This window comes from Mytilus californianus, unplaced genomic scaffold (assembly GCF_021869535.1).
Source record: "Mytilus californianus isolate M0D057914Y unplaced genomic scaffold, xbMytCali1.0.p SCAF_11, whole genome shotgun sequence".
Classification (NCBI taxonomy): domain Eukaryota; kingdom Metazoa; phylum Mollusca; class Bivalvia; order Mytilida; family Mytilidae; genus Mytilus; species Mytilus californianus.
This window is the reverse complement of record NW_026262593.1, coordinates 18,689,647-18,761,735: the sequence shown is the minus strand read 5'-3', so window position 1 is coordinate 18,761,735 and position 72,089 is coordinate 18,689,647. Positions and strand designations below refer to the sequence as shown.

The 72,089-nt window shown below is 32.0% G+C and overlaps 2 long non-coding RNA genes across 2 annotated transcripts; both read left to right on the top strand.

Annotated features, from left to right (window-relative positions):
* The first annotated feature begins 20,072 nt into the window (after positions 1 to 20,072).
* On the top strand, positions 20,073 to 42,752 carry LOC127720736 (uncharacterized). Its single transcript, XR_007990973.1, has 2 exons — positions 20,073 to 20,396; positions 42,327 to 42,752. It is a non-coding gene; the product is annotated as an uncharacterized LOC127720736 (long non-coding RNA).
* A 16,949-nt stretch (positions 42,753 to 59,701) lies between these two features.
* Positions 59,702 to 61,389, top strand: LOC127720739 (uncharacterized). The gene is made up of 2 exons (XR_007990976.1): positions 59,702 to 59,965; positions 60,815 to 61,389. It is a non-coding gene; the product is annotated as an uncharacterized LOC127720739 (long non-coding RNA).
* Positions 61,390 to 72,089: the final 10,700 nt, after the last annotated feature.

Genomic DNA, 72,089 nt, shown 5'->3' with positions numbered 1-72,089 from the left:
ACAATATGTAAAGGCAATATTTTACATATGTAAATATCTTTATGCATACAGAAAGTTATATAAAAGTACGGGAATGTTACACATATAGCAATTATACAGTTATGTAGATAATGACTATTACGGAGGGTCACATAGCTTTCTAGTCTTTTGACATGCATGTTAATTGAATTTAGAAAATAAAGAGATATGGTAAGATTGTCAATGAGACAACTGTTCACCAGAGACAAAGGGACATAGAAGAAGAAGAGAGGAGAGGGATACCAAAGTGACATTCAAACTCATGAGTTTTGTTTACTGTTGTTTGTCTGTTTGTCTTTTTCGTTTTTTGCCATGGCATTGTCAGCTTATTTTCAACTCAACATAGAAAACCAAAGACAGGGCCACGAACCCCACAAAAAACTGGGGGTGATCTCGGGTGCTCCGAAAGGGTAAGCCGATCCTGCTCCAATGCGACACCCATATTGTTGCTCATGATGGTACAAACCCGGTGATAAGAGCTAGATTTCACAACTATAGGGCACTGAATTGCCTACAACAATGAGCAAAAGCAATACCGTATAGTGCCCCGGCATGACAAGTGTGAAATCATTCAAATGAGAAAACTACCGAACAGATTTATGCTAAAAAAGGAAAAAACGAAATTCAAATTAAGCAGTTTGTAACCAACGACAACCACTAAATAATAGGATCCTGACTTGGAACAGGCACATACAGAATCTTGCGGGGTTATAAAAGTTTGTATGAAGTAAATGCACAAGAAAAGAATTCGAATGAACAACATAGAACAACCTATAAAAATCAGTTGGAAAAGGCTTGACTCATTAGATCGGCACTAAGCACACAAAAATCCTTACAAAAAGAGGTTTCTTCTGGTCACCTATCAGCGGAATTCTTATCCTTGTGCGGATTTAACCGAAAAAGTTACTATTGATATGTACAAGACAGAATACATTAAATTAAAGATTTTGAATTCAATAGTATAATATAGGTTTTAGATAGATTATTCTACTCATTGATTTTCAGTCTGCAGTTATAATAACTTTGCCCAATATTAAAAAGGCCAAAACCTTTTCAATTCAGTTATTTTCTTCTTTTATGCACAATATAATTAGTAGATCCTATCAATGCATCTGTTAAGCAATTTATTAAAAATTCATACACAGATATTCAAGATACAAAATGAACCATACCTGACCAAGAAAACTGTTTTTTTTTAAATATTAAATACCACAAAAGTAACAAATTAGCGCAACTCTAATTCATAATAATGATTAAATTTGTTCCATTGCATAATACCAAGTGCATTCCTCGATGCAAAATGAAACCAATCTTTACACTTCAATGCCCACTAACGTTTGATAGAACAATGTTTGATATTTACTTTTTTTAGTTTACTTTTTGCTGTTTTTACTGTCCAGATGATTTCGGAACATTTAATAAATATGACCATAATATCAGTCTTAAACGTTGAATATTGAAGTGATATGGGACCTAATACATGTTTCGAGTGCTATGCTTTGTGGGTATTGTAATTCCGGTCATTATCGAATACTCAAAATTACTGACCTGATTAAAACAATGAGATGTGGGATGATGGCATTCAAACGAGAAAATCTACAACCTGTTTTTGACCAAACAATTAATGTAAAACAATTATTACAGACAGCAACCAACGACCACCAATGAATTACACAGGATACTGACGTAGGACAGTCATACACAGAATGTGGTGGGGTTAACCTAGTGTGTGACCGCTCAACCCTGTCCTAACCTGGGACAGTAGTGTAACAGCACAAAATAAGAACAAACTGTAATAATCAGTCGGACATTGATTGGTAAGAAAAAAATAAACTAAAGACTGATCTAAGAGTAATCGGAGTTGCTGAAAACTAGTCTTAAGCCAAATAAATCATGTTCTTCTAGACGACAAGGCTACATGACGATTGATGATTGGGGCAGATAATTAGTTTAACTTTTATATGCACCTTTTATAACTTGTTATAGAAAAGCTGTTATTTGCAATGTAGTGTTAAAAACGTTTACTTTGAGCAATAACTAACATTTTTTTTTGTATTTTCTTCTGAAGTCGAACTAAGTGTAAAACATTATTCTTGACGTATATTTAGAAATCACATGTAAACGTATAGCAAGTAAGTTCATTGAAATGAAAACAGCCTCATGATTAAATATCTAAAATTTCAACAAACAAGTCTACCAAACAAAACAATAAAGGAACATCTTATAATGTAAAAAAACATAGATAAAATAACATATCCGCGCAATTAGTTATAATATTGAAAAAAGAGAAAATACAATAAAAAAAAAAAAAGAAAACAAAAACAGCCAGATCCTTAAATAAGTAAAAGTAGTATCTATCAATATCGTCATTACGATATTAATATTATTTCTTTCATCCCTGCATCAAGGGAAGTCACTCCTGTTTTCGTGACGCAAGTTTCTCGTTTTTTAAGAAAATAAATTAACATCGTACCAAATTCACCGTATAAAATAATCTGAATTGTTATGTACAAGCAATATTCTATTTCATCTGCAATCCCTGGAGGCAGTCCCGCAAATAGTTGTTTCGGAATAGGTTAATATGTGACAATTGAAAGCATGACGCAGACAAAGGTTTTTATTTATTTGACGTAATAACTGAGTTATCAAAGCTGTCGTATGCTTCATATACGTGTAATACTGTCTGCTGAACTGAACAACTAGCGATTAATTAGTCAGACGACAGACTATGAGGAAAATGTCACTGTTCTCACACAAATACATTAAATGCTAAATGCGCTCGTTAAGCAATACAATTATTTGGAAATATATCTACTATAGTCATTCTGCATTTGAGATTAAACGCTATTCAGTTATATCCATCTAAGTTGTTGTTATTTTAAATAAAAGTTTGTAAGGACATTGCAATGCAGCTTATTTTGTACTCATGATACAGAGTTTGCATAAGACTTAAAATAAATAAAACATTTTGTTTCTATTTTATATAATATTTATAATGAAATTTCAACTTCTCAGTCATATCTATAGGCGAAACTGAAATTGATATGAATAATGATGCTGACTGAGACATAAAGGTCTGTTTCTTCTCGTTATTATTTCGTACAATTTAACCAGATGTTTAGATTTATTATACTTCATGTCAAAATGCCAGGTTTTGATTGGTTAATATGAGGGAGACAATTTACTCTATCCCATGGCAAACACTCTATTACCCATACCCTTGGCTTCGCCTCAGTTGACAATGTTTCCTCGGGATAACAATCTGCTCTATCACCCTCTCAGCTATGTGTTATTTATATAATAAGCGGAAACACCTAAAAATGTCGTAGAATAACTATTAATATATTTTGCATTTTAAAAATGTTGTTAGCTTTTTAAAACCTGCGACCTGCATTTTATCTTTATTTTCGGATTATCTTGAACAATTACCCAAACTTAGCTAATATAGCCATAATGTTACAGCAGGGATAAGTAAAACTATGATATCTCATCAGATAACTGTATTGTACATGTGTTTTAAATTTGGCTAACAAAAAACGCAGTTTTTAATGTCGCAAATTGTGTTAACATTTAAAACCACTCGTAGCTCGAAGGCTTAAAGAACAGGTATTCCCGAATAGCTATATCTCATCAGACTTTGCAGCAAAATAAAAACGACTCCAAGTTCCGAAGTATGCAATGATCATACATCTATTAACAAATTTGAAGAAAAGTCTTCAAGTTTACTTATAAATGATATTTAAAAAGCATAAAGATGAATAAAAGTCGCCATACTTCTGAGAAACAGTAACTCAACGATACACATATTCAACAGTCAACAGGAGGTTATCATAAATCCTTAACAATATATAGGTGTTCAGAGTTCATAGTAATGTATGCCCCATTTATATCAATGTATTTGAATTTTGACATTTTCCATTTTGTAAGATCAATTGACATCATTCTAGTATAATGGCACTAAATGGTACTAAATGATACTCGGCAATCTAATTAAAATACAGATGGTTAAACAATATCGTTAACTTTATGTTCTCAATTTGATCTTCAACATTTAATATCAAAACTCGAGAACAAATCAATTACGTCATGAAGTGAAACTCAAAGTTGGTTGTTGAAGTACCATGACTGTCAAAGTTATGTTCTATTTCAAAAATACTATGCATGTATACGGAATTACATTATGTCAATCCATAATGTAATCAATGAAAATACAGTGCACACGAACTTGACATGCCGACTAGTTTACTGATCGTTGTTAATGAATGTAGAGTCATAATTATTTACAGTAAAAGTATCCGTTATTGTACAGTAACTAACAAACTTGCGGGAACCAATGTGGTCTAGTATGTTGAATTTTTCAGCATAAGTCAGGATAAGGTATAGTTTTGACATGAAAGAACTGTCACTTCATTTGAAGACACAATAGCTAGCAAAATAGCATCTAGTAAGTGTTCTACTACCAATCTATCAGTGCTTCTAACTACCTCTCTTACTACTATCAAAGAACTTGTTATTAACTTTTGTAATAAAGCTTATGAAAATAATGTTATTAATTATTTTTGGAGTGTTAAAAATTGTTTAGAGGTTTTAGATAAAATACATGCTTTTGATGGTCCTTTTAATTCTGTTGACAGTTATGATTTTTCTACTCTCTATACTACACTTCCACACAATCTTATCAAGAAAAAGTTTTCATATTTGATTAAATGGTCTTTTGAAAAATCTCATTACAAATTTATTTGCTGTAACTCGTTTAAAGCCTTTTTCTGCAACGAAAAAGGAAAGTATGCTAGATACACTTACTGGAAATGTGAAGATATGATTGAAGCTTTAAATTTTCTGCTGGACAACATATATGTACGTTTCGGCGGTAAAGTGTATCAACAAGTAGTAGGTATTCCTATGGGCACTAACTGCGCCCCTTTAATAGCAGATTTATTCCTGTATTGCTATGAATATCAGTTTACGACCAAACTCAGTAAAGATACGTCATTGTTACATTTGGTTGATACATTCAACAATACCTTCCGTTATCTAGATGATATGTTTTCGTTAAATAATCCAGAGTTCTCTAAATATACTACCGACATTTACCCAATAGAACTTACTTTAACTAAATCGAACATAAACAGCAGTAGTTGTCCTTTTCTGGATTTGGACATTTCAATCTCTAAAGGAAAACTCCATACGAAAATTTGCGACAAAAGAGACGATTTTTTATTCCCTACTGTTAATTTTCCTTTTTTAGACGGCGATGTTCCTTTGGCTCCATCATACGGTGTTTATATATCCCAACTCGTTCGTTATGCCCGTGTGTGTAGTGATGTCATAGATTTTAACGAACGTAATCAATGCATCACTGGTAAATTATTAAGTCAGGGATTTCGTTACCATAAATTACGTAAAACTTTTGCTAAGTTCTTTAATAGATACAAATATTTGATAAGTAAATTTGGCTGTACCTGTAGAAAACTTATTAAAAACGGTATTTCACATCCTAAATTTTACGGTAATATTGTACTTAAAGCGCGGAAATCACTGTGTGATCCGTGTAAACTCATCGAAACTTTAAATAAACTTATTAGTAAAGGTTATCTTACCAATGTTGTAATTAGATCTTTGAATATAGTTTACATTGACACTAATATCGATTTTGTCATCAGCAAATTAAAACATGACTAAATTTGTATTCTTTTCAAACGGGGTGTATAAAGACACACCCACGTTAATTTTGATCTATAAAGAGGTTAAACTCCTAACTATCCTACTGTCTGTCGACACATTTATTTTTGGCATTGCACAAGCCATGTCTTCTTTGACTGTCCATGACGTTAAAATACTAAATCCCTTGGATGTGTTTTAGTTGATTTTAGTCTCTGATGCATGATTTTTTATTATTAATTGTTTTGGCTTTTAAATAGCTGTCAGTAACTGCGAGTACTCTCAAATCGTACTTTCTTGTTTATTTGACCTGTTGATACTAATCGTAATGCTTTTTTGTTATTTAATGTTATTCAGGGTTATATCTGGTCTATATACCAGCTTTGATAAGTGTTTGGTACTACTATAAATTTTTACTTCGAACTATGAACATCAAAATTATTTATTTTTGTAAAAATATTTCCTTTCTCTATTGGAACTGTATACGTATACCTAACAACAATATTATTTCCATTTACCTGTGTTTAAAATTATTGCAATGGCTGATATTTTTGTTCGAGCATATTGTTTTTCTTAAATTGTTTAACATTTCATTCCGATATAACATGTTACTTTTATTATTCTTCCCTTAGTTTATTTATTTTGTATTTGCATTGTATCATGATAGGTCAAATTTATTTGTTCAGTGTATGTTCACTCGTGTTAATATGTCCTTTGATTCAGTTAAGCTATTTCAGTTGATATTTTATAGTGTGTCTTTCTATGTTGTGATGTTACACTATTGTTTTAGAAAAAAGGGTGAAGGTTTGGTACCATTAAAACGTTTAAACCCGCTGCATTTGTTTGCACCTGTCCTTAGTCAGGAATCTGATGTTCAGTAGTTGTCGTTTGTTGATGTGGTTCATAAGTGTTTCTCGTTTCTCTTTTTTTATATAGATCAGACCGTTGGTTTTCCCGTTTGAATGGTTTTACACTAGTAATTTTTGGGGCCCTTTATAGCTTACTGTTCGGTGTGAGCCAAGGCTCCATGTTGAAGACCGTACTTTGACCTATAATGGTTTAATTTTATAAATTTTGACTTGGATGGAGAGTTGTCTCATTGGCACTCATACCACATCTTCTTATATCTAATAAATGCTTAAAATTGCAGAATTTAACATCGAAAGCAATGGGGCTATGAACTAATGGTGTTATTCTTTCATATGTCTTTAATTCAATATAATTGTATTGCAATAATTAAGCAAGAGGACTGACAATAAAGGAATAAGTCAAACATAGATGCAAATACATCTTGGTTACATCTTCTGACATCAGACTCAGACTTCTCTTGAACTGAATTTTAATGTGCGTATTGTTATGCGTTTACTTTTCTACATTGGCTAGAGGTATAGGGGGAGGGTTGAGATCTCATAAACATGTTTAACCCCGCCGCATTTTTGCGCCTGTCCCAAGTCAGGAGCCTCTAGCCTTTGTTAGTCTTGTATTATTTTTAATTTTAGTTTCTTGTGTACAATTTGGAGATTAGTATGGCGTTCATTATCACTGAACTAGTATATATATTTGTTTAGGGGCCAGCTGAAGGACACCTCCGGGTGCGGGAATTTCTCGCTGCATTGAAGACCTGTTGGTGACCTTCTGCTGTTGTCTGTTCTATGGTCGGGTTGTTGTCTCTTTGACACATTCCCCATTTCCATTCTCAATTTTAGATAAAGCATAACAACCCATCATAAAGAGAACTGCTGTCATGTTGGGTACCAACCGGTCACCAGCAGCAAATACTTTATATATATATATATTCTATTTTAAATGTGCAGTGGCGTAGCTAAGCCATTTTTAAGTGTACGCCCGAACCTCGGCGAGGAGTTTGAGGGTCCCCAGCAGGTACAGGGCAAGGGAACTTCCAGCAGGGGTCCGACGGAATCTAACGATTTATTGAGAGAGATATACCATTTCTGTCATTAAAACACATCAATAGCAACATACTTTAGAGTCTAATTTCTTGATTTGTTCATGTATAATTTATTCATAGTGTTGATTTGGAATCTAATGGCCAATATTTGTTACTATGAAATATGTTTAAAAGGAGATGTGGGGTAAAACAATCAATCGACCAAAGATCCAAACCTTTCGAAATATAAAAAAAGCAAGTCTACATTTTCAATGGTGTCGTTCTTTTGATTATTATGACTTAATCCAGTTTTCTCCCCCTTTTATGCGCAAATTTCGTTAATGGACAAGTACATGCAATAAAACATTTCCATAGATGGTCAGGTGTGATATGAACATACTCAAAGGGTTCCATGGAATCCTGTGTCTCCCCTGGGATTGCTGCTGTCGGTTAAACTTTAAAAAGTGAATCCATTTATCAGTCAAATACAGGATTTAAAAGAAATCAAACTGTTCTTTAAATGTTTTTTCTTGATCATGGAAGATAAGCTTCTGTCCAAGTTTCATAACAATCTATGAAAGTTTACAAATGTAGCAGGTGAAAAATATTTAATCCAAGACCGTCTGTTAATTGCCCCAAAAAATTGGTAAAATACTGAAAAATGAAAAAAAAATAAAAATTTTAGACTGAAATTTGCAGACTGTTATAAAAGTCTTGAACTCATGTAAAAATAAAGGAATATATCTCCCCATACAAAGCTCTGATTCTTTCTCCGGAATTGGCTATACTTTAGGTAAGTTTTATTTTGATCAGTTCTTCCAATGTTTTTATTAGGTTTTGGATTTTCAAATATTTCGGCCTCGAGCATCACTGATGAGACATTAATTGTCGAAATGCTCATCTGGTGCAAAAAAAATTGGTACAGTTGGTGTTACCATTTTTACATAATATTCGATGAAGTTTTGACAAAATAATTGATGCGTAACAAACGGTATCTACTTGTTAATTAGTAAAAACAATGTTCTTTTCAGTAAAATGCGGAAAAATTAAAAGTAAATTTTCATAATTATGCTCTGGATACTCTTTTGATCATAAAAAAGTTTCTGCCTATATTCCGTAAAATTTCATGAAGGTTTGACAAATTCATTGATGTTTTAAAAAAAATTTAACCACAGGCTGGACATAAATATTGACGACGCCAACGCCGATTACGGAATCTAGGATCGCTATGTCTCGCAGGCTCGACAAAACCGCATATCGTATCTCAGCAGATAATGAACTGCTTTAAACTATAGGAAAGGGAGGATAATTCACAGTAGATTCAGATTTTGACAGAAAACGAACAAATAAATAATATGATACCATTTGATTAAAAAGTAAATTTCGTCCGACTGTTATCTTCAATTACAAGTCAGTGGAGAAAGAACCACAAGGCTCATGTGCTTTTAGCCTGATCTTTTAATTTATTTAGATTAAAATATTTTTTCTACAAAATTCATGTGTACGCCCGGGCGTTTTGACGTAAACGTAGCTACGCGCCTGATGTGTCGCTGTATAATTATATAAATACTGATGGGACAACTCCCTCCTATAAAGTTTACCAATTTCAGTTGTTAGTTCTAGGACTTTTTGTGGTTGTTCTGTTTAAGACGTCTGTCTTGGTTGTTTTAGTCTTGATTTTCATGGCTGTTATGTTTAGGACTGTCTTTGATCTTTCAAGAAATTTCTTGGCTACTCTGTTTAGGACTTTAATGAATATTCTATTTAGGACTTTCTTGTATGTTCCGTTTAGGACTATCTTAGATGTTCTAAGGACTTTCTTTGATGTTCTTTAGGACTATCTTGGTTGTTCTATTTATGACTTTTCCGCTGTCCTATTTAGGACTTTCGTATATGTTCTATTTACGACTATCTTGGCTGTGGTTAGGACTGTCCTTACTTTTCTGTTTCTGACTTAAGTAACTGTTCTGTTAAGGACTTTGTTTGCTGCTCTGTTTAGGAATTTCTGTTCAGGACTTTTTGGGGTTTTGATGCTTTTACATTTTAAGCTTTTAGCTTCTCAAGCGTTTGAAAGACTGTCACAACATTACTCCAGATAAAAAAAATCTATCATGTACACTGACATTTGTGTTTAGACAATATGGTGATGATGGCAAATATTATAAAGTCTGTTTAGCTTCACGAGAACATTTTACATACAGGGCAATTTAGAGCTTAACATATTGTATAGTCATCTGTTTATTGATGAAGTCTCTGTCTAGCTTCACGAGAACATTTTACATACAGGGCAATTTAGAGCTTAACATATTGTATAGTCATCTGTTTATTGTTGAAGTCTCTGTCTATAGCTTCACGAGAACATTATACATACAGGGCAATTTAGAGCTCAACATACTGTATAGTCATCTGTTTATTGTTGAAGTCTCTGTATAGCTTCACGAGAACATTTTACATACAGGGCAATTTAGAGCTTAACATATTGTATAGTCATCTGTTTATTGTTGAACATTGAATGTTAAATTCTTGAAGCCTTTGGTTATTTTTATGATTGGGTTGATGTCTCATTGACGTATAACAAACATTTCCTCTTGTTCATATTTTCAATAGTGTTAATTTTCATTGCATTTATTTTTTCATCGGGTTCTTACGACATTTGATTTTGTATTATTTAGAAAGAATGCCTGTCTAATGAATTTTGACAGATTTCCTGTAGCCTTTTATAATATACGAGTCCCAAACTCTAAGTTATTTGAATTATCATTCCCTCTTTTAAATTTCGATCATTGTACTTATAAAGGTACTTAAAACACTGTTTCACACACTTTTTGTTTATTTTCAGAAACATTGAGGAGTAACAATCATCAAATGAAAGCCAACTTTTATTTTGTGTCAAGAAAATTTGTTCTATTGCTAGCTATAAAACCAGGTTTAATCCACCATTTTCTACGGAAAATGCCTGTACCAAGTCAGGCATATGGCAGTTGTTTTTCATTTGTTCCGTTGACTAATAGCGTTTGATTTTGTCAGTTTTTATGGACTTCCCCTTTTCGAATTTACCATGGAGTTTGGTATTTTTGTTATACTTTTTAAAATTAGGCGACAGACACATTGTGTATCAATACACGACAATAACGACGATGGCGGCAACATTTCAAAGCGATATCACGACAGCTAACATTTTGTGATATGATACATAGATACAATATCGATTTACAACTATACATTCTATAGGAAAATATCTATCACAAAAGGAAGGAAAAAGTACTAAATATTCAGTAGATATTAAAAATTTAACAATTATACACCAAATGGGTAATAAAACCTTTAATATAAGACAAGGAAGAAAAGAAAACATTCTAGTGGAGAGTTGTCTCATTGGCAACCGTACCACATCTTATTTCTTTAATATACATCGCACAAAAATATAATTAATCGAACAATCTTTAATGAAATGATTCCCTTGATTCCATATAATAAAAATAATAATCTGCTGTAAATTGAAGAAAGACAATTTCAGATATTCTAAAAAGAGCATATTCCTTTTCAAAATTTTAGAACTATGAAGACAAACAGATATGGTTTGCTGTAGATTTCTGATAGAATTCTTCACTCTATTCTTGTATGCGACAAGAGAAGTGAATGGTAGCTTGGATAATTTATAATTTTTGTTAAAACAAATTCCTGCAAATATCATCAGATTTTCACTGGTAACAAAATAAAATTCAATCAATGAAAACAACACATTTCTTCAGTCCAAGTTTTTAATCAGCGTTATTAACTTAAAATCAAGATCAGACGTAAGAGATTGGATTTTGACCTCCTTACTGTATACTACAATCAAATTATCAGCATTCTTGCAATGTTTTATATATAGAATTAGAATACATTAATTGTGTTGAACTATGAATTATTTTAAAATTGTCAAGAAATAAGCGTTAAAAACACGTGATATTCCACCGTTTGTCTGTTGAAAACGATAAACACAGTCCAATTCTAAATTAAAGTAAGAATATAGAATGGAATACATAATTATGTCAATTGTAGAATGGAACACGCGAAACAGCTGCAATACAATTACTGTTGTTAACAAAATCTTAAACCTTTGTACATATGTAGGTCTAAGTAATTTTTAGTTTTTTTTTCAAACAGAGGACCCCTACGTATAATTGCATACGCAAATCCCAATCAGAAATGACTGTGCTGCGTGTGCACTATTCAACGTCTTACTGAAGATATTTGAAAATAAAGGCAGATTTTAAATATGTTTTCCGAAAAAGTAGCTAAGCAGACAAGTTATAACCACCTTCGTTTAACTAAGGTATAGGCGCACTGACTTTTAAATTTTCTGGAATATACATGAAAAATTTGCCTCCAAGAAAAATGTCTCTCTATATGTATATGTACTGTTAAAATACTGACCAAATTAGAGTTATTTATTTCAGATACAATTGATGAATATATCCATTGAAAAAAAAGTTTCCAAAACAGGTGCGGTGCTTCTTATGCTTCTCATACTATTATATATTGATGAATTTGTTCAAAACAAATAATTCCATAATGGAGTACTTTATAGCTTTAGAAACGATAAATACGTAAACAAAGTCTCTTGGCAACGGGAACTGGCCATCCGAAGCTATATACATTTATCTAGATGTCTCCAACAAATAACGAACTTATACTTGAACATTTATTTATAAGAATTGACAATTTCCCCATACCTATTGGGATAGAAAACGTTTGATATTTATTTTAGTGAATGAAATTAGTATTTTGATTTTTTCATATTAGAATATTTTATAAATGGTAAAGCAATTCTGTTCGAAGGTTCAACAATCATATACATTTTCAACAACTATTGTGTTCAAAGTGTCACATTTGATATAGTTTACATTTCCAATTATTATTAATGAGAAGTATTTTTTTCTAGAGCCAATGAAATTATAAAAGACAATATTGTAAACATTGATTCGTTTGATTTCTCGTTCTAATTAACTTTATATTAACTTTCCTTTTTTATATTTCGATTCACTACAATTTGTCAGAAAATCAAAGACGTTATTAATGGAAGTTAATTCATAATTAAAATTAATTATGCTGCCATTTAGATTTCAATCGGAATTTATATCTAAAAAGATGAAAACAAATCTTGTGAATGCCTAAGGTAAACAAAAATAAACATTTATTTCGGTATGAAATATTCTTTTTTTCTCTTTTACTATTGATTGGTGCTAATGTATATACATTTAGGACTTACAGATGAAATAAATGATGTACGGTCAATTGTTGATCCTAAAAACAGTAAGCGAAAAATTTCAAAATATCAGGTGGATTACTGAATTAAAATAACACTTATAATGTAGTCAGAAGCGCATTTCTGAATTTACCTTCATCAGGAACGCTCAAAGTCATTCATTTCTGAATTTACCTTCATCAGGAACGCTCAAAGTCATTCATTTCTGAATTAACCTTCACCAGGAACGCTCAAAGTCATTCATTTCTGAATTTACCTTCATCAGGAACGCTCAAAGTCATTCATTTCTAAATTTACCTTCACCAGGAACGCTAAAAGTCATTCATTTCTGAATTCAACTTCACCAGGAACGCTAAAAGTCATTAATTTCTGAAATTACCTTCACCAGGAACGCTCAATGCCATTCATTTGGACGCAAAGGAAGTACTTGAAAACATGAGTAGCTTTGTAACCTTAAATGTAAAAAAGAGCGACGAAAAAAAAAAAACTGCGGGTTAAACTTAAAAATTACTAAAAATGAAAATTAAGTTAAAAAAATCGTGCACTATTTCAAAATTGATTATCGAGCTTCTATATCTATTTGATTGATTGATTGATTGATTGATTGGTTGATTGATTGCTTGTTGTTGTTTGACTAACGTCCAGTGGCAAATATTTCATGCATATTAAGGATAAGAACACATTATCAGATAACAATTTAAGTAGATTCTACAACGTTGGTCGTTGGGGATGTTAAGGAATACAAATGGACTGTCACTGCAAAACTATTGAGAAAATGTTGGACAAGGATAGACATTTTTATTTTCTTTCATTAGGTCCCCGATGAACCCTTAACAGAGTTGTTGCAAGCTTTCTTAAAATTACAGAGAACGTGACACTCTCCCTACTCGATGCATTGGATTCAATGCCCCTATTCTGACCGGACGTGGCTGCGTATTTATACATCCCTTAAAGCTAAACAGACTTGAGCATGGGTTTTACTTTTAATTCCGGATTGGACATGTCCAGGTGACCAAATAGCTCGGTTATATTGTTATGAAAAAAAGCCATTTCAAATTCGCCAATTCATGAATTGAATTGTTTTTATTCAAGTTAATGATGCAAATACGAAACTGAATCGAGACATAGAAACTAATCATACATCATTGGTATTCATTTATTTGATTGAACAAGTTTTACACATCACTTATAGTGTCAGTTTTGTCTATTCTATCATATACAATAATATTATTTTTTGTTTCCACTAATGCAAAAGATTAGTCTAGTGTCAGTATGTTTCTAATTATGTATCCTAAATTTCTTCAACACCACTTTGTTTCACTTCCTTTTTTTTGTAAAGAAAAATATGCATGCCCCCACCAGACAAAACAAATACGTGGTCGGTGCCTTCGATCATTGAACATGTATTTAAGTTTAATTACGTAATGAGTTATCAAGTGAATGTAACTTTCTGGTTAACTCTATATAATGTTTTTTTACGATATATTTAGTAACATGTCATCCGCGAAAACAAAGGTTGAGCATAACACTTACACTTAGAGAAAACCCACAATCAGCACCATACTTTAAACGTCATTATTGAATTAGAAAAAAATAATTTAATAACCGCTATGTTGAGACAATAGAAATCCTTGAAAAAGTACGCAATTTGGTCGTTGAAAATGTAAAAATTAAGAAAATTGCAAGAAGAAGATGCCTTTAATAAAGTAATAAAGTCCCTTAGTTCCGATCAATGTTTTAGTTTATTAATTCAAAAAAAAAAAATACATTTATTGTACAAGCTTATCTAAATAGAGATCTTATTTCCCATCAATTCTTTCGTCTTTTTAGTAAAATGTAATTATGTGAGAAGAAAGTAAAAAAAAGTATATTAAACAATTTTGGTTTGTCATTCATTTTCTCTTCACATTGAAACCATTCAGTAAACGCCATTCGATTGATTTCTACGTGTGTAGTTTCATTCATACTAATCGAACATATCCGAAAGTCAATAAGGAGGATCACCTTAGTTACAACATGTCATTTGTAGATTTGACTGTCAATATTAGCCAATCAAAAATATTGTTACATGAAATTGCATTAAAATCCGCGATTACAGTTCTTTTCTGTTTTTCTTATTTTGGTATCAATGCCAACACGCTTGTTATTAAGATGAAAGTACAAAAATAATTATAACTTTACCTAGCACATACTGCTGCCCTGAACAAATATTCGAATCAAAATAACCACCAAACTTATTTGTAACATTTTTTCATAGACGGATGTGAATTGGTCTTAATTTCCATGATTACGTGCATGCGAGATGAAAGTGTTATATTGCACAAGTTAGTTTTAATTTAATAATGAAATGTCAACCCAACTGCCTTACCGAAATTTTTTGACTTATCAAAATCTGTATGAAGGCCAAGAATTGATGTGACACACATGATGTACACATTGTTAACAGTACATCTAGTAAGAATCTAGAACTGTTTTGAAATTCATAAGTTTCAACGATCTAGCGAATTGTTCTTCGGTTCTCGATATATATTTACCGGAATTAACATCTAAACTATACAAATTTTGCGCACATGAAAACTTAAACATGCACATCTGACCATAGCAGAAAGTTTTATCTTTTCTCTTCCTTAACTATAATTTTTTAATTGTTATCTCAAAAATCGTTCAGAATATGTTTAATGACATTTGTATTGCATTAGCTTGACTTCTCAGTGTTGTGTTGTTAATATGTACACGATTGGTATTTAAATGTTGGCAAGTGTTTTTGTTGTTGTTTCGGCCATGTAATCGCTCGTTATTTTCACTATCCTGATACTGCACTGACGTGGTATATTCATGGTTGTTTGAAAAACCTAACAACGGTAGAAGACCACCTTTATGCTGATTTTTTCTTTCGAAAAGTACTTTCACATTCCGCATTTTAAAGAATTATATATTAATTTTGTTATTTATAGTTGGTGCCTTTAGTTTGTTTATGTATTGTTTTAAAGATTGTTGTTTGTCTCATTGTGTTTTTTTTTCTTTTGTCACTGTTGTTGTCACTGTTGTTATCACTGTTGTTATCACTGTTGTTGGCACTGTTGTTGTCATTGTTTTTGTCACTGTTGTTATCCCTCTTTTATCGACTTATGATTTGTGATTGCACCATTTGATATTTTCTTACGTTCTTACAGTATAAAATAGAAATCCGACACAATATTCATTCACATTTCTGTTTAATGAAATACAGCAAGGTGTTTTGATATTGTAGCACTTTGAAAATTTCGTAATCCATAGGCCTACAGAATGGGTCGTAAACCTTAACAAAGAAAAGGAACTGTGGTGATGAAACAGAAAGAAATCAAATTTGTGTTCATTCATCATTGAGGAAAAAAATGTCCTGAATAATTTAAATATACATACATGTACAAATACCAGACTGTCCTATTTCTGTTGAAATGAATAGCAATATAGATCTAATGGGGAATTAACAAATACATTTCATTCCAAACAATGCTCAGGTTAAAGTAATGCTTTTTTTCTACAGGGGATGTAATAAAGTTATCGTACAACAAACAAATATTTAGGTACAATGTATGTGCTCGATTTAATGTTGATTTAGATTTTGAATATAAAATAAAGTTTTTACACCCAAAGTAGCCAATTATCTCCCTTAATTAGAGTAAAGGTATATAGAAATCATATTTTTCAAAGCAGTGTTATGAAAGCTATATGTAAGGGTCACCAATAGTGGCATTTTGTACACCGGAAATAGCTAATTATCTCCGTTATTTCATACGGAAATACAAAGAAACCATATATTTTTGGAAAAAGTGAAAAATAAGCTTTCAGATGACATCAGAAGTGACTATTTGAAACCGAAAGTCGCTGACCATCTCCTTTATCAAAAAAAAAGAACTACAAACTATTTTAATATATTCTTGGAATCTGTGCAAGATTAAGATCATGCTTGAACTTGACCTCTATTTCTTCACCAGTAACAACAAATTATAGTTTGAAACCCATTGGTAGAATGGTTCATAAATCATTGAACGGAAACGACATAAAGAGCCATTTTCCAATATATCAAGGAACACAACTCCTCAACGGTAAAAGTGAAAATCGTCAATTTCGAACTTGACCTCTATTTTGTCATTAGTATTAACATAAAAAATTGAAAAGAATTGGTTATACGGTTCTTAAGTTATTGCACGGAAACTATTGGCAGTCGCCCACCCGCCATACTTCACCAATTCAATAACTGTTGTTTTCCTTCGGAAAATCCAGTTAATAGTCTGTAGTTTGTTAAATCGCTTGAAAATATCTGAAAATCATTTGGTTAATACAATTCTCAGAAGTGATTTATTGTTCTTCAACATAATTACGAGTATGGAAAATGAGTTATATCTTAATTTTTAGCTATAATTAATACTGTAAATATTTTAACATTGTACCCAGTTTAAACAAAATATTCTGTTTCATGTTTATACATATATATGGACCTTTTGAGTCTGAAATAAAGATTATCCTATCTAATTTTAATAAAACGTGTTTTATAGAGCAATCTTCATGTATGGCTAGTACAAATAATTCAAAAACCTTTCAAGACGTCACAATTATTTGCACGTGTTCCGTTGATTCATAGCGTTTGATTTTGTCAGTATTTATCTACTGGAATGATGTCACATATATACATATAGTTCTGTTCAACAGTTTTACGGTTAATCATGTGTAGTTGGTTGGTTGAAGTACAAAGTTTGCTTTATAATTTGTATATCTACTTCAGTTCTGCAATCGAGACTGTCTTAATATGTACAAAACTGACGTCAAATGTTAATATTGTTCTGCTTGGCTTTAGAAGGACAACAAATTAGATCACAGTAAATTACAATGGTCAATCCAGAAACAAATTAAATCTCATTAAATTGCAATGGTCAATGAAATAAATGACATATGTTAAACGGGATATACCAAAAAGATTTGTTGGTCTATATTGTCGTTCATATTCAGATAATTTTAATTACAGTAAGGGAGCTACCATTTGATTTTTGGGGGGGGGGCTAGGATGAAAAAATTTGTATTAGTTTATCCTGACTTTTTTTTTACAAAAATTGTCATCCTGTTTTTTTTTTGCAAAGTGTCTCATCCTGCCTTTTTTTTACTCAAAACTCCTATCCTGCCTTTTTTCAAATTTCATCCTAGCCCCCCTCCATAAAAATCAAATGGTAGCTCCCTAATATATAAAAATTTTATGTCAACTAGATACAATGTTTGATTTAAAGTACTTTATCAAACAAGTACTATCTTTAAAAAAGATATCTGACGCATATGTGTAGTTTAAAACAAACCACGAATCTTTATCAGGTTTTTTTTTAATCATAGTTTAAAAAAAATATGCACACAATTTGAAGGCAAAAGGCTGACGATTCTGAAAGTTGAGTATCATGCATTATGTATTATTTAAACATGCAATACTGTATGGTCTTCCTGTTTGTAACAAGAAAGACCTTAGCTATATTTACAAGTCATGTAGAATTCCAAAAAAAAAAAAAAAACTTGCCGCTGCAAACACGTGCACTCAGAGGGTAATAATTTGTACCCATTGGAATATAAAGTTTGACGGTTTACTTCATTCCCAAAAACTAACATAAACATAACCAAGTATAAATACATATGGCTTCAATCCTTATTGTATGTTTACATTTTTAATAAAATTGAGAATGGAAATGGGGAATGTGTCAAAGAGACAACAACCCGACCATAGAACAGACAACAGCAGAAGGTCACCAACAGGTCTTCAATGCAGCGAGAAATTCCCGCACCCGGAGGCGTCCTTCAGCTGGCCCCTAAACAAATATATATACTAGTTCAGTGATAATGAACGCCATACTAAACTCCAAATTGTACACAAGAAACTAAAATTAAAAATAATACAAGACTGACAAAGGCTAGAGGCTCCTGACTTGGGACAGGCGCAAAAATGCGGCGGGGTTAAACATGTTTATGAGATCTCAATTTTTTATTTTAATAACCAACAACAAAACAATGGGTTTGAAATGATTCCATTGGTGACAGAAAGATACTTGCTAGGTTCTAATATTGGTAAGGATATATTTATATCTATCATCAACCTGTGTACAACACATCAACTTAAATTTTAGATAAAAGAAAACAAATGTTATGACCTACACTTCACTTAATAACTGCATGCAATACATGTAGTTGATAATTTACAGTAAATTAAAAAGTTACTAAAATACATGTAGCAGGTAAATAATTCGAAAGGAACAGTGATCAACAGTGTAAACAGAGAAGATGTGACAGTCCAGATAATAAAACGATTTGAATTGTATTGTTTAAGGTGGTACCTAACACTACAGGGAGATAACTCTGTAAAAATCAGCTAAACGTTTTAATTACGTTGTATTGTTAAGGAAATATTAAGCTTCTCAATGATCAAAATTAGTGTTTGTCAAACTGCTATATAACCAAAGAAATTTTTCTGATAAAGTGGTTGGTTCAAATTTTTTGAAATTTTTATATTTTTGTCAAAGGGTCAAAGTAAACATTTTGTCAAAATTTTAGGAAAATTAAACGAGCCAAATTAATGTTAGTCAAGGTGTTGGGTACCACCTTAATGAAAGAAATGTTCCACTCATAGGTTTATGAATACAAATCATTTCATCCCTTTAAGTACTTTGTGACCCATAAATCATTTGTTCAATGTCTCATTGTATTGTTATCTGCTGGCAATTTTCATGTTTTTGCTTTTTTGGCCCTTTTGATGTTTAAAAAAAAAAATTCCCCAGTAGTTTCATTCAATCTGATAAAATTAAGTTGAAAGACACTTTGATGTCTACAACAAACAAAACTACGAATAGATGATTGGCACTTGATGTTGTAGCAGTTACATCATTTACAGGAAAGAAAAAGAGAACGAAACCGCAGCTTTTATAAAATCATGTTTGGGCTAATTTCTTTTACAATATAAAAATAAGTAGATGTGATATGATATGAGACAACTATCCACCGGTTCAAGTAGTAAACATTTGTAGGTTTCAAATAGATAGCCAAATTTGTATTGCGTTTGTTTTGCCGGTTTTGGTATTATTCATTTCACTTTAATTACTATCCGTTTTCCATCTTGTTAGGAATGGCTTTTATGAATTGAGTGTTAGAGAAAAAAATGAACCATTCAACACGAAACTCCTACATTCTGGTCATGCGCTAAATTTCAAAAGAAAAACGAACTATATACATAGTATTTAAATTTCATCAATTTGACACTTTACTTTACCACAACAACGAAGGCGGGGGAAAGAACTAGCGCCAATAAAATATAAACGTGATCCAACGATATCCAATAACAAAGTAAATTAGAACAGAAGCTAATAGTCGTACAGGCAACCAGCAGCAAACTAATTAAGCTTAATTAAGGACACAAAAGACACTTTGGCTATAAAAGTAATTGTTAAAGGAAAGATGCTTATGGATTAGCCTTGAACACTAAATATGGATATGAAGTTATATTTCATTACTTGTGTATACTTTATTGTTTTTATTGACAGCTTTGCAGCAAATACCTTTAATAATCAACAGGTAAATACATTTATTTCTAATTTCTACAAACATTTGTGCAATTTGCTGTCAATTTACTTTCCCATTTCTATAAAGTATTTCAAGAGAATGGATAATTTTGTATGCGATATGAAATAAATTATCAAAATCGAGCATTTTATTTTCAAATTTGACAAATTTTCCTAAAGAAATTTGTAACCAAAAATTTAAATGCAATAATCATATAGCAATATTGTATTGTATTGTATAGTATTGTATTGTATAGCTAATGAAGTTGTCATTCAGTTTGAAAGCCACAGTTATATGCTCTTAATTTATTATGTAGCATTTCGTTTGAACTTGTAGGTATAAAGAAAGCTTATTCAGTGTATAAAACCTTTAAAATATTAGAAACAAATGAAAAACCATCCTTTTTTAGATGTTTTGCAAAAATGATACTTCCGCAAAGACGGTTGACAGATTCGGAAGCTTATGTCAAACGAAAAAAACGTTGTCATATAAGTGACATAGACAGCCGTATTCATTTATTGAAAAAGATATGACCAATTTTCTATGAATTTTTCTCAAAACTAATGCTATCTATAAAGCTAAGGAGATGTTCCTTAAATTTTCATCTTGGCTTTATACACATTTTTATAAGGATTATGGTAATATTGTCTAAGTACAATAAGTCAGCAATCAGCTTTTTATGGTAATGTTATTCCTATTTTGATCTAGTTGAGGATCTGTCCTTCATTTTTGTAAAATTTTTCCTAATGGATTTATTGAAAAGGTTATTATCTCGCAACATTATAATTAACATATCCCAAGTCAGGAATCTCGCCAATAGTTGTCTTTTTGCGATATCTTAAATTAAGGAAACTCGCCAATAGTTGTCTTTTAACGATATCTTAAATTAAGGAACCTCGCCAATATTTGTCTTTTTACGATATCTTCAATGCAGGAACCTCGCCAATAGTTGTCTTTTTACGATATCTTCAATGCAGGAACCTCGCCAATAGTTGTCTTTTTGTCATATCTTAATAATTTTGTATTTATTTGAATATGGTGTTGGTGGTAAATTAAAACAATGGTACTATTTATTCCTAGGAAGAGTACATGTAACACTGTAATAAATAACAGAGAGAGAGAGAGAGAGAGATCCTGTTTTCATATGTTTGGGTTTTAGGGTTCCTGGTGAAAGGAAATCGAGTTATTTCATTTCGAAATATAGATGCGGTCCAAATAACCTTTTATTAAAACTTTTCTAGACACGGGGCATTGACAGATCTTGACACACTGAAACGATACCTGTTTATTCTTGTTTGTTGACCTCTAGACGTCATTTGAGTTATTTGTATTGTTGGGTAACTGTCTTATTTACGTAAACCTCATATCTCCTTTATTCATTAATATAAAAAAAAAGGAAGATCGTACGACAAAATGACAATAAACGGCCACTTATTTCAGGTTAATAAAGTCTTTCGAAAATCGAACAGTTGAGAAGCTGACAACATCTCTCGATTTCGCAACTATCACTTGTTTTCACTCTTAGAAACACTCGCACAACAATCGATATTTGCATTTGTAAACAACTTGCAGCTCATGAAATGTCTTAACATGTTTTTTGCAATAAAACCTTTGTACGCAATATGTTTTAAATAATCTCCCAAATAAGTTCCCTCCCACATTACTATCCTGGTATTATTTACAACAACAATCGACTAAAATATGTTTGTGAGAAGTTTTGCTCATTCTCTTCAGTTTTATTGCTGTTACTTTGACATTGGAAGTCACTCACCCCATTCAATTATTATAGAAAACTTGACTTCTCAACCTTTTAGTCGCTAAGCTTTAATGTTTAATTCCAATGTCCCAATGTGCTGAAAACTTACTTAAGGAAATTTATAGTTCTTTGTGTATAATGAACGCACCTGCTCAGCACTGATGACACTGTACTGACCTCTATATCGATGTATTTGTTTGGCGTTTGTTGAACGATTGCACTCCCATTAACGGTTTCCAACATTTTTATTCATTTCTCAATATTGTTATACAATAACAGATCTGTTCCAGTGTTTACCAGTTTGAAATACATACATAAAGACAACACTTACTCTTTATTGATAGATCAGAAAACTTGATAATAAGTTAAGTGATTAATGGAACATAGTGCAATCAGATATATTTGGTGTTGATATGCTCATAAATTGGTCTACTATAGATTTGTTCGCTAATTTGTGATTGTAAAAATTTGAAACATATTTGTGCAAACCTGCAAACCTCGATTCTTCCAAAAATCTTAAGACTTTTGGTCCCAGTAACATTGTCTTTGAAATTTCAGTAGTACTCTATGACTGAAACCAGTGACATAAAATTGTGGTCAGCAGAAAGAAAAGCGTTATTAGAACACTTAATTTGATAACCGGTTTAGTAGGTTTTACTCTTTGCTTTAGGAGTACATATCATCCAGTTGATAAGATATTCAAGATTTTTCGCTTTCTATCATGATTTCCTTGCATTGATAGAGGGTCTTTACAAGTGGGAGGTTAAGCTAGTTATAAAACCATGTTAAACCCACCATTGTCCTCGGAAAATGCCTGTAACAAGTTAGGAAAATGACAGTTGTTCATCATTCGTTCTGTTGGTTGATAATTTTACGTTTGATTTTGTCAGTTTTCATGGACATCCCCCTTTACCTTGGAGTTCGGTAATTTTGTTAATACTATTTTGCTTACAAGAAAGCTATCTAACCAAGGGTTCCAATTGGTAAAGTTGAAGTAATCCGTTCGAAAGTTTTACGGACGCAATAACGTGTTAGTTGACCGTTAGTACAAATCTGTGTCACACATAACCACGGATATGTTCCAATTGTCGTAACTACAGTTCCGTCCTTTTTTCTTCAATTGTGATACCACCGAATGCAAGTTATCACTGTATTTGTACTAACATGAGCAAGTTGACGGGTGAACTTTCGGGGCACCTGTGTTCTTCCCTGGTTTTTGTCGGAGTTTTGGTTGCTCAATCTTTAGTTGTCTATGTAGACAGTTAATTGTGGACTTGTTCATGTTTTCGTCGTCTTTCTATTTTTAGAATGGCGTTGTCAGTTTTCTTCGACCTATGAACTTTGAATGTTCCCTTTGTATTATTGCCTCTTTTTTAATAACCGATTATAATAATTTGTGAAGTGTTATCAAATACTAGTAATATAAAATTTGATAACGTAATCAAAACACTTGTGTGTAGCCCTTGAAGTTTTTTTACCAGTAAGTCTTCATCAGAATAACATAAATTAATTCAGTATAAATAAGACCACCGAGTTAATAGATATAAGAAGATGTGGTATGAGTGCCAATGAGACAACTCTCCATCCAAGTCAAAATTTATAAAAGTAAACCATTATAGGTCAAAGTACGGTCTTCAACACGGAGCCTTGGCTCACACCGAACAGTAAGCTATAAAGGGCCCCAAAAATTACTAGTGTAAAACCATTCAAACGGGAAAACCAACGGTCTAATCTATATAAAAAACGTGAAACGAGAAACACATATGAACCACATCAACAAACGACAACTACTGAACATCAGATTCCTGACTTAGGACAGGTGCAAACAAATGCAGCGGGTTTAAACGTTTTAATGGTACCAAACCTTCACCCTTATCTGAAACAATAGTGTAACATCACAACATAGAAAGCATGTTATTTATCAGTTTTCCGTATATCTTGAGTCGCGTTTATTTCTTTAGGTACTTAGCTTATCAGGAACTTAGATTTTCCTAATTTTTTGCTTTCTGCTTTAACCAATTAACCGTTGGGAGCGAAAAGTTATGCTAAAACAAAGATATTACCGCTTAATGGCGTCTTATGCTTTGTACATATGTAAATAATTCTTTTTATCAAATGTAAGAAATGAAAATGAATATTGTAATTGTAAATTAATAAAAATGCTAAATAAGTTCTTTTATAAAAAATGAAAACAACACTTTATAAATTATATCCGAAAGGTTTCTCTAGATTTACGTGCATCAGGAACGCTCAAAGCCTAATATTTTATCATATTTTAACCTAGTTTGTTCTATTGTCGCAGATCATCGGTAACGTGTAAGAACTCATGTTTAGTCAACCCGACTTTTATGATTAGGTCAAGTTTATATTTTAAAGTCAAATCACACGAGAATTGATCTAAGAACTCTGTTATAGGAAATGATTTAAGTTGTAATTTCTTTCATAAATAATGGCCGCAACAACTTCACGCAAGGGAATTTTAAGAATTGTGACTAGTGTTGCGTTCGCGTCAAAACCTATCACAACATATGTTGGTTTATGACTTTGTTTACTGTAGAATTGACAGATAACGTGTTTATTTTTCCTTTTTGCCATTAAAATAACTGTCAATGTAATGCTCAATGACCGAATGATGTGTTTCTTGTATTATTTTTCATTGCCATAGACATCAATTTTAAAGATCGTCCAAGAAAAATGTGAATAGTCATGTACCGTTTAGGAAATATTTCTCAAGAATGCTGTCTATGAACCTCCTATCTATAATGTGTTTTGCCGTTAAATGGAATAAATATATGTGACGGCAGTCGGGTGTGATTGATATATATTCAGTCGTGCAATATACAAAAAATGCAAACAATCATTATGTCTACCAAAAGATGAGATTTGCAACCACGTTTTCATTTCAATCTTTTAATCATTATGTCATCTATAAAGCAAACAAATACACATTAAAATGGCATTAGCTGTCAAATTCATGTTAATCGATTTGACTCAAATTCTCATATTCGTTTTATAACATACTAAAACGTATATCCGCTTTACAAAAAATAAACAATTTATGATGCATGGACTCGTTATAATCTGTCAGCGTGTCGTGCGTATGAGACTAGACGCCATCTAAAGACTTCCGAACTCTGCTGATGGACGTATTACCCGATATATACATAAAAAGGAATAGGAATAGACCGACAAGCACAATCAATCGTATAATGACGATTGTTCTAGGTCTGTTTGATTATATGTCATACACACAACAAGTAAATTCCAACAGTAGTTTACCTGTATAAGAAAGATGTTTTGTGGGTCGATTAAGTCAACAAAATGTTTTTTCCCGGCGGATTCCTTGTTTCATTTTTAATGTCGACATTGTTTTCTTTCTAATAGCTTAACATGCTTAATTAGCACATGTGTAACTAATCTTTAGCTAGCGTCAAATAAAAGGTGTAATGAATACATTGTATGGATTCAAATGAGATTGAATTATTGACTGAGAAGGCAATAATACATCAGCGTTGATTTTTACTTGATATTTTGACAAAATTGAACCAAACTGACTGCTTGCAGCGAAATACTATTAATTTTCTAGTTTGAAACAAAATTTAAAACAACAATGTTTTTTGGGTCTCAATCGTAGCTTATGCCACTTGAATGCTGTTGTAAACACATATTTTGTTATTTAATCGTTTTGCAACTAATATCGATTCGCCTTTTTACTGTTTTAAACACGACATGAATGTTTTTAGTATTTTCTTTACTGCTTTTAAAGTTTGCAAATATTAAAATTTTACTGAGCAATTGTACAAGATCGTGAATTTTAATGCTTTGTTTACGGCTTAGTTGTATCAAATCTACTAGGAGGTACAGCAGTAGATATTAGAGGGTTTGATATGAATGACACAAACCATGATTAACTAGGATGTTGTATGTACAAGAAAGAAACGTTCAATATAAACAGGAAAAAATTCTCAATTACCATTTAGACACTTCCTTGCTCCAGATGGTACACTTTTATTACTCTTTTGCTCAACATTGCTTATTGTATATCTCTCAGCATATCAATGCTGATTAAACGTCTCTTATGTTCTAATAGAAATTTTTTAAAACAGAAGTGTTGAAAATATTGTTTTGGATTAATCTGAAGTATTTTGAACGATGAACTGATTATATTTTCACCAATTACGTCATAACTCAACAATACGAGTCAACGGGATGGGTAATGATTGAAAATTATGACACATAAAAAATATGACGAGATTAAGTTATTAACGAGATTGGAAAAATTATGCCAAAGGCATTTTAATTGTTTGATAAGCAAATAGTTTTGAATTAAAACTAATATAGGGTTAAAGGTATTAATGACCGCAGAGAAAAGCATGACACGAACAAACAGCCTTTCAGTTCTAACGTTCAATCATTTTTGCCATGAAAAGACTCTCAGTAATATAATTGATCAAGTTAAAATGGATAACACAGACTTCTGAAGAACAACAATCAAAGCATTGATGTAACAACACATCATTTCTCGACAATCCAATTATTCCATATTTTATAGAATGTTTTATGTGTTTATAATGCAACAAATTACCAAGATTGCGACTTGAATCTTAAGTTCCCGGCTTCTACTTTATAACTAATTTATTTGTATTCATTGAACATTGATTATCGCAGAATGAGCAATCTGTAATAAAAGAATTACTATACGATCATAAATACTATAAAACAACCTTAGATATTACGGTATTACATTGGACTATAATTGTTATGATAGCAATCGCCTGGAAAATTGAAAATTATATATTTCAAGTATAAAGTTTTCCAAAATTACATATATGTGCAGAGTTTTCTCATTTCAATTATACCACATCTTTTTATCTTAATATGTGAAAAAAATTACAGGATATAGTAAAATATTAATGCAAAATGATTTCTTTTATTATCCATGAGAATGTATAAAGTTCGAGATCCAATGCCGTAAATTGATACCCGTGTTACCATTGCAATGTTTACGACATTCCCGGTGTCGTATTCTACCTTAAAGTTCTTAACAACACAATCACAGACATAAGTCCTTGTAGAGAATATAACAAAGTTTATTAACATGAGAATAACGAGAGGTGTTGTATATGGATCAGAATATTCTTATGAATGAAAATAGATTAGGGGTAAAAGAGAGGCGAAGGATACCAAAGAGACACTCTAACGTCAAACTCAAACACTCAAATGGTAAACGTCATTAAGACAGCATTCAAAGACATAAATAATCAATAGACCTTTACAGGTCAATACATTCTTGAAAAACAGAAAGTCTTATTTAGTGTCTATTCAATATATCAAACTTTCAGTCGTTTTAATTCTTTTTTGTTTTAAATGAATTAGTTAATGAATTAGACAAGAAACCTACTAAAGATCTCCCATCAACACTGAATTCCCTAAACAACATACGACAACCACTTCCGATGTTCCTATTTGCTTCCAGGGCATCACTCCTGATTTGTATGAGATTTTACTGTACTAAAAAGAAAAATAACAAAAATACCGAACTCCAAAGGAAATTTAAAACGGAAAGTCCTTTATAAAATACAACACCAGGAATGTAGCCTTTCAAGTATATGCTCACCTTTGTCCTTTTTCTTAAATCATCTTGGATGCGTATAGCACTTACGATTATCGTCTTCCCTTAGTATAGTTGCCATACAGTCATTTCGCTTTTCTTAAGCTTCTAACTTATACACGAGAATATGAGCAAGATTCTCTTTTTAAGATGTAAAGAAATTGTGGTATTAGCATAAGTCAAAAATGGTCAGCTCTTGGTGATATGTAGAGAGTATAAAAGAGGGACGAAAGATACCAGAGGGACAGTCAAACTCATAGATCAAAAACAAACTGACAACGTCATGGCCAAAAATAAAAAGACAAACAGACAAATAATAGTACAGATGACACAACATAGAAAACAAAAGACTAAGCAACGCGAACCCCACCAAAAACTGGGGGTGATCTCAGGTGCTCCGGAAGGGTAAGCAGATCCTGGTATAACTCATTTAACAAAATGAAAAAAGTTTGAGTTTTTTTCGTTGTTTTCTAGATCTGTACTCGACATACAAAAGACCAAAATTGAAACTGTTTACAGAAAGTGACAAAGTTGTCGTTAATGAACCTACTTGGAATTCAAAGAAACATGATTCAGTATGGTGTTGGAAAACCTTTCGGAATTTCGGGTTCTCTATGCTCTTCAACTTCGTACTTTATTTTAGGCTTTTAACTTTTTGGATTCGATAGTCACTGATGAATCTTTTGTAGACGAAACGCGAGTTTGGCGTACAAAATTTCAATCCTGGTATCTATGAATCGATGAGTTTATGGCTCCTTTAAGTGTATTCTAAACCTGATGATGTGCAGTTTTGACTCGGTCGGGTAAGGTTCCAATTCAGTCTATAAATATACGTTACACATTAGTATGGTTAAACACGGATTGAGATCTATCAACTAAAATTACAATTTGGTCCAATTGGTTCGATAAAAAAGTAATCGAAGATTTCAGTCTCTTCTATGTTTGTTGTGTCACGTGGTCGTATTTTAAACAAAACTATTTCCTTTTTCAATCTGTTTGTAGTCGTTATTTGACTATTCAAATCAAAGATGGAGAAAAGTACATAGTTGTTTAAAAAAATTGAAAACAACACGTTTAATAATTTCATGCGTCCGAAGCGCTTTCTTTTCTGGATTTACCTTCATCAGGAACGCTCAAAGCCAAACATTTGAAATCCGAGGGATGTATAAGTACCGAAACAGTTGAAGTTAATTGACAAGTCATTTACAACAAAATGCATTTCCTTAATATATAATTACCGTTGATTGATTGACATGAATTAAATGGAGTAATCATTTAGTATCAAGTGTGTTTTATCAACATGATTAATATCAATGTTTTAGTTCTGATCAGTATGCAGTTAATGCACAAAATAATCTTAAGATGTTCTGGCGAGCAAATGCCTCATTATATTTCCCTAAGTTGTCAATTAAAGCTGAATATTGCAATTTGATTTTCGATGTATGAACACCAACACGAACGCTGAGTAAACCCTCTGACAATATTCCATTATAATTCTTATTATTGTTCCAATTTTATGATATTAGGTCCATGGTCTAGGCCGACTGTATTTCCATGATAGTACAAGATATGTTTGCTCTACCTACTCATATAAATAAGAAGATGTGGTATGAGTGCAAATGAGACAACTATCCATCCAAGTCACAAGGTGTAAAAAGTAAACAATTATAGATCTAAGTACGGCCTTCAACACGGAGCTTAAGCTCACACCGAACAGCAAGCTATAAAGGACCCCAAAATGACTAGTGTAAAACAATTCAAACAAGAAAACCAACGGTTTAATCTATATAAAAAAAAATGAGAAACGAGAAACACTTATGAACCACACAAACAAACGACAACCACTGAACAACAGGCTCCTGACTTAAGACAGGTGCATACAAATGCAGCGGGTTTAAACGTTTTAACAGGCGCCAACCTTCACCCTAACCTGAAACAGTGGTATAACATTACAACATAAAAAGACACACAATAAAATATCAATTGAAATGGCTTAACAATCAATAAACAAAAAAAGGTTAATATACACTGAACAAATAAGTTTGATCTATGACACAAGATAAATAAAAAAAATGTTTCAATGTCAAAAAGACAACTTTAACCTAGGACAAAATGGCGTTAAATAAAGTAACGTTCATAGGTAAATTTAAATATAATAATTTTGTTGTTAGGAGTACAGAAACATTTTTTACAAAATAAATTTGTTGTTCATAGTAAGAGTACAGAAGTGAAAAAATAGTAAGACGAGATATAACACAAAATAAGTAAACATTAAATCAGAAATGCATTACAAATTGTGTCAACAGGTCAAATTAACACGAAAGTACGATTTGAGAATACTCGCAGTTACTAAAAGCTAGTCAAAAGCCAAAACAATTAATAATAAAAAAATCATGCATCAGAGACTAAAATCAATTAAAACACATATCATATATGCCTATTAAAAGTTGTATTGCTTTGCATGATTTTTGTCTAAAAGTGCATGCTTAACCATACAACTTTGACGTATTTTTGCTTTACATTAAAAAACATCTAACATTAACTTAAAGATAAAGATAATAGTGGGCGTAATTCTCTCTTGAGCAAAAGGGAATCAAAAGGAATTTTTATTATACTTAAAAATATACTTATGTTCAAATAAACAATAAAACGTCTCTTTAATTTGGAAACGTCTATAACTGTTCTCAGATCGAGTAAGGAACTAAGCTAATTCATACCAGGATGAATACCAACCACCGGACAAGTATAAAATCAAACAAGACTTATGTCTATATATATTAGAAAATGTGAAGTATACAAATATAAAATATATTTAAGGACTCTAACAGACATTGTCTCAAATGAACACATTTAATCCCAACCTTACACTTGGCGATACCATATTAAAATCACAGCATGGTAGAACCGCTGAAACATTTGTATCAAAAAGGTAATACATCAAACAAATTGTTTCGTCTTTTTGTACAAGCATATCAAGATATACATACATCAATGATGAATGCACACATAATTGAGAAATCCTTAAAATATATACACATAGCTGATGTCACTTACATGTAAAGAACGCACAACAGAATCCTTGCAAGAAAAATCAACGCATAAACATTAATTTAACGCAACCCTATAGAAATATGACAGCTTGTGATTTATTTGTGATTTATTTAGGAGTTATTAAATTTCCTGGTGCGAAAGGGGGGGGGGGGGGGGGGGGGGGGAGGGGAAAGGCAAACATGTAATTGCAGTCATTTTTTCTATTCGGTGCTTCTTCACAGCTGAAAATGTCTAACTCTTTCTGACTTTTTACACTGCAATTTTGCATAAATATATATATATTATATAGCTGCATTTTTAATAAGATTGATTTGACGAATTACTTAATTGTGTATGCTGTTAAGTATGTTTGTATTTTTATGGTACTTCAGTGGTTGCCGGTTCAATTCGTTAGTGCAAAGAGAGGCGCTTGCCACATAGACCTTGTCAATGGAGGTTCATAAATCAAGTTTAATATGGTTGTCTTATATTTGTATGTCCTTTGTATTTAGTTTTGCTTTGCATGAAACTGTGTGATTTTATCTGATAGTCTGTAAAAGAGCTCTTGTTATGATTTGTCATTATGTACTTAATTACTAGAAATATCAAGATAAAAGCACATCTAACATACATTGACGAATATTCAACGACCCTTGAATCTTTTTGGAGCACCTTATATGACCTGGTGGGTTTCGTGTCGCTCAATTAAGAAATAATTCATGGGGCTTGAATTTATCGTGATTTTAGCACGGGTTGGCCTTTCATGCTAAATATTTTACCACGAGCGATAATAACGAGGAGTAAAATATCAGAATAAAGGGCCAACCCGTGGTAAAATCAACAGAAATTCAAGCCCCCATGAGTTATTTCTATTCTAATAGGATTCTTTTAGATCGAAGCGCTCTATGTGAAGGGAAATGTTTGTTGTTCCCGAAATTGAACACACTATAACATTGACCTTAACGACGAAGAAAATTGAATAAGTGACATTCTTAAACGATATACAATAACATACTAAGACATATTTGGATGAATTTAATTGACTATCATACTTTCATTCAAGAAGATATAGACATTATACTAATTCTTACCACCGTTTGTTTATGTTTTCATATTTTGACGACTCTCAATTTCTCATTTGTGCATTTTCCCGTAAAATCCATCCATTCTTACGTCATCGTTCAATGACGTCATTTACACCATCTGGCGTGAGGTAAATCGTTCATAAAAAGCATTCGACATGAGAGTAGGATTGGCTATCAGGTGACATATGAATATATTCGAATTTTACCACGGGTGTGTACTCAAAGCGTTTGAAGAACGTCATATTAGAATTGGTTTTGTTATGTAGTGTTTTGAAGACTGGTTTGTCTTTTCGTTGTTTCATGTGTTTGATATGCTTTAATCGGTCTTTCTCCGATTACAGAGTTTTGATTCTCTTTATTGTCTGCCATTTTCTGTCTTTCAGCTTTTATTGTTTTCATGCATTTAAGATTTTGTGTGATATTACCTTTTACATTTGGTTGTACCTTAGACCGGTGCTTTATGTTTTATACTTTGCTATTTTTGTTGATTTTACGAAAGATACAAGAGGGACATTCATACTCATAAATCGAAAATAAACAGACAACGCCATGGCTAAAAAAGAAAAAGATAAACAGACAAACAATAGTACACAAACATAGAAAACTAAAGACTAAGCAACACGAACCCCACCAAAAATAGGGGGTGATCTCAGGTGCTCCGGAAGGGCAAGCAGATCCTGCTCCATATGTGGCATCCATCGTATTGCTCATGTTAGTACAAACCCGGTAAATAGTCTAATTCGGTAGGTCACGTTCGTGAAAAGGGAACGAGATTGTAGTTACGACATTAGGAACATATCCGCTATCATCTGTGAAACGGATATTCCATAACGGTCAACCAACTCGTGATGGCGTCCGTAAAATTTACGAAGGGATGATTTCAACTTCACCATTTGGAACTCTTGGTTTAATAGCTTCCTTGTGAGCAGCAACTTTCTATCAAGGAAATCATGATAGGAAATACAAGCCCGGGAATATCGTATCAATTGGGAGATATGTACTCCGTATGCAGGTGCTGCAGGAATGTTGCTACATAGAAATGGAAAGTTTACAATTGGGTTGCTGAAATCATCTCTTTTGTCGTAAAGTTTTGTTTTCAACCGTCCCTCATTGTCAATTTCTAGATGTGAGTCAAGATATAAGGCAGACTTAACTATATCTGTTATATCCTTTATCTCTAGTTCGATGGGATTGATGCGTTCAACATAGTCACCAAATTTTGAATTATTTAGTGAGAAAACATCATCTATATAGCGGAAAGTAAAAGTTAAAGGATACTGCTAACTTCTTTTCTTTCTTCCTGAGAAGTTCCTGTATGAAGTCAGCCTCATAAGAATAAAGGAATAAGTCGGCAAGAAGAGGGGCACAGTTGGTTCCCATGGGAATGCCGATAGTTTGTTTAAAAACACGTCCTCCAAACGTAACAAATACCGTATAGTGGGTTATTTTCGCGGGTGTAAAATTTCGCGATTTTCATTTAATAAGGCATACGAAATATTTTGGCGGTTATTATTTTGGCGGATTCAAAATTTTAATCAATACCTTTGCATGTGCACTTTTATATTGGCGGAATTTATGTTGGCGATTTTGTTCTATCCGCGAAAATAAGCGAAAATTTACACCCCGCGAAAATAACCCGCTATACGGTATGTTGTCAATAAAGAAATCAAGCATCTTGATAATGTCAGTTTCAGAGAATTTTTTGTTTGAATCAGAGTGATTTTATACAAAGTAGGTTTTATCCGTCCCTAAGACAAGATACTTGTATCTACGTTGGCCATTCCTTTTTTTATTAAACAAAGCAATACCAACTCTTTCAATTTGTCTTTTAGTTTGGAATGGGGGAATACTTGTGTAAAGTGTAGAAAAGTCAAATGTTTTAATACTGTTGCAAAATGAAAGAGTCTTAGATTGTATGTACTTTAAAAGATCTTTGGAATTTTTTAGTTTCCACATCTGATTCACGCCACCTCTAGAATAGGCAGTTTCACAATGACTTTGAAGCCCGGCTTTGATTGCTGATAAAATTGATGTTAATATTTTAGAAAGAGGTTTCGTGGAGCACTTGGAAGACCCAGCAATATACCGTTGTTTGTAAGGACACTTATGTAGTTTAGGCATCAGTACAATGATGGAAGATCCAGTTCTTCATCTTTGGTTGAAATTTCAAAGGAACATAGGGCAGACCTATGATTATCCTGGATTTTCTCTAGTCTTTAAAGATTGACGTAGCATGGGTATTGATAAACCTATTCAGTTTTTAAATTCTGATTTGTATCAACGAACAGCCTTAATCCATTAGGACAGAGTATCTACGTCGTCTTTTTCGCGGTTAACCCATTGCCTGGCATAATCCTCGACTGAATCCATCAGTATTTTGAAGTTGTGTTTCCAATTGATGGATTTAGGCTCAAGATTTTTCGGACCTTTGGATAACACATTTCGAAGGGAAGTGTTATTGACAATGTTGAAGTCACCGGTAATAACGTGGCCAATATACTAATATATATGCTGATTTTACATTAGATTAAAGGTTAATTCATTCATCCTCTATCCGTATGAGATATCGTGGGCGTCTTCCTTTTTTGGCAAGCAATGTCCTATCCTCGTTGGCATCCACCTTTTCTGGCGAGCATTCTCCTATCCTCAAGACTTCATGGATATTTTCTTAACCTCTTGTGTTTACTCCTAATCACACCAGCATCCTTCTAATACATGAGTATCATACTTTCATTACTAGCATACACCTAACCTCAGAAGTACCCTCTTAATCTATTTAACATCTTCTCAATCTCAGGAGTATCTTGTTTACCTCATCAGAATCTTTCTAACATCATGACGATCCCCCTCATCAGTTGAATATCTTCCAAATCCCGTTAACATCCTCCTTATCTAAAAAAAGTCCTCATAACACTCTGTATTCTAGCGTATGTGTACAATTATTTGTACTCTTTTGTGATTACGTGCAATAAGCTAGACTTAAACTGTTACAAACAGCGGTCATTTGTCAATGTTATGGAAAGTCAATTTGAGGACAGCAAAATGAATAATATCGCATCACCAGTTAAATCTAAGTGAATTGTATTGAGACAATCATCAAGTAGATAATAAGACAATATACGTTAATAATGTACCATTCACTGAGTTGTAAACTGTAGAATTTAATTATCTTTGTTATATTATCAATGTTTGCTCGCTGTATAACACCTTCGCAGATTTCGAAACAGTATCAGGGGTTTCTCCTCTGTAAATTAAATATAATTACATATTAATTTTGATAAAACGCCACATTTTCAAATCCTGGATTCACACTTGTTTTGAATATGAATTTGGTTTGCTCCTATGGATTCTAGATTTCCGGTTGCATTCCGTCGTAGAAATATAGCTGATGTTTTTGAATACTACTACATATTTGTACAAAAGGAAATGTGATAATACTTCAATGATACAGCCTTTACGTTACAACAATATCTAGAGGGCAATATACGATCATAAACAATGGACAAATGTCCATGTCATATGTTCAGCTCCAACAAATCCCGAGTTGGACCAGGTATAAGTTTATACAGAGTAAATCAACGATGACGTACATGCAAGAGACATACACACAATTATAAAAACAGACAACGACTGATAAGGTTCTTGACTTAGAACAGGCACCTGAAAACGTAGTTCTGATTAACAAGTCTTTTGAGCTTATAAAAACCAGCCCTTTATAAAGTTGTGAAAATAAATGAAAATGAAAATTTAATAAATATAAAAAAGAAGATGTGGTATGAGTGCCAATGAGACAACTATCCATCCAAGTCACAATGTATAAAAAGTAAACAATTATAGGTAAAAGTACGGCCTTCAACACGGAGCCTTGGCTCACACCGAACAGCAAGCTATAAAGGGCCCCAACATGACTAGGGTAAAACAATTCAAATAGGAAAACCAACGGTCTAATCTATGTAGAAAACGAGAAACGAGAACACTTACGAACCACACCAACAAACGACAACCACTAAACAACAGGCTCCTGACTTAGAACAGGTGCATACAAATACAGGCATGAGTTGTATTCCAGTCAGATGTTTCTATTGAAATGTGTTTGATTCGAGGTCAACTTTTTTCATTCATACTGTTTTAGGGTGCTTAACATGTGATTCAGTGGTTGTCGTTTGTTGCTGTATATCATATTTGTATTTCGTTTATTGTTATTTACATAAATCAGGTCGTTAGTTTTCTCGTTTGCATTGTTTTACATTTGTCATTTTGGGGTCTATCATAGCTGACTGTGCGATATTGGTTTTTCTCATTGTTGAAGGCCGTACGGTGTCCTATAGTTGTTAATGTCTATGTCGTTTGGTCTATGGTGAAGAGTTGTCTCATTAGCAATTATACCACATCTTCTTATGTTCATATCAACAAATTGATGTGTATGTGTTTGTACATGACTATGATTGTATTTCTGACAAATGCCATTACCATATAATAATATTTTAACTGAGAAGTGCATTGTCTTAAAAATTAAAGGTACATCAATGTTTTTTTATAAAACAAATACGAACTTATAAAGCAACACTTCCTATAGATAAATAATAATCTAACTCTCCAGTACTGATTTATTTCTTTTTAGTATCATATTTTGTCAGATGTCAATAAATAATTGCAATTTTGACATTTAGTTTATCATGTTGAATGTTTATAATTGATTACCATGTTATCTTATTATTATATAATACTACACCAATAATGAACCCGTGAGAATACCTTTATCTGTTAACTAAAAGATAATTGCCTTAACACAGAGCTAAATAGTAGCTAATACAATGTGAGCAAGACAAGATGACGATGACTATTAATAATAAATAGACATTTGAATCTCATGGTTAGCATAATCATTAATGTTTTACTCGATAACTTTGTACTTCAATAACAGCCTTTCAAAGGTTAACATGATAATATCATAACTGTATCGTATGTGTTTAAAATAAAATTTGAAAATTCCACTATTCTATACGGCACTATAGTTGATTGAACTTCTTTTAATTCTTTTGGGATACATAAAGATAACAAGGGGGAGGTGAAAGACTTGGCATTAATAGTGCAAAGTGCTCAACAATCAAAGGACGGTATCCCTAGCCTGTTTGACCCAGCAATTAAAGGCCGGTATTGCTGGCCTGTTTTACCTAACAACCAATGGGCGATGTCACAGGCCTATTTGACTCAACAAAGAAAGGGACCGGTTGCCACCTATTTAGATACATCACCCATCGTACAATTCTGAGGTCGAAAGAAGTTCGTAAGTGTCGAACCAAGAACATAGCAAACATAGTAATAACGTCAGCTTTACAACTTGAGAAAAGTTGGATCTATGACAGAGTTAAATTTTCACTAACGCGTTGATAAACTATACACAATAATGAATAAACAATTTGTGATGGGTACCCTGAAGAGTAATTTCAGTGGTTTTCTCATATACGTTAGTTGGAATTGTTTGAAAGTACTATTACTGTTACAAGAATCGCAGAATCGCCACAAAGAGAATAAGTTATGACATATCGTTCATGATTCAACGGATATTTCTATATAATGAGTTTTGAAGACAACATCAAATCGAAGAAGTTTTGTTGCATACTGGCCTGTTTTCAAATGATACAGAAAAGCCCAAACGACGACCAATAAAAAACTAAGCCATAAAGGTATTAACTACACCTTGAAATTAACATGTTTTCTTGAATAATTCACTTAGGTCCTCAAATAAACACCCTAATCGTTTGATAGTTAGCGTAACGACACCGATCCTGACCAAATCAAGTCTGCAATAATCTATAATGACAGAAATTGGCAAACAAAAGAGTAATTGAAATAAATCCTCTGGTATGTGTTTTTCAGTTGCGTTCTATGTTTAAAAAACGGACGACCAATTATAAATCCAAATACAACATGTATGAGAAAAAAAGCGAATTTGTGACATTTCAGTGTCAGAGTATTGCGTTCAATTTCAAGCAGGTCTCCTTCTAAGTGATCAGCACCATAATTGTTTAAGGATGTACACCTCTGAGGAGCCAAAAATTTCTAGAATTAAACTTTTTTTCTTAACCTGTTTTTTTGGGTTTATATGACTGTAAAAAAATAATTGATGAAGAAAAAAATCATATGGTGGTGCATTTTTTTTTTTGCTACGGCCCTTTGAAAGTACCCAATTTTGATGATTTTCCCATTTTTCATCAATTTTTCCCTATGTTTGGGCTATTATCGTGAAAAAAATCACAGTTCCACAATTAAACTTTTTTTCATACTTTCAATAAAGATGAAGTGGACCAATCTGAATAAATTTAACTTAAAAAAACTATAGGTAGGTGTTAATATAAGAAAGTTTTATCATATTTTGATGCTTTATTTTGTGTCAAATTAACCATGCTGTCAATTTTGTAAATTTGTGATTTTTCTCTGTTTTAAGAACAAAATGCACATTACTTCAACTTCTTTCTTATAAATGATTGAAAAAAAAATATCTAAGACATTTGAAAAGAAAAAAGTGATATGAGATGTACATGTTTCTGGTAAAGTCATTTCTTGTACCCCTCACCCATTTTCTTAAAATTTTGGCTAAAAAGACTGACTTGATTGGTAATAAAATTTGAAAAATTGATTACTCAAAAACTACTCATTGTAAATACACAATTTTTTCACAGAGTTAAGTTTGATTATAACATTTATTAAATTCATTGATATTTTTCACTTGTATCCCATGTTTTGGAAATAATTCCAGAACGAGATTTCAACCAGACTGTAACGTCAGAAGAATACATCCTTAATATACTCATGAGAAAGAATAGAAAAAGAATTATAACCAACTTAAGATTTAATATATGTTTTAGCCAGATCAATTTTTCATGGAAAGAATTCCATTCACGTGTAGTTGTGATGGTGACGTAAATATTGATGATATTCACGTTTGCAAGATATGATTAGTCCAAATTTGGTAAAACTTTGCTGAATGGTGTATTATATTATAGAATAAATATTTAATTTCAATATAAAGATATAGCCGTACCAATGAAAATATGCAGTTATTTTAAAAAAATGTGCTCCTGTTCCACCCTTTCCCTCTTGTTTCTCCCATTATTCAAATGTTCTAACATGGAGAACATCTGAAAGAGAAAACAAATTACACAGACTGCTAATGACACTATTCTGGATACTTCGCTGATTCATGTTTAAATAAAATTACATAAGAAATGGACAATCCTATTAGTTACTAAAAAGAATGCAGTAACATAGTTAACTATTGCTCAATTGAAGATATCACATTAATATCACCATCTATTTTAATTACGACCACTTATGTGTCAAACCTTATTTCTTTACTTAATTGATTTTACTTGAAAAGAAACATGTGTGTTCAATATTTTAGTTCTTTTTTGTACATTTCAGCTACATTTGCAACTTCCATAAACAATATATTCCAAGATCGAGCGCATTGACTTTGAAATAATGTAAACTAATTCTAACTTTCTTTGTTCTCATTAGTGAATAGATTTAATTCATTTGCTGTGTAATAAGCAGTTACCCTACATTCTTTTATACATGTGCATAGTCTGAAACATTTCGATTCTCGACTCTGGAATAATTAAAATCAAACCATACCAAAGTATGCAAATAAATGCATTTCACGTTTTATTTTATATAATTCCTGTAGTAGCGAGCACTTGCTTACCCTGCTTTGTACTTCATGATCCTGTGCTGTTATTTATTTCCTTGTCCAAATTAATGGTCATTCTGTTGGTAGTCGCACTTGTACAGGTCTTTTTATTGACGTGTGATTTAGTTTGACGACCAATGACCTAGATAGCAAAACGGAAAGGATGGGAGGGTTTTTTTTCGCGATTCCTGTCTAATCCCTGTTTATAAGCTAACCCATTTTTGCTATTTAAATGATATTTTACCATTACTTTATTCCAAGCTTATTGTTCTAAAAATGCTTCTTCTGCACGTTTCTATATGAGAAGGATTGAAAAATAAGATATTAAACCACTCTTATTCAGTCTATGATTGATAGTGACGACAAAGTCACTGAGCCCTGTTATGGACTTCTGATAAATAACTCAGTAGAGATAGAGAACACATTAGAATAGGTGTTATGTCTGGGAAGCTTCAACTGCGAAATTCAATTATATACTTGGATAAAACTAGTGGTATTACTTGTACAAAACACTTTAGATAACGGATGGGTCTTATGAGATTATATGTTTGATGTCTGTAAAACATCGTTATACACCTCCATTTATGACAATATAAGTTTTTGTCTGTTAGTGTTTTAGGTACGAATTGTACTTTTTGATTGGAAAACCAATCCTTCATTTGCAGCAAGCTATGCATTACATTTTCGCTCAGTTAACATCACCATATTTTTGGAAATATTCTTATTGCTTAAGGTCAAGGTCTAGTGGGCTTTGTCACAGATTTTGGTTAAATATTTCATACGACTTTAGCTCATTGAACTTCAATTGAAAATCGAAAAAAAATACGGCATTTATCTCCTATTAATTGAAATATTACTAAATGAATTATTTCAAATATATTGATCATTTGTTTAGAAAACACACAAAATCGTCGAAAAATGTTCTTGAATTTGTCTAAAAATCATCAAATATTCAATAACAAATTCATAAGTTTTTCTTCACAATTAACCATAACCATAGGGTCGGTCGTTTTACAAAGTGTTTTGGTCAAGTATTCAGGACAATTTGTTTTTCATGTTCACTCCACCTTCACATATTCTTTTCTTTATGGTTAGAGATTACTTTCCTCGATGTAAATCAAACATGGTTATTTCGTTGTAGGTACAGAGTATGTTGCATGAAATAATGAATTGTCAAGTTTACAACAAGTGCATTGAAATCCGTAAGACATGTTGTTCATACAATAACTATTTTGATATATAAAACAGTATGGCATCGTGCTAATCGCGAAAAGAATGGCATAATCAAACTTGTTGATTGGATAAGGTGTGAAATGTTTTAGAGTAAAAAGTGAAATGTGTTTTTGAAGAACTTTGATTACACAAAAATCAGGTAAGAAAAGGGAATGTAAAATGTACTTAACTCAAAACAAATAAAAATAAAAGTCCACATGACAACTACCAGGACATATCTCTTTGAATCATCATAATTTAAAAACATAGCGATTTAAAAGAAACAACTTTCAGCTTACACGACACATGTCTTTTAAATAACATTTTATATGTGCTCTCGGGACCAAACGTTTGGGAAGTCCAATATCTAAAACATATACACAGATTAAAAATGAGCAAATACCTTTACACATAATCTTATTGCAAAAAAGATCCTATAGAGAATTATATCTTTAATAAGACAATGATTCCTTCATGTGCACATATAAGGACACACAGTCTACATTTATTTCAGAAAGTGATCGATCAGTGTCTCGTTATTATCAAATAAAACAATAATTGTATGATTCAGTTGAAATTGATATCCTTTCTTGTTTATCAGATGAAGTCACTTGTGTTTGGAAAAACCTTTCGGAATTTTGGGCCCTCAATGATCAACTTCGTATTTTATTTAACCTTTTGATTTTGTTAATTCTGACGTAAATGACGAGTATTTTTTGTAGACTAAACGTGCGTATGGCGTACAAAATAACTAGTCCGTGAATTTGATATGTTCTTTTTTTACATGCACACTTACAATATGACACATTTATCATGCTTTGCCATGAAGTAGGTTAAATTGCTGAAATACCCCTTTCTTAATTTATTAAAAGCTATAATTATGCTTTAACAAACATATTTTGATGTAAATCAGATACATACAATTGGACTAACGCCCTAATATGCGTATCTTATACATAAAGTGTTTCATGACAGTTTCCTTTCTTGTTTAAAAATTGACGACTCCTACATCTATAAATAAATCAATGAATTGTTAATTATCTCTATGTCTTCATTATGAGATGGAGACACCTAGATTTATAGAACAAGTATTATGTTATCAAATTATAGATAGATAAATGATGTGAAAGCAATATGGTTGACCTTTTGATTTTCTGATAAGATGAGGACACTTACATCTTTTGTTTTGTGTATCAAATGACTGACAACTACACATAAATAAGCATACATCTACAAATGAAACAATGAATTTTCAGTTTCAGAATGGGCTTCCGTCTTCTGTTTCAAATGCCTATACATACATCTACAAATGAAACATTGCATTTTCAATTTCAAAATGGACTTCTTTCCTCTGTTTCAAATGACTATACATACATCTACAAATGAAACATTGCATTTTCAATCTCCGGATGGACTTCTAGACTGTGTATTAAATGGTCATACTTACATCTACAAATGAAACATTGAATTTTTAATTTCAGGATGGACTTCTAGCCTGTGTATCAAATGACTATACTTACACCTACAAATAAAACATTATGTTTTTTAATTTCAGGATGGCCTTCTATCTTGTGTATCGGATAATGACATTTACGTTTGTTACAACACAGAAAGAGAGAAATATTACAATATACCCAAAATGAAAATGAACAAACTGTTAGAATCATCCGGAAATGAACAGTATAATATACAAGAAGACGTAGATGACAATTATAGCGTAGGAGAAAGTCGTAGCAATTACATGCCAACAACGAAGAGGGGAAATAAACGTCCATCATTTCTAGGATTGAATCGACCATCCCTCTCACTTTATGATTTATTTGTTAACTACAGACGACCACCACATAGCCGAGGATTATTCACCTCATTTCGGAAAAGGCCTTTCGATTCCATATCATACAGAGGACAGTTCGGAGGGTTCGGACGAAAACGATGATGAATCATTCCAAATGACTCAAATAAAATCTTTTTCCACTTGCAATGCGTGACACATTATTAAGCCTTCTTCTATAATTCAATATCTTGTAGAAGCAATTTATTAACCAAAACGTACATCAAATTTAGAACTTCAAATCTTAGGCCAAAGTAATAGTGTTAGAATAATGAAATTAAACACATTGATATTAATTCTTTATTTAAATTTACCAATTGCTCAGTTATTTTTAAGCTATGTGCATATTGCATATCAATTTAGAATATGAATAATCAAATACCTTTTACACATATCATCTACGAGAGATATTTTGAATAAACCGAATTTTAGGAATGCTCGCCGTATATCCCGCACAAGACCGACCAACAACCTGAAGATTACAACTTTCATTTCAATAAAGAAGCGATTTTTTAAATAAATATACACAAAACATATTGAAGTCTTCGCACTGACGTACATTCGATGTGAATAACCCGTTTCCAACAGCAGAAAATTTTGGAATGTACGAAATTCACAACAGACACTATAATGCTTGATAGAAGAATTGCACAATCGTAAACCCCTGTAAACCGAAACTTTAATTGAACAAGTTCATAGAAAATAAAAAGTAAAACAGTTTGTTCCACATTTAATATTTATAATTCAAATATATTAGGGAGTAAAATAAAAAAAAAAAACCCGGCTAACTTGAATTCACGAATCATGCATCAGAACGACAAAAACGTTAGTCGCTTTTTTTACCGGGACAATATAACAAGAGCGAGAACATTGTGGACGTGAATTTTTCACTTAAAGTATACCACATGAAAACAAAATTTCAATATTCTTTTGCAACTTCTTTGTGAATAGTTAGGCATTTCGATTTTGCACAAAAAAAAAAAACAACAAACAAACAAAATACTTCACTCAAAGTTATGAAATTAGAGGTTTTAAGATTGGGTGACAAAACAATGTCAAATTTAGAAATAAGGACACGAGAGATGATTGCCAATGCTTATACTATTCACCAAATGAAGTAAAAATGAGACCCTATACCGTATTGTAACAATTTGATTCAAATGTTTATATATGCTTATTTGTTGATAGCGGGTGTTAATTAATTTGAAAACATTAAAGACGAGTCTCGATTTACAGCTGTGGCTTCTTTAGGCTTTTAATTTTTGTCTTTGTCGTTGTATGTATATATACAATATAAAAAAAGGCTATATTGTATGATTGCAATTGAGACAATATACCAATAAATGCCAAAAGGTCATGGATGTAAGCCATTTGTAAGTTTCAACAATGAGCAAAAGTAATATATAAAAGGTTCACAGATATTATATCCAACTGTAGTTTGCATGTAGAGTGGACCCCAGTGAACACATTAATCACAACAGTTGTTAGGTCGGAGTGAAATTGATCTGGGTACACCAGTCTAAAAAAGGTCATTTGCACCAAAATTCTAAAAATTTCCGATTTTTTCCGATTTTTTACTTTAACTGGACCTGCAACCGGAAGTAGTCGTTTCCTAGGCGTATTTTGATAATAAACACGATCAGTAGTTATATGCCTTGGGTTTTACACTATTTGTCCAAGTTTCAGGCCTCATAACTTCGTGTTTCAGACCTCGAAGGTAAGCCCACCCCTCCAAAAAACCCAATTTTGTCCGATTTCAATTTTCCAAGTTCGTATTTGAGCTCAAAATGAACATTAAAAGTGAGAAAGATGACAATTAATGGTGTAAGATTGAGGAAACATGCATACACTTCGAGTTAAATGGCATTACGTTGACCTCCAAATGTATGGAGCGCCATTGGTGCCAAATAACGGTGGTCTGGGTACGGCCGTAATATTACGGCCCCCGCATGGTAAGGGTTAAAAGATAAATTGTTTCAACCCTCGTACTGAAAGATTGCTATGGTTAACTCTAAGGAAATATAATTTCAAGCTAGATTTTTGAAAAATAAGGAAAATGTGTTTCATCTCTTCTTTATTTTGGATTCATACGGTAGGGGACGAATGCATAACAAAATACATCTACCCTGTCGACGCAACCGGTCTCGCTCCTTTTGGTTCCATCAGATTTTTTTTATCTTAATTTGCCTTCTTAAATGATCTATAAGATTTGAACATAGGTAAACTACAAATGTGTTAAGTTCCGGATTTTTTTTTATTCACATTGACCTTACCTCTCCGCTGATTTTAAGACAAACATATTCAAAGTTTAGGGAATCTATCCGATCGAACTTGAAATATAAGATAGAGCAGATAGAGTTAGGTCTGCTACATATCTTGACTTACAACTCTGACAAATTGACAATGAGGATCGGTTGAGAACAAAACTTTACGACAAAAGATATGATTTCAGCTACCCAATTGTGAACTTTCCATTGATATTATATTTATATTTATAATATATGTTTAGCAATCTAGCAGCGCCTGCATGTGGAGTATATGTCTCTCGGTTGATACGATATTCCAGAGCTTCCATTTCCTATCATGATTTCCTTGATAGATGGTTGATGTTTACAAAGAAACTTATAAACTAGAGTTCCAAGTGGTGGAGTTGAAATAATCCATTCGGTATTTTACGAATGCCATCACGAGTTGGTTTACCGGTATGAAATATTTGTTTCACAGATGAAGATGAATACGTTCCTATTGTCGTAACTACAAGCCCGTCCTCTTTTCCTCGAATGTAACCTACCGACTAAAAACTTATCACCAGAAGCGTACATCTGCTTACCCTTCCGGAGCACTTGATAATCTCCGGTTTTTTGTTGGGGGTGCTTGTTGCTCAGTCTTTGGTTATCTATGCTGTTTTTTGCATACTGTTATTGTCGTTTTCGTTTTTTCTATGGCGTTGTCAGTTTGTTTTTGAATTTTAATGATTGAATGTCCCTTCGGTATCTTTCGCCTCTCTTAAGTGGGTCGACGGAACAAAATTGAAGTTAACTATGAGGATTTAAATATTATGCCTAATACAAAATATTCTGAAGAAATTGTTTCACAATCCAATAAAACAAAGAACTTTATAATAACATTTTTATATCACTTGTTTTAATTACATGCATTTGACGGCAAGAGTTAAATTTATTTCAGATTTGTGTATTTGCCATGCATATCTGATATTGTATTTCTGGAAAAGGATTAAAAGCAAGACCCAGACCCCCTACTTTTAATGCCATACGTCAATTAAACGCTCCAAACAGTATCGCTGCGTATTGCAGGTACTTATAACTTGTGAAATATAACTTAGGTGGAAGCTACATGCTGTTTTGTTCTTAAACCATTGTTGAAGGCTTTTGAGATTGCTGCTTGATTATACCACTATGAACAGAAAACTGTGTAGAGGTACCGATTGATTGATTGATTGATGTTTAACGCCACATTCAACACTATTGTGCTATTTCGTGGTGGTCAGTTTTTATTGGTGGAGGAAGCCAGAGTTCCCAGAGAGAACCACCGACCTTCGGTAGGAAAACTGACAATCCTAGTCAATTAAGATTGGAGTCGAGTGCACCTGCCCCGTGCGGGATTTGAACTTACAACCTCAGTGTTGACTGGCTAGTGATACAGTAGTTCGACTACTTAGACCACTCGGCCACCGAGGCCCCTAGAGGGTACCGTATGGTTGTCTTTATTGAAAGAGAGGCGAAGGATACCAAAGGGACATTCAAACTCAGAAGTCAAAAATAAACTGACAACGCCATGGCCAAAAAAGAAAAAGACAAAAAGACAAACAGACAAATAACAGTACACAAAACAACATAGAAAACCAAATGCCCGTAATCATTTATCTTAATTAAATGCCCTTAGTCATTTATATTAATTAAATGTCCTTAATCATTTATCTTTAAGATTAAAACAAGTTTGGAACCTCCTCATGGCCTAGTTAACTTTATAGTCTGAATGAAAGAAACAAATCACAGCAATATAAAGAAACTCACTACAAACAACTTCTCAGTATCCTTGTCATTATAAAACCAGCACTCATACAGAAATAATAACATCACCTTACTGTCATGATTCTATATACAACATACATTATTTGTGGTAAAATGTAGACATTTATACTGTCTCCGGTAAGGGGGGAGTTTGGCGCCTGTTAAAACGTTTAAACCCGCTGCATTTTATGCACCTGTCCTAAGTCAGGAGCCTGTTGTTCAGTGGTTGTCGTTTGTTGGTGTGGTTCATAAGTGTTTCTCGTTTCTCGTTTTTATATAGATTTGACCGTTGGTTTTCCTGTTTGAATTGTTTTACACTAGTCATTTAGGGGCCCTTTATAGCTTGCTGTTCGGTGTGAACCAAGGCTCCTTATTGAAGGCCGTACTTTGACCTATAATTGTTAACTTTTTATGCATTGTGACTTTTGGATGGAGAGTTGTCTCATTGGCACACATACCACATCTTCTTATTTATATTTGCATAGTTTTAGAAACTAATGGAATGGATTGCCGTGGAAGGCTTTCTTTAGTGTGTAGCAAGTAGAAATAAATCATATTGTATCCGACAAATTGTATGCATTTTTTTATCATACAATCTAATACGAATGTTTACGTGCCATGTGTTTCCGGTTTTCAATAAAGCGACAAAGCTTCAAAACAGACCGCGAATTAGACTTGTGATGATCATTTGGTCTCTGTATGAGAATTGTCTCATTAGTAATCATACCATCTATTCTCTTTTATATTTTGAGTTTACAGGTTTTTGAACGAAATGTAGTTTAAATCGGAAAATGATACCGCTATAAATAAAGATTAACCAAAGAAATAACTAGACATAACAGTACATTAAATCCTAATGAGGTACAAATACAAAAGAAAAGTTTATCTACGTCAGTAACATAAGGTTTTTGGTTTAAACATTATCAACAATAGCTAAATAGCACTGTTTGACGTACAAACGAAGACATATATTAGCGAACAGTACAGGATCAAGACCACCTGACGTGTTCAAGATACAAAATGCGATGGGGTTAACATTGTATCTAATGATGAGAACTAAATAATATACAGAAGAAAAATATTATTTTAATCAAGTCTATGCAATATGTTAATTCAATTTGTTTACTGTTAATGTGAAGCTGACAAGCAACGCCCCCATCAATAGAATCGAATATCAGAAGGTGTCATTAATGTCAACCTTAAAAAAGATATAGAATTGAGAATGGAAACGGGGAATGTGTCAAAGAGACAAAACCTGACCAAAGAGCAGAAAAAAAGTAGACCAATGCCACCAATGGGTTTCCAATACAGAGAGAAAATCCAGCACCTGGAGGCGGGCTTCAGTTGGCCCCAAAACAATAATGTATACTAGCTCTGCGAAATGGATGCCACATGTATATATTGAAAATGTTGGCTCTTGATTTATCAGATAGACTTCTTGATTAGATGTAGGACAATTTAATTCGCGTGGGACCACAAACAAAAATCTGAGAAACATAAAGCATTTTGATGTAACTTTTAGTGTTATATTCCATCCAATATTGTCATTTCGACTTGATTTGGAAGCAACAGTTTACCTGTAAATGCAATTATAAACTGTAAAGCCGACTTATTTGCCACTGTAAAAAAAATTTAATGAAGTTGTCCCATACATTGACACCTGTCTCTTGGCAATTTTGTGACAACATATAGGATGTTGTAAAAATTAGGAAGAACACAGACAATAAGAGCAAAGTCTTTAAAAAATAAACTTTCACTGATGTAATTGTCGAAGTCCAACTAATAACTGTTTCTTCCATTTTTGTTTGCATGCATTTAACAAAGTAAAGCGCCCTGCAAATCATTACTGAAGATGTGTAGACAGTCATGCTTCCTGCTAAAGAATTCTTCCTAGAGAGTTTTTATTTATAATAGTATTTACTATTCTCGTTCGAAATTTGTGCTGTGATTTCGATAGTTTGAATATTCTTAGGATCTCCATGTTCTGTTTTAGATAGCGCAATATTATCGTGAAATTTTCTTCTGCCATCGTCAAATGATCCATGCCATCATTAAGTTATTTTTCCGCCATCGTCAAATATATGCGCTATGATTGAAAGGTGTTGCCTTAATTTGTTTTTGTATCGCTAGCAGCCACCATTTTATTTAGCAATTATAATCAATTGCATGTAATTGAATAACCCCTATTATATCATAATCCAAAGCGTCCTTTTTAGTTCTGTGTAACACTGAGGGATATACATAGTTGCTTCCTCTACCTAATAAAAATAATATATAATAATAAAAAACGTTTAGCAACAAATATTTTCATCTTCATATTTTAAAAATTAACTATTCTTCTAAACATTACAATACATACGTTATTGTATCAACGCAAATAAACCATAATGTACAATTTTTACTAGACAAAAACTCGATAGTAAAATTTATTTTCGCAACTTTGGAAAAAAAAAGGCAACAATAGTATACCGCTGTTCGAAACTCATAAATCGATAGAGATAAAAACAAATCCGGGTTACAAACTAAAACTGAGGGAAACGCATCAAATATAAGAGGAGAACAACGAAAAAAAAAACGAACAACGAGAAAAATTAATAATTGACGTTGAGGTAAATAACTTTAGATCACCGTACGGCAAAGACATTTAATAGCTAAATTACTATTTAAATTAAATAAGCAGCGAAAACACATACTAAAAGACGGTTACACAATGAGGTATACGTCAATTAGACAACACACCTATGACCAAAATAAACAAAAAACAAAAAAACAAAAAACAAAACAAAATCGAAAAAATAAACAATAGAAAACATCTTTATATTTTGAATTAATCGCTCTAAACCAGTTGCAGTGTCACATTATATATACATCAACTGCGTCTGTGCTCTCATGGTAGATTGCGCCTCTAGTGTGGGAGGGCTAGGTTTCGATGAATGACCTACTTAAACCAAAGACGTGAAAATTAGTATTTTTATTTTTCCACAAAGCACGCGCGTCGTGTGAAATTTTACGTAAAAAATCCGAATCAGATTGTTGGTCTAGTACAAAGTAGGGCTTATAATCCTACCATGGTTTATCATCGTCGCCTTAAAGCTTTATATGCAGGTAATAATTCTAATTGGACGAACCTCATCATCATCATCTACATCAACTTTTATTCAATAATCATATTTTAAGCGTGAACGTAATGCATAGTTTTATGAAATTTTGCATAACAATCTGAGAAAAGAACGGTAGTAGTAGAAGTATTATTTTCTAACAATTAAAATCAGCATTTACAAATACGATATCTTAGGTTTAGACCTTTTGAGTCTATCCTAGTTCTTCCCTAGTAAGAAATGTTTTCTTCAATCTAATGTAAATAATTATTTCCTGGAGAAAATGTAAAGACGATAAGTAGAAGCTGAGAACGCCTCAGTGTTAAATGAAAGGCAACACGAATCTCATAAAAGAATAAAGTTGAATTCAGATGACCCCAAAGAGTAAACACTTCCTATTGTACAATTAACATCTGTTATTTTGCTTTTGAAATTCACCAAAAAGACGTGAATACTGACAATTACTGACAAATCATGAATGGAGAAAACATAATTCAGGATTGTGTCTATGACAAACGGAACAACGTGTGGTCAATATTTGATTTTTGTGCTTATTGTGTAACGAACAAAATAACGCATTAGTTGCCATAACAGGACAATTTTTACTTTAGTGATGCTTTCCGGCAAATGGTTACATAGAAAGCACAAAACAAAATTATATAATGTCATTAGAATGGAACTTTATGCGACTGTCATACAAGGGAGAGGTTTAGCTAGCTATAGGTTGCACTTTGTAAATATAGCTGTTTATCAAACCACGCCTCTTTTGGTGAGATATAGAATATTCATAGATAATTAATTTTGTGTACATACTGGTTCCCAGTTATGATCTCTAGGTTTCATCTCATAGAGACATAACTTGGAAATGTTACCAGTAAATATACATATGCATATTGTCTATATAGAAATCTGTGGTAATCCTACAGTCAAGGTAGGAATAGTTAAGAAATTTAGTGTTAGTTTAAACTCTTAGAAGTTCGGGGCATATAAACGTTGAAAATATGCCGCACAGTCCTATATTTTGACCTTTGAAAAAAATTGCAGTGCATATGAACTTTCCATTCTAGGATATGATTTTTTTCAAAACTTCATAGTAAAAGTGGTACAGTTTTAGCCGTAAAAGGAGTTCCTATGGGAAATTGCATTGTCAATATTTACAGAAATGCAACCTATAAAACCAGGTATAATCCACCATTTTCTACATAAGGAAATACCTGTACAAATTCAGGAATATGACAGTTGTTTTCCATTCGTTTGATGTGTTTGAGCTTTTGATTTTGCCATTGAATAAATTACAAAATCATTCATAACAGTCCCCAGTGCATAGATGGTCTTCGACATATTTGTCAAATCGATTGGAATGTTTGTCATATAGAAGATTTAAACTTAAAACGGTCAATGTATGAGCGCCACTGTTTGGTCTTATGTAGCAGAAATGTGCGTCTGGCGGACTAAGGCATAAACCTGTTACTTTTACTGACATTTTTATATAATATTTCAAAAAAGGACTAGATTTTGTAGTGATGATAATAACTATGCTGATTATGATGAGTTTGTGTAGGAAAATGCCTACAGAAACGGGACTAGATTAGCGTAATATGGTATCATTTTCTTTGAAAGGAAATACAAACGAAGTAATATTATATTTTGAAAATTGCATTTTCAAATGCTTTTGTTTATTTTGTTATATTTATTCATATTCGATATTGCAAACCTTTTAAGCTTAATCTAGAAAAAATGTTTTCATCGCAGCTATATCTGAAGTTTATTTGAATGTCAAATTCAAAAGGGAATCCTTTTCCAAAAGCTTAGTTTCAGAATATTAAATTGCATAACATAATAAAAAAACATATAATAAAACACCATAAACTATTTCATCTATTAATTTTTCAAAAGATAGAAATTAAGAATTATTTAATATGAATTTGTATTTGCCTCCTTAATGCCATTCCATTGATGTAAACCACGTACTACACATCTTATCTAATTCATATATAAAATTATCATTAAATGAAAATGCAGTAATCGCCAGTAGGAGTTAAGACTCCAAGTGGGTGCATATGATTTATTTGTTTGCTCTTGATATATATCTGATCTTTTCAGATTTCATTTTTGGTTTTGGTTTTCAACCGGATTGGGATACAACAATCATTAATATTAATATAATGAAACTGAATAAGAATGTTTACTTTTTGTCTTTTAACACCATGGGCATCACCGCCACAACTTAATCATTGCATCATCAAAGATTCTGTAAATCATACAATATTGTTATAAAGGGTGTTTACTAAGTATCTATGGATTATTCCTCTTTACATTATATTTCACTGTTTACAGGTTCAGACAATTCCTCATTGATATTATGGAATCACAAGATTTCTTATATGTTTGACCTCCAAAACGTGTATATAATTTGTAGAAGCACAAAGTGTGTTTTTATAAGAAAAGTAGTAATTACTCATTAACAAATTGCGAAGTTTGAAAATTACCACATTTTTTTTCCAAATCTCATATTAAGAATTATATGAAAATCTCACCCTCGACAAAAATATCATTAACAGCAAATATAAAAAACATGACAAACAAATATTGTATCATAAAAACTAGAATATAAATTGCATAAAACATAAAGATATTACAGAGCGAACAGCTGACGAGGTTCTTGATTTTGAAATAGGTACAAAAACATGTTACGCAGTTAAACAAGGCTTTTTGGATCGAAACCCCTGTTTTGCAATCTCAGTCAGTGTGCTAATTAACAATAAGTAAAATAAGTTTTTTATTGCTTAATAGGCCATAAGGGCATGATCGATTAAAAACAAAACAACAAAAATAAACTATATCATATCAAAGAATACAAGGCGAGTTCAAAGTACCCACAGTTACATATTCTGTTGATATGAAATAAATGTATTTAGTCAGTAGTATATTTATATTAATTCCCGAATCACACCACATCTCAAGTTAACTGCTTTCTTTCAGGAGTTTGTCCCCTTTTTGTAATTCTTTTTTGTATCTTGATGTTTGTATTATAATTGGAATAAACGAATATGGAATATCAATATCCTACTGTTGCCTTTAATCTTAACGTTCATTTTGCTTTTACCTTAGTATTCTTTTATGGATCTATGCTATTTCATCTTATGATGTCTTTTTGTCACAACTGTTTGAGGGTTTTTGTAGACGAAACACGCGTCTTGCGTTGCAAATTTTAACCCTGGTATATTTGGTGAGTTCTTAGAACCCCTGGGTTGATGACACTGCTGGTGGTCCCCGAGGGTATCACTACATTGTAACCCAGTAGTTTTTCTGTTTTTCTGTTGACATGAAATATCATTGATATCTTCATTGTCTTTAAACTGACTGTTTATAAAATTTTGAATTATTTTAAACACTTAGTTTTTCCAACCCCAAGGATGGATTGACTTAGCCGTATTTGGCACAATTTTTTTCTGAATTTTCGGTTGTTAATGCTCTTCAACTACATATTCGATTTGGCTTTCTAACTGTTTGAGTCCCAATGATGACCGAAACACGCGTCCAATATCTTTGAAGAATTTTTAAGTATATTTCAGCAAACTGGTCTAACTTATGTCTAAAATTTCTATTTTCATTTTCATTTTGATCATGTACTAAGGATGGACAAAATACCAATAGCAGATGCTTAAATTGTAAATCTCTTAGGATTGTATGACGTCTAAGCACCGGATATGAGGCATCAACGGATTTTAAGGATGTTTGCTACTATGTTTCAAAATAATAAGCTTTCTAAAAGACTGTTATACATTTATTGCCTGTTTTTATATCCCATTTCAGAGTTTGTACAATAGATGTTTCATTGAATGTGCAACTCTGCTGTCATGAAGAATAAGATGGCATCCCTTGTGTTAATAAGGAAAAATGAAAATCCGGTAATAAATTAGTTACATTTGACGATCATTTATGGACAATAAGACGGGGACGGCAATATGACTGCTACAAATTAAACATATAAGTGGACGTATTTAACACAGATGCTCTTTATACTATGCAATCAAACACACCGTAATGACGATTGTCGTACGTTTATAGAGAACATGTATACTTTAACTTTAACATTAAGTCTGAGATTCTTCTTAATAGTAATTATTCTGAGCAGCAAATCTCTTTCAATGACATATAGATTAAAAGCACAGGTGTTCTAAGATAATGATTAAATTAAATCATTAAAAGGAATATGTTGATATATACTTCTAGAAGAAATATGGCGTTAGATTTTATCATTATATTGATTGTGTGGCTTCTAGTTGTAATATGATGTTAATTTTAATACAAATTGGCACTTGTTGAATTATTCAAAAAACATATATGAGGAGTAATATGACAATATTCCCCCTTTAACATTTACACTTTTATTTCCCAGTAATACACTAAAAAACTAGGGGTTCAAAAATTTCTGCTTCTAGCAACTTTTTCTACTGCTCGATTTAAACAATTGAAAACAATTCGGAATTTTCAAATATCTGTATCGTTAAAGACGATGTTGTAAAAAATTCAATTACTAGTAGCCTTGAATATATCATGTTATCACCATTTTAATCTGGAAACTGCATCTACCTATCCCCGCACCTTAATGATTCCTACAGTTAAAAATCTGCATTAAACACACATATTAAAGGAAAACTGGAATTTAATTTAAGATTTTAATAGATTTAATAGATTATGCTTTATTTTAAACGCACGCATAAAATAGGTTTGACAATCACGCATCTGTCTACTTTTAAAGAATGAAAAGATTAAACAATACGTAGGATGATGATGATTGTCCTCTGCAATTGTTTTCCGATGTAACTTTGTTAAAAACGCAAAATTTCTATTTGTACGGTACCTAAAGACAAAACTTTATAACTCTCAGATTTACCATTTGGTAGTTTAAGTCAAATCCGCTTTGTCACTGACTACTTTTTGTATAAAAAATTCATAAAACAATAATAGATATGAGAAAAACTTCAGTCCGTCATAGTGCCCTCCAAAAATGAGTTCATGTATTTAAAAAGAGTTATAAAGGTCAAACAAATTGATGTATTTAAAAATGGTTAGTTGAAAACCTAAAAAAAAAAGAAAGAAAGTGGAAACATTAAATTAAACTACCTGACAGGCGGAATTTACTCTCATGTAGACTATATTTATATATTCTTGATTTTTGTTATATGCATCAATATAATGTAACAATAATTAAAAGAAGTAAGCCAAGAATACCGATACCGATAATTCGTGACTATTTTTTGTTATTTGAATCCTTGGATTAATTATTCTATAAATATTGAAAGGATGGTATCACATTATATTATATGTTATGGAGTACAGATTGATGAAATGATATAATACAGAAATAGTTCAAATGAACCATATTAATAATTTTAAAATTCTGTAAATTCACTTTTGTTCACTTGAAAGCATTATGACGATTTTCATGAATGAAATACCTAATTTAAAGTACATACGAAACATTAATCTACATGGTAGATCATAGATAAACATTGCTGATAGGAATTTATATAGTACCTTGTTTAGGGGGTATTACTCACAATGACTATGTTTGAAAAAAAACAAAGATGCTAGGTCAAATATCAACTTTCATAAAGTTTTAAATAAATAAAATAAACATCGGATTAAATAGAAACGTACTTTTAATCATTCATTGTGAATTTGGTACTTGTATGTTAACTAATCAATTATAGAAACATGATGTTTAAAACAAATATGTTATACTGTGTGGTCTGCATCTAGTATGACTGTATATAAAGTTTTAAAAGGTTATGCCGTACCGTCAAAGCTTGGTTTACCAATGGGTCTAATGCCTTTGTTTGGTTTTACGTTTTGGCTCTAAAAAATTCTAGCAATTTTTTTAAGATACAAGTGAAAACCTGATAGATAATAAAACCAACAACTTTTTTTTTTTTTGCCATGGCGTTGTGTGTTTCTCTTCGAAATAAGAGTTTTCATATCACATTGGTATATTCCATCTGTTTTTATATTAAAAAAATCAGTCGTGAAAAAGACGTCAGTATGTCAGATATAAGCAACGATTATCATTGTCTTTCAAATTTGATTCGGTTTTTTCCGAGGATCTACAAAACATGCTAAATATGACTAGTTTTCTACCCAATTCAGCTAAAAAATACTTTCGTTCGATGGTTTCTCATACATACTGCCGTATATGATTAATGTTGATGATGAGAATTTATAAAAACTGTTATGTGTTATTTTCCGTACTTGAGCGGCAGTACTAGTATTCAAACAGCTGCTGTGGCTATCGAAGTAGCGAGGACATTTATCCTTGCTTCCAAATGATGTGCTATCAGATTATTACACATATTAGATGTATTATCAGCCCAAGATACAATATCAGCCCAAGAGCCGAAGGCTTCAGCAATGGAGAAAAATAATAGTTTAATATATTGAACCTTTTAAGATGTTCTCAAGTAGAATTTCAAAAAGTGAAAAGTTTACGGACGTTGGGCGATTAATGTAATACATCCGATTCCGATATGAAATCTTTCTGTCATATGCCTCATCAGAGAAGAAAAACAACAGCATAACATAGTTTTATATTGACGATAAAAAAAATTCAACAAAACATAATGAACACTGTTTGGAAAGATCAACAACAATTTTGTAAAGTAACTTTCTAAATTATGCTGGAAACTTTGAATATGCATTTATTGTATCGTTTGCTAATTTTGCATTTTACATAATATATTTTCCTGTTTCCTAATAATTGTTTTGTATCCTACTTTGTTATGTTTTTCACTGAAACCGTACCATTGAGGTGTATTTTCCGGAATTTGCCGAGTAACGCCGGAATGCCATGCGATAACGTTACGGAAAGGCAAGTGAAAATAGCTAAAGCATGTGATAAATTTTTCATATCAGCCCGCTAAACACCAATTCGGAAAATATGAAATTCACGTAAATTTAATGCTGTTATCATACTGTAAAAGTAAAAAAGTTATTTACTCTAAGTATATGATAATATATTTTATTTCCTTCTTCAAATAAGGGGTCATCCTAGTGGTAAATATACATATGTTTTTATTATGTGTTTACTTTATGTAAACGATATGAGGGCAAAGTGGAAGGTTTGTAAAAATTGTTTGAACCCATCACATTTTTGCAATATCAATGTCGAGCTCTCTGACCCACGTGTTGTTCGTTGTTGTTTGTTTCGTTTTGTACGTCTGTACTCAAGGAGTAGAATTGTGTTTGGTTGCGACTTATGGCTGTTAAATTGTTTTGATAATTCTTTTTTATGTATTAATTACATCATCAATTTCATTTAGTTGATATATTTGTCTTGAAAATATGATCGAACTGTCTCTGTCCACTCAGAAAAAAAGTATCTGGCTCTACTGACGAGCGTTTTGTAGTCTTTGGGAGGGTATTCAGAAATAAGAGGCGGAAAACACTAAGGGGACACTCAAAACTCAATTGTAGAGATATACTGAAAACGCCATGGCAATTTTGCCGACATTTTATGAAGATTATCTATCTTGACTATAAAGCTTGAATGTGATAATATGCAGGATTCTATTTGTATTTAGTTTTGAAAGCTGAACATCAACATTCATGATTAAAGGAACTAAAGGTTCGAATTTTATAACACTCTTTTGGGGTAAAGAATTTGGATGCAACAAGTTTAGTAATTGTTTTTTTTTTTAAATACTATCCTATCCCAGTCTCATGGGTTTTCGTACTATTAAGAATGCATTGTGACGTCAAAATTTCCATTGAAAAAGCATGCATAGTACAAATTCATATGACGTACGAAAACATATGATCTGACCATACATACCCGTTCAGGAACGCTCATACTCAAATGTCGAAAAGCCATCGACCTACATAATGTTTGGTGCAAAAATATTAAATTAGTCCTCCAATTAATATTAAGTTTAGGTAAAACGTTATACAGTTACCCAAAGTGTATTAAACGATGTTACAGTCACTTCAAGTCACTGATCAGAAACGAATATAAAAATCTATTTCAGCAATTTACCGGACTGTTGATGCATGCATAGACGTAAATATTTTTTCCTGTCAAAGGCACCCGGTTTTGCTCATTTAAATTTTAAGCGATTTTTTCAAATTTTTCGCTCAATTTCTACAGTCAAAATTTGAACATTGATAAACAACTGTTACCTTTTACTTAAAAAAGCGTGACATGTCATTGTCAACATAAAACATGGCTTCGACATGCCGACAATCAATGAAATTTTTGTACGATGCACCACCATTCAGAAGTGTATTTAGTGGTATTTGACATATTAAGTTGCGATGTCTATAGTTTATTTTGTAGATAGATGGTTGTACACTGCATTTTATCTTATCCCTAACGAGCGTCAATGCTGGCAGATCAAATGACGTTCGGTCTTAAATTGAATCACTATCCCTACTAAATGCAAGATTTCTTTCCAGAATATCTTGCTGTAAAACAAAAGAGTGCGAATACACCAAGGGAACATTCGAAAAAAGAACCCCAATAAAAACAGATATTAACCTCATGGTAAAATATAAAAGCGAAGAAAGGACAAACAACAATAAGAACACATTGCATATGGATATAACACCAAAGACTGAGGAACGCGAACTCCATTATTTACTGGAGGTAAACTCGGGTACTCCGGAATGATAAGCATTTTTGCTCCATTTATTAAATGTATATAGATTTTGCAATAAGAAAATCATACAAGCATGATTGTCTTCACCACACTGCGGTGAACCTAATGACATCAACACTCATATCCTGACTCATTAGATGATGATACGAATCACTAAACCATGTATAATAGGTCTCATATAACGCATTACAAGAAATATTTACGACTCCGTTGCATGATGAAGAAATGGATATTGATACAATGCATATCATAAATTATGACTCCGTAATCTGCATACACGGTTTGAAAAGTCATTTTGATGAAGGTCGAATGGCTTGATTAAACATTCTTTTGATTGTGCATGATATAACTAGGAAATAGCTTTAAAATGTACAATGTACTAATGGTGTTACACGTATGGATGGAATGAAGTCTTAACTACAAAGTTATAACTGGGCTCTTGCAATGTAAACCATCCAGTATTTCCTTTAACATTTTCTCTACTGGATTGAATTAGCCTGATTTCTCCGGATTTTTTTTATCTCTAATACTTTTGTCATATTCGATTTTTGTCAAAAACGAAAATCTTTGATTAAAATCGCGTCTACACTTGTTAGTAGTTGCCTTATGTCATATCATAATGTTTTTATATTTGTGGAATAAAAGGTTGATGCCAGAATTTGATAATTTCGGTTATTATTTATTCACAATTGTTTCGACTAAGGGTGATTTAAAGTTTAAAATATTGTAAGGACACCTGTCTACAGAGGTCTGTTGGTCTCCTCTAAAGTATACATATTGGAATTGACATAAAATAGATCCAACCAACCGTATTACGGAATGAAACCACTACAGCCACAGCTAAGCGGGTCAAACATGCACATACTGAAATAATTTATAAGTTCTTTGTTAAATATAAAACGAAAGACTATCAAAATAAGGAAGAAACGGGTTTTTTTTTTTACTGCCTAACTTACTCAATGAAGTTATATATACTTGCCTAACGACAGCATTCACGTGCTAAGCTCTCCGGAAATGCCTAACATGACCTAAAGTACCAGTAACCGCAATACCGCGGCTTCAATCGTTAACTTGAACAGAGGAGTAGTATTCATTACAAGTAATTAATTACCAGATAGTTATATCAGAAACAATCAGGTTAATGTAAATAATAATTTTACAAAATTTACGATGTTTACGCATGGTCAAAATAGAAGAAATATGATCTGTTTTCCATATAGGAAGATCATCCAGTTATAAAATTGAAGTGTTGAATGAAATTTAAATTCCCATATAGGTGAGGTATCATTATCGTTTCGCCATCTCACCTTGTGACTATGTTTTAAAGAGTAATACAAATAAATCATTGAGGCGGTGAGGTGGTCGCTTTTTGAAGATTTTGTGGGCGGCGCTCCCCGTGAATACCCCCAACCTAGATGCATCAGAGATGACTTTTTAATTTGTAAATGGTATATAAATTGAAACGTCCATAACTGAAACATAATTCTAGAATAACAATGATGGACAGAAATATGATTTCAAAAATGTGTTGGACACTTTGTTGTATGTCCGCAGTGCTAGCTATTCCTGTAAGGAAGGTATGTACTATATAGCGTATTTTTATAAAAAAAAAATATGTTTTATTCATGCAGTTCTTCATCTGTTATTCATTTCTCAATCTTGATTCACAATCTTTATACGCATCGGACACATGAATATTATAACGTGTTGTTTTTTTTTTCCATTTTCTGTACAAATTTTTACAAAATTAATTATAGATACCATCAGATTCTTTCACAATATTTAAAACAAAATAATAGAAAGGATCTAAATGATACAACTTTATTTGTATGATAGGATTTTGCATCAGTCATTAGCGATTGATTACATGTGTTTGGCAAACATAATTATCATATACATTATTTCATTTCCCTTTTATATCTATTATACCTGTTCAAGATTTACTTCTTTTAATTTCATTTATAACTCTTTGCATTCTTTTTTACTTGATTTATTATTATTATTATTATTATTATTATTATTATTATTATTATTATTATTATACAAAATCACATTTTTTGGTTAAATTTTTCAATACGAATTAAGAGTAAAACGTGAAATTTTGACTTGATATAATACTATTCATAACAACAACAATAACAATAATAACATTAATTTAAATAATCATAATTTAAATAAATGAACATGATGAATAAAAAATACTTAACTAAATAAAACTTTAATAAAGCTAAACGAATAAGTAAAGACGCTAATAATTAAAATGATAATAATGATTATAATGGCAATCGATTTGAAAAGTAAAATTATGTAACTGTAACAAATGAAAATTAAAAAAAAGCATTACCTATAATGTTTATTTTATATGATATCATTAGTATCAATTCTATTTACTGTGTTTGTTATACATTGACTATTTTCTTTTTCAGAGAGATTTAACTGTAGAAGACGACCAACTGATATACTCGGACTTACAAGATAACATGTCACTCCTCGAAATAGAAAATGACATGTACAATGCTGAAATTTTAAAACAATATTTGGAATCACTAGATACATTAAAAATCGAAAATGACATACTATCAAGCTTACTTAACGATCAACTGTCAAGAAAAACAAAACAACCACGAAGATCAAGAAAACGGAATCTACGTATGGATCGTAATAGACGTTCTTTTGATTCAATATCGCATTCAACTGGTGGATTTAGCACTGCACAATTAACAGAGAATCCAACTTTACGGCGGTTGCGTGAACTAGCAGCTCGACATCAGCAGAGATTTTTATCAAGTACTAATAGACCTCATCTTCCAAATGGTATAGAGGTACTTTATCCAATTCTTCACCAAGGACAGAGATAACTGATTGCAGTTTTATTTTACCATCTGTGTTCATTCTTGCCATGACTTTCAAACTTACTCTAGTGATTCACCTGTCTCATGTATTTATTGGATATATTTATTGAACGTATGTATTTATTGAATAAAGTTGTTTTAAAATAATACACATTTGCGTTTTGTAAAATGTAGCCTTCTATAATACCATGCGTTGATAGGAAATTGCAATACTGGTCTCATTGTATAATGCTAACTGTGGAGTATTTATCTTCAAAAGAAAAGAGAAAGACAATGGAAACCAAACTTAAAACTCTTCCAAAAGTAAATCCAATAATTTTCTTTCAGATACACATTAAATCCTTTAATTCCTGCAGCCCATAAATGTGATTTTCGCAGAAAACATACGTTTTGCAATGGTTTATCAAAATGGTCATATATGACATATATGTTTTATATTAAATACATACGTTGTTACCAAGTACCAAGTATGCTTGATCAAATAACCATCTTAACGATAAAATTAATCATGAGTTATTCTTTTATTTCATTATAAGTCTTATTATATTTTGATATCTACCGTAAAACCCCAAAATGAATGTTAATTTTTTTTATTATTGTGTGAATATTTGGAATTAACCCTCACATCTTACAGGTTGCACTGTTACATGTGTCTCCGAAGTCACAGTACAATGTATTTCTTTTGATCCCGACAAACAAAACTGAGTAGATTTTTGAAATTTCCTCATAGTAGCTAGCTATAAAACCAGGTTTGATCCACCATTTTCTACATAAGGAAATGCCTGTACCAAGTCGGTAATATGACAATTGTTTTCCATTCGTTTGATGAGTTTTTGATTTTGCCATTTGATAAGGGACTTTCCGATTTTAATTTTTCTTGGAGTTCGGTATTTTTGTTATTTTAATTTTTTATTTAGTTTCATTTATGGTGGATACCATTAAGTGTGTATTTCTTAACCCTGTGTCATTTTCTTTCGAAAATACCCTTTGCAATGTACGTTGTATACTGATAAATACTCAATTCGTAATAAAACGTATCTAAAAACAACAAACCTTTGTGTACTAAATCAGATAACGCATTTTGAAACAAGAAAAAAAAATAAAACCTTTTGTAGAAATTAAACATTTATTGATTTTCATATCAATGAGCTAACTTTAAAAAAAATTAACATTACCAAGCAATTAATGTAATCACTGTTTCAACGGAATGCAATCACTTTCATTCCGGTTATAAATAAAATATCTTCAGATTTGGTTCAGAAAAAATGTGCCTTATATTTTTTTTGAAATGATAAAACGCATAAATAATATTTTATTGTTCAATTTAAAAGCAGAAGAAAATCAATGTGCAGGTAAATCACCATTTCTTCATCTCAAATTAAAATATAATTAAGTGCTTCTGTTTAAAAGGCAAATCTAAAGATATGATTTCGACTTCATTGCACGAAATGAGTGTGTAAAGTATAATTTCAGTGAATGATTTGTATGCTGGAGATTAATATAGTTGACTGAGACGCCAAATCAATTATGTTGGAGAGTAGCAAATCCTTAAATCCGTCTAGGCACAATTGTAGAATCAATGAACAATCTTAGTTGTCAATGTAGCGGTATTTGATTTTTTTATCTGACAACCCTGCATACCATCTGGTATCCACTTAAGGGAACTCTACCAGCACAAAACATAGGAGGCGTTGGTTCAGCAGCTCTTTATTTCTTTATTAATCTTAGTTCTAGTACAATTACCAAATTAGGTCAGTTAAATTTCAATCAAAAGATGAAACTTAATCTTACCAGTACCAAATCATTTGATATTGGTTTAAATAAAAGAACACTTGGAACTGTCAGTCCTCCAACATAAATACCGACACCAGTGCTCTGGATTCGTCGTAATACTTAACAAAATCAAGTGAAATCCAAACGGAGAGACACAGGGCCGTCCACAGGATATGCCTATTTTGCTAACCATTTGCTAACGATGTTTGTTTGTTTATCCAAAAACTTACAATATTTGAACTTTCAAGCTACATTCATACTTATACTTAACATTTTTAGACATGTATAAAGATATAAAGATGTGAATAAATTTAACAAATTGAGAGTATGTTTCGGCAATATTGAGAAGTTGTAAGAAACAAAAAACAAAAATAATATATCGCCTTCGTAAAATGTCTTAAAAGAGGGACGAAAGATTCTTAAATGTTATGATTAGAAATTAATTTGGTCGTCCTGTTGTGGTCTTTGGTAGAAAATCAAACCACCCCTCATAGTCTTTTCATATTATTTGTATTTATACATATGAGCTGAGTCGGATAGAAATGGACCTTATTCAAGTGTAAATATACATGTACATATATAAGACTTTGATTGATTTTGAAACATTCAAATACGAAATGAAAGATGAATTTTGGTCTGTTTTGTAGGGTCCTTCTATCAACTCAATTTCCAAACAGTTACAGACTTTTCATAGATATTTTTTTCAACCCGAAATAGGTTAACAAATGTATTGATATTCATTTGCGTAAGGTTGATTTCTTTCTAACTCATCTCATATATTGAAATTACACAATGAATAAGTATTTTTGTATATATAAAAACAACATCAACAAATTATAACGATGTTAATGATGTTACCTTTGAATAAAACGTATTTAATGTATCTATAGGAAAGACAGTGCATGCATGTTTTGAGCAATTTCGTATAATGCAATTTCTAAAATCATTGAGTCAATTGGCTTTGATAACCTTATTTGTAGATCATATAAATTATGCTCTTTTTATGACCTTTCCAATATAGCAATTGAACATATGTATAATGTAATCCGACTATAGCTAGTTCGATGCGTAATGAAAAACCCTAAATACGTGAACAAAGGATTTTGAAATATTCGCTTCAATTTGGTTTCAAATTTGAAAATCAACTCATTGGAATAGTAAATTGTAGAATACATTTGTGTTAGAAAAACTATTAATTTCGGATGCTAAGATGTGTTGTGGGATTGGTTGAAATAATAACTCTATTGAACAAACGCACACATTTTGGTTTCAGAAACGTTTAATTCAGATTTTCATATTAGTCAAATTAGAAGCGATACCATTGATAGTTTACTTTCGTCAGTCCGTGTAAATCATGTCGTCACGTCATGTAAGTAGGAAGTCAGACTATTCAATGGATCGATTAAAGTATATTATTTCCAGCATTTCACTTTAGAAATATTATTTCACTCACCCTAAAACAGAATGAACACAATTGTATAAGAAATTTGAAAGAGTTATACAGTGCATAAATGTAATATTCGCACGAATTTAATCAAATATACCTGTTCACCTTTAATGAACATCAACTTATTAATTAATGTTTATCATAAAAAGATATGTCTTTATAAAATAAACTAATTATAAGAAATTTGATTTCAATTTATCGAGCACTGCCTAGTTAAAAAGTCAATATTTCAATAACAACGCCGTCGATGGTTATACGGTATAACGAAGTTAAATTGTTGTAAAGGGTTCGTGACGTTTTCCGTCAGTCACGTGACCAGAAACACATCTTGTTCAATCTTGTTAATGAACATGTTTTTTTTTCTTGAAACATTAAATTTTCTTTGAAATTAATGTATCAAATGATCGGATGAAAGATCTCCCATAATATTAAAGTGAAAGAAAGCGTCATGCAAGAGCAAGATGAACATTCAAAGTTCTAAAGTATGTAAATGTACATGTTAGAAACTGATTAAATTTAATCTTAATAACATTTTTATAGGTTAAAGATTATAATGGTGATTTGAGTTCCTGAGAATTTTTGTAATAAACCTTGTAGAAGTAATTTTATCATTTTACCTAATTTATTGAATGAGCTAAGCCCTTAAGTATAAAAATGTATGCTTAGAAATAAATTAAAAACATGCAGCTGCAGCTGCAGCATTTTCAGGATAAAACCTGTAGTTCAAACAGGAACATAGATATTATTTGTTCCTTTTAGCTTTTAGTGGTGTTTTAGGTCTGATGAAATCGTGTTTTCATTGCAATAAATCTCTGTATGAGAGGAAGGTAACGCGTAAATTCACACCGATTTAACATATAATTCCACCTTATGTAATAATGCTGTATTTTGATTAGATGAGAAACATGGTATTTTTCACCAATTTCTATGTATTGAGATTTTCTTTTCTCTGCCGGGGTATTTGTCATTAGGAAATTCCATGTGCCGGGGTATTTTCTAGCAAATACCATGGCAGATGGGGATTACTATCTCTAAAAATAACCCAGAATTATTTCTAATCTAATAGGACAAATTTATGGTCATTCTTAATATACGGTTCCAAATGAAATATTTAGGATAAAAAACATCGTTATTGAATTTAGAGCGAATAACGTCAAAATTCCGCGAACCTGTACTTGTAATGACGTCATAAATAAAACTTAACGGAAACACATTGTCAACCAGTCATAAACATAAACTGGAATCCGCTTGTATTACGCTTCACTCAAACTGATGAACAAAGTGTAGTACTCAGCCGAGAACCAGCTTTTCATAAACAGGGATATATATATACGATCAGTGACTGCACATCAAAAATGATCAGAAATGATTTTACGGCCAATGCAATTTGACTGCGCAAATAGCACAGCTGCAGTATATACAAAAATTATACATTCAAGTAGAAACTCCATATGATACCTGATTACAATAAACTTTCTGAGGTCAAGATGGATACAAAGAACATTCGGTGGAATAAAACAATTATATCATGCTTACAAGGGGTATTTGCCAAAAATACCGGTTTCGAGGTAATCAAATTTCCCTCGCCTAACGGCTCTGGAAATATGTACTTCTCAACCGGTATTTTTGGCAAATACCCCTTGTAAGCATGATATATTTGTATAATAACGTTCAAACTTTAGAAGTACAATCACTGATAAATGTTTAATCAATTTAATAAAATAATCGATTAATTAAGTATGCATATAAATAAAGTATGATAAATTCAATGTTGTAGTGTATTCCAAAACAGATTCGAAAACCGAGAAATGTGTCCTCGATACAAGACGTTATAGAAAATGTCTAAACATTTCAATAATAACTGGCAATTCACAAACTGGTTGATCATTTAGGAATACGCCGTCGTAAAGGAATTTTCCCTACTTTGCAGTAAATCTATTTTTTCGCTACGGTCATTCATGATTTTTCGTTACATATCTTGTAATTCGCGTTTTTGTCTTTCTTTGTTGTATTTTCCAAAAGTTGCTTGTTTTTGGTCTTTCCGATGTCATGTCTGTCATTTGAATATACATAAAGTCTTGAAAAATTTATTTCATATTATTTTTGTCTGCGACAAGGCGGATTAAGAAGTCCTTCATATTTCTCTTCCGGCCTACGTTTTATCAGAACAAAAATAGAAAACTGCAGGTTGAAAAAAAAACAATAGCAAAACGTTTGCAAAAAAGCCGATTACTGACAGTAACTGTCCAACATATCCGACTACTGACAATTGGTGCTCTAAAATATCCGATTACTGACAGTTGGTGTTCAAAAATATCCTATTACTGACAGTTGGTGTTCCAAAATAGCCGATTACTGACATTGTTTGTATCAAAATGGCCGATTACTGACAGTTTTTCCCTAAATAACCAATAATTGACAGTGTCTGTATCAATCATTTATTGCACACTGTATAGGTTTTTACCGCGAACAAGTACAAATGCTCGTGTGGTTTATTCCTTGAATGCCTACATTCTTTAATCTGCCGACAAAATGCAGGTAAAAATATGTTGGAATTCAAAGAACAGTTTCTGATAAAAATTTAATGAAGTCAAAACAAAAACTTATTATAATTCGTCAAAGTAAGCTTTGTCTTCCAATCAAAATTAAAGGTAATATCACCATTCTTCTGTTTGCTATGAAGAATCTTTTTTGGGTATATATTGGTGGCCTTCTGCAAGGCAAAATTTCAGTCCCTATCCAACTTATCCTGATTTTCCAGTGGCATTTCAAATTTCCCGCCCTTCATCCCGATCGACCCTTATTGTAGGACCTTTACCTATTGTATGAATTGTTAGTTTGTTCCCGTCGTGAACAGACATCATTCGTAAATATAGCTCAACATGCAGACTTCTTATACGTTCAGGTATTTCACATCCAATTTTTTATGGAAATATTCTTTATAAAGCACAAAAATGTCAGTATTCACCTCTGAAGCTAACAAAACCTTTAAATAGACTTATTAAGAAGGGATATAGTTACGATACTGTTGTCAGGTCATTAAAGATTGCATATTTTGGCGTTAATATTGATTCACTTATAGGGTCTTTGCATCGGCACTAAACACATTTATTTAAAAACCAGTTGTTGGCATGACACGGGTTATGTTCTTCTCATATATGTTATGATGGTATGATACTAAACCCCTAACGGGAAGGATTGTGCCTGATATTCATATGATGAAGACATAATCTTTCAATCAGTTTAATTGAAGTCTGGAGCTGGCATGTCAGTTAACTGCTAGTAGTCTGTTGTCATTTATGTATTATTGTCATTTTGTTTATTTTCTTTGGTTACATCTTCTGACATCAGACTCGGACTTCTCTTGAACTGAATTTTAATGTGCGTATTGTTATGCGTTTACTTTTCTACATTGGCTAGAGGTATAGGGGGAGGGTTGAGATCTCATAAACATGTTTAACCCCGCCGCATTTTTGCGCCTGTCCCAAGTCAGGAGCCTCTAGCCTTTGTCAGTCTTGTATTATTTTTAATTTTAGTTTCTTGTGTACAATTTGGAGTTTAGTATGGCGTTCATTATCACTGAACTAGTATATATATTTGTTTAGGGGCCAGCTGAAGGACGCCTCCGAGTGCGGGAATTTTTCACTGCATTGAAGACCTGTTGGTGACCTTCTGCTGTTGTCTGTTCTGTGGTCGGGTTGTTGTCTCTTTGACACATTCCCCATTTCCATTCTCAATTTTATGTATGCAATAAATGCCACTGGGCATGTAGCAACCAACAACCAATCATTAATCTGACAGATATCTAAGTAACAAATTATAGTACATAAATACAATACTTTATAAAATAAATTGAAGTATTGTTGCATACAGAAGAATGGATATTTATAAGGTGGTGTTGTATATAGGTCAGACGAAAAAACTAAAAGAACTTCAGAAAAATATAGGAACTTGTAGTATTGACAACTTAGTTATTAATTTTGCGATTCTTTGAGTCTTTTTTGTTGGGATGCATAAGATGTATTTGATACTGGTATATTCAAGTATTGTCACTTGCTTTCATTTCGGTATTTGGTAATTTCTCAAAATCAGTTTTCAATTTTATAGTGTAAAATTAAAATAAAATTTTATCTACGAATTGGCGTAAACATATACTAATTTTTTTGGCGCAAATGATACTAGGTTTTCTTAAACCTAGTGTCGCAAACGTATAATTATTGCCGCAAATGAGTTGTGGCACAAAGGGACTCATTTTTGGGGCAAACAGATTTTTGTATATAAAAAGATAAAGAACAAAAAAGAACCAACATATCAAAGCACATATTACAATCACATATGAATTATGCACACACATATTTAAAATTTACATAAATGGTCACATTTCACGAAGTTTTGTTTTAAATAGCAGTTCATTTCTGTAATTTCAAAAACATCTATAAATGCAACTCTTTTCATTTATTTGTTTCAATTTAATGTTTTTCAAGTTTTTTTTTTATCATTTTCCATATAATTCCATTCCATTTCGATAAGATTTTTATTGATATTTATATTTATAAATTTCTGAAGTTTGACTGTTAAGAAATCGTCAATACATATTCACTTGTGCGTAATATGCTAATCAATTCATTCTTAAATATGAATAATAGGGGCACAGGACGTTTGCGCTTTTTTTTACCTGTAACACGATAGGACATTTGCGCTCCAAACACTATGGACATTTGCGCTTTAAATTTTGATACACCTGTATTTAATTGACCGGACATTTGCGCTTTTTACCTATAGACGTCTATCTGTGATTTTAATAAACTGTAATAATTACATAAATAAATTCAACTTATATCTGTGCTTAGATACTTCACATTGACATAGTCTTAAACATAGAGTTTAAAGTTATAGACTAGTAAAGGAAATTTTTGTTTTATGTCACAATGGATTTTTATCATTGAATAACAGTCGGTTAATTACAATAAAATTCGTGATATTGATGAACAGGGACCTCATTCAATAGTTGAGAAAGAGAAACTAGAATATTTATTTGAAATGTGGGCGAAATACCAGCAGGTCAGATTACAAGAGCTAAATTTGTTCATTCCCTGAGCTTCAGATATCAAGCGAAAAATGACTTGTGATGACTATACACGTCTTTATGTCTTTAGAATATTAACTTTTAGCTATAGATAACAATATTAATGTGTTATAAAATAACTTTTAAACACGATTGTGCTTGAATTAATGACTATCAAACTTTTAACAATAATGACAATTATGACTTTAACTTTGCCAGGTCAAACCTACCGGTCCTAAGCCCGGATTAAAAAGGAAGGAATTCATAAGAAACAAATATTGTAAAAGCGCAAATTTCCAATGTAAAAAGGCGCAAATGCCCTATAAATTGAAGCGCAAATGTCCATTATTTAAAAAAGCGCAAATGTCCTATGAAAAAGCGCAAACGTCCCGCGGCAAATAATAGAAAGGTCCTTTTTGGTCATATAACTCGTCAACTGTATCGGTTTTCAATTATTCGGCTTTGAGTTTCCTGATGAAGGTAAATCCAGAAAAGAGCTTCTGACGTATAACATAATAAAATTTATCATTCTGTTTTTTTTTTAAATTTTTCTAATCCTTTCATATTAGTGATTTGATGGATCTTGTAAAAAATAACAAAACATGTGTAGACGTTGTATAGCATGGTTTAATTTCACAGATTTATACTACCGATATTTGAATCAGAATTTTTGAAATGTAAGCTGTCGACAATCTTTTAAATATATATAATTCTCTGTGACCTATAATGGTTTACTTTTATAAATTTTTACTTGGATGGAGAGTTGTCTCATTGGCACTCGTACCACATCTTCTTATATCTACTTAATGGTATTATATAATTTTATTTTTACCAGTTATCATTAATACACCTAAATGTTTTCTAATATATATGCTACAACACTTTTCGATCGTTTGTTGAAGGTTTTTCCGTAGCAAAATGGAACAAATGAAAAAAAATTCGTATAGATAAAAAGACATTTAAAGTTCTGATGTAAACATTTTTAGAAAATATAATACTTCTAAATTTAACCTGCTCGTCTGCATCCAACTATGAACTATTATTTTGCCGTCATTTTCATTCAATTCGTTCCTTTCCCATCATGATCTAAAGACCATTAAAATACAGTTTGAATATAATTCCCATTAATATTCATTTTCTCAGTATTACATATCCTGGTTCTTGGTGGGTTATTCCTTCATTTGGTATTTTTCGTATTTAAGTCTATTTGCCATGCATTTAGATATTTGTAACCAAAAGTCAAATTTTAATATAGAAATCTTTAATGAAAGTGCTAATAATGGACGGACATATGAATACGAGCAAATAACACACAAAAGAATGACGCATCGATTCTGCGAAAAACTCATGGGGTAGACAAGGTTATTAAACACCCCCGTAGCAGTACTAATCGCTTTAAAAAGGAAATAAGAAACGAGAATCCGTGAATACTGCTACGAGACATATAAACAAACATGTAGAACACTATAATCAAATAGGACATTAGAGGACATCATAAATTCACGTTGAATTTGTAATGACTATTGTGTTTGTTTCTCGTGTTGTTTGAAATTGAATTTGTTTATTTCTATTTCCTGTCCAATCAGAAAGCAAATCGATTTTTATACTGATAATATAGTCGCAACGTTTGTGAAATACAATTAGGAACTGTAAACATATTCAATGAACATTACATTTATTCAGTGTTACATTCACTTAAACCATTAAGTTAGGCAATTAGCAGATGTTTGTGCTGCAGCTGTTTGTGTACTGGAGGAGTAATGTCCTTTGTGGTAATTGGGATGATTCCAGGTTATTGTTCTTTGTGGTAATTACAATTATTTCGAAGTAGCAACTTTATATATGGATATTATCGGCTGTTATGGAATAGAAGGCTATGGTTTACCAATGCATGACACAAAATCACTACAAACACATGTATAAACCAAAGGCAAACAATGAAAAAAGAGATTTTATTACTAATCTTCCTCTGAAAGTCACAAATAGGCCTTCACAATTGAGCAAAAGTTCTCCATTGACAGCATTGTTTGAGCGGAGTTCTCTACTAGATAATTCTCTTGCCACATCTGTGCACATGTGTGTTAATGTCAGCAAATTATATCCGGAAAAGAAATCTATACAAGTACTGTCATAATTAGCCCAATAATCTCACTGAAAAATACAGAAAAAGTGCAAACATTTAGACAAACACAGATCACATCAATAGATATGTTAGATGATTTGGCAGGCAATTATGTATAAATATGGCAAATAATTCGGGCGGAAATGATGTAGCACACATAAGATAAGTTATGTCAAGAGTAAATAAGCAATATAATGAATTAATTAAAAAAAGTTTAAATAACAAAAGCATACATCTCAAGCACGGGAAAACGTTAACGTCGTTCACACAGCGCGAGAGACATCCTTCTCTGTTAGAATAATGTAAATGAAAGGATATGGTAATATTTCAATTCATGACACAAGATCACTACGCGTACACGGACAAACAAAATAAAAGGAAAAACGCTTTTCATGCTGTTATTCATCTAAAAATCACAATGAATTCCTTCAGTTTTTGGAGG